The following is a 72,089-nucleotide window of genomic DNA, read 5'->3' as shown; positions in this document are numbered from 1 at the left end:
AATGAATTGAGAGTTGCATTGGCCATAGGAAGCTTTGGAAATGTTCCTGTGACTTTTAAGACGTGGTTTGATACTTCAGTAACACTTTCTATGAAGCCAGTGTCTATAATGCATTATAATAAATTACAATCATACTTATAATGTGTTATAATCTGCTTATAGCACTGTATAATTATAGTTATAACCACTCATAAATATTCACAATGCTTTATAACAATAATCGTAACACATTATAAAGAATTTCATAATGACTTACTTATAAGCAGGGGCGGATCTACCAGGGTGGCATGGGGTGGCAGCATCTGTAACCGTATGTGACACATTGATAACAGCAGTGAAAGACGGAGAAGATAAGAAGAAGATAGCCAGCAGACCATACGGTGAAAGAATGAGGTAATACTGCTTAGCTACACTAAGTTATACTACTGTACTATACTAGCGAGCCTTCACCCACGTTTGCCAGCTAAGTTAAGCTAAATAAGTTCAGATAAGCTAGTTAAGATACACCATAGCTTAACTCCCAGTCCCGGTTGCACACGACTGCTGATGGCTTTTTGTAATGCTAAATTACTGTTGTAATTGTGTGAGGGATGGATTAAACCTGACTAAAACCAAATATTCACCGGTGCTTACGAGTGTCTCTGGATTGTCTGCAGCTACCAACTTCTCTGAAACTGTTCGTTCTGCAGACAGACGTGTCCAAATTTCAGCTCAGTCATGCAATTGCAACACACAAAAGCACACAGTTTAAAAAGCATTAAAGTCTCCTCATTTCAAGCCCCAAACAAAAAGCCACATTAGTCAGCAATGCAGTGACAGTTCATTCAAAGCTTACTTGAGAGCTTGCACTTTCACCACATTTTCAAATTGAAACTCAGAGAAAAGGACTTTACTGCCGTTTAATCAGCATTACTGTATAAACACTGGAAAACTTGGATCGTTGGCAACACTAAATATATGGCCTCACAGAAGTATATAAGTGATACAATCCGTGAATATTGTCTTTGTATGGAAGTCTTCTAGGAGCCGATTTAAAGAAAGCTTGCATTGACATAATTACTGATCACTTTGAATTATTTTTCTTATTTCAGAAATCTGTCAGGAAACACAGTGATATGCAGGACCTTGAAATTGAAAATAAGTGATAAACAACACACATCCACTCAAACTTTCCACAACATTCAGTGTTAAGCTGTGCACCATATTAATAATGATGACTATAAAAGGAAATGGGAAAAAAAGGAAAAATGTAGTAAAGTCACTCTGAATCTTGTAGGAAAGACTTGTAAAATGAGGAGGAAGGCTGGTGACATCACCAGTTTTTTTCAACCAAAGAGGACTAATGAACAGAGATCAGGAGAACTGGAGAGAGAGCTACAGGGAAATGAAAAGGTGGAAGGCCAGGGACATGAGATGGAAGAGGGAGAACATCACAGAGATGAGATTGAGGAGTGAGAGCATCACAGAGATGAGGTGGAAGAGGGAGAGTTAAGAGAGAGCGAGAGAAATCAAGTCAGACAGTGAAAGGGAAATGACATTCCAAGTTATCTCCAGTCCAGCTGGTCCACACGGTATAAACATTGTTACTACATAGTATTTTACATCTGAATAAGAAGCACAAATCACACAAATGAACATTTCCTAAAACGGTGCATTTATGAGACATGTATTAGCCTCAGTCTAATAAAAATATTATTAAAGTGAATAAATATGTTTGATTTAACATATTGTATAATCATGTAGCTTCTCTCCCTTCTAGATATATCCAAGTCCAGAAGTGATGGGCCAGCTCAGCTGAAAGTGGAGAGTTTCCCCAAGACCCTACAGGGAGGAGCCAGAAGGAGCTTTCGAACAGAGTGGTACCAAACCCATTCATGGCTGGAGTACTCACAGTCCAAAGATGGAGCTTATTGTTTCCCTTGTAGAAATTTCTCTCTGCCTCATGCCCCCAAGAGTGTTTTTACCTCCATTGAAGGGTATCTTAACTGGGAAAAAAGCCACATTTAAAGACAGTGGTTTCTGCTCTCATGCCAGATCTGGAAGCCATGTAAATGCAATGTTTGCATGGGCAGAGAACAAAAAAATGCATGACAAAAACACCTCACTGTTGGGAATAATGGATGAGCACAATAGGAAACAAGTGACTGAAAATCAAAACTACATTAAAGCACTAGCTGAGATTCTTATTGTAACTCCCACAGGAAACACAGCCCAGCGGGGTCAAAGGGAGTCTTCTGACTCAGAAGGATATTTTTCTATCTATGTTAAATTTGCTGGGCAACCATAACCCTATGATTAAAAAGACTTAAAACAGCAAGCTAAAAATGCAACAAACACAAGTAAAAGTATTCAAAACAAAATACTGGCATGTTTGGCTGGAATGGTTAAAGAAGAAATCATTCAAGAGGTTAAAAAGACTGGACAGTTTTCAGTGATTTATAGATGAAACTAAAGACATTCAGAAAAAAGAGCAAATCTCATTTGTTCTAAGATACTATTATAACGGTGTGTTTCATGAGAGCTTTCTGGAGTTTGCAGAGGCAGAACACTTGGATGCTGCTGCATTAATGGATAAGATGAAACGCTTTCTAGAGACACACAGGCTGGAGTATAAGAAAAATCTCATAGGCCAGGGCTACGATGGCGCTGCTGTGATGAGCAGGGCTGATTCAAGAGTCCAAGCGAAAATAAAAGAAGTAGCCAAGTAAGCTTTCTACTTTCACTGCAGTGCACACTGCTTAAACTTCATCATAGTGGACTGTGTCAAGGGTGAAGCTGATGCTGGAAAGTTCTTCTCATTGTTAGAACGACTATACATTCATATCTGGCTCCTATGTAAAGAACAAATGGTTGGAAGTACAGGAGATGTTTGATGATGCACCCAGGAAACTCCAACGGTTTAGTGGTACATGCTGGGCTTGCGGCATATTGTGTGTCGCACTGTTATGGAATGATTGCCTGCGGTTGTACAGGTGCTTGAAAAAACTGCATCTGAGAACCATCCACAAAGCGCTATCAAAGCCAGAGGGATATTGGTTCAGATTGATTGTTGAGCTACTTGAAGTACTTAAAGAGACATTGGTGCATTATCGTAGTAATTCCGCTTTTGATGAACTGTGGACTGAAACACTTGACACACATAAGAGAAGTGACAACCCAGCACACCCTCAAAGAGGTCAATACAGTCAACAAGGTCACTACAAAATTGTCTCATTGATTCCAACCTTGAGCATCATGTAGTACCAGGTGGCAAACACATTTTTCACGTCAAGGTGTACTACCTGGTTATTGATAGCATGATTGGAGAAGAAAAAAAGACGAGTTTCAAATACCAACTGCAACATCATGAAAGGCGTCCAGGCACTTAATACTTCAAGCAGTAGTTTTTTGAGAGAGGAAGCTGTTCTCCTATTGGCCAATACTTACGAGTCAAATGTTGAAGATCTTAAACATGAACTTCATCAGACAAGGAGAGTATTGTATAGACTACAAGAGAATGAAAAAGAGAGTCCTCCACTCTCATGGAATTTGCACAATTTTTGGACCCGTACCAGGATGTGTTCTATGAGCTGTTCAGGTTGTGCAAGATAGCCATTCTATACCAGTGAGCAGTGCAGCATGTGAAAGGAGTTTTTCAATACTCAAGTTTGGCTGTACGAAGCATTGAATCAAAACACACTAAGGGCCCTATCTTACGCCCGGCGCAAAGCAGCGCCAAGCGCGACACAAGTGTCTTTGTTATTTTAAGACCGATGCAGTTGTCATTTTCCCGTCCAGCACCCACGTTGTTTAAATAGCAAATGCATCTGCGCCCATCAGAGTGCCCATGGGTGTGTTGCTCTTAAAATGAGGTGTGGTCAGGCGCATTGTTGGCGCATTGCTATCTTGAGGCAGCAGAGAGCGATTGCACTATTGACCAACAAAAACCTGGTCAATGGCGCAGTGTTTCACTGTTTTTTTAAGGGCGCATTATCAAGACAGTAATATGCGCCTACATAGGCAAGTGCATAACATAAACCCTGCTTGTTGCACACACAGGATGCGCAGCAGCGCAGAGACATGCAAAGGATTAGCGATTATTATTGTGTACATCAACAGATTTTAAAAAAATACATGTCAAATTGCTTAGTCATAATATTTATAAGAATTAACTAATCGCAGTAATGACGGATAAAACTGTCTTATTTGACCAAATCGTGGCAATACACAGAGGTATTTAAACAGACGGACAACAACGGATCAGACACAGATCGACTTTCCTGCTGCATCAATGCATGATGCCATGAGGAACATATGAGGAAATAAATGAAGTGAAAACAATTATTAAACTAAAGAAGGAAATAAATCTGCACAGCTTCTAGCTGCTGCCAGCAGCAGGATCAGCACCTTGGAGAGCTCATCAAGTCCTGATAACAGTGTTGATGATTCTTTACATGATTAAAATTAATGATTTAATTTTTGAACAATATTTAACAAATATTCTTTAACATTTTTGAAAGTACAGTGATCAGGTTTCCATACTTTCAGCAGTCCATACTTTCAGTCCCTGCTGATTTGACCTATTACTCCATGACTGAACAAAATGATTTTAAAGAAACCAAAGCTGTAATTAAAAAAAATAAACCTTTTCAAAAAACAAACAAATACATTCACAACAAATTAATGAGCAGGATTTTAAACTGGTGGTCTGGGGCTGACCACAGGAGGATCCAGGAGCAGCAGCGGCCAGTGTGCTTGTTGTGGATCGTGCACTTTCACTTTGCGCACCAGCAGATCCGTTTCCTTTGCAATCCGCAAAGGTGCAAGCACACCTGGCTTTTAAAGGGAATGGGAAATGACACTCTGATTGGTTTATTGCATGTTACGCCGAAAACACACCCATGATTAATTAGGAGACTATGGACAACCCCTTTGAACCATGCACCTGGCGCATCGACCATTTTTTCCGTTAAAATAGCAAAAGTGAAAGCTGCCCTCCATCCTAACCATAACCATAACCATAGCCTTGGAGACAGTGCTGCCCTACAGTGGAAAGCAGGGGCAAAACTGCTAAAAGCAGGCTCAGGCTGTCCTTAAATTATAGCCTGAAGCAGTTGGCTACATAGCTAGCATTAGCCAAGTTAGCAGACCCTACTTCACATAAACAACATGCAAAATAGTGTCTATGCATTATTATTGTGTGGAACTTGCCTACAAACATGACTGAGGGAAAAGCCACCCTGGCGCTGAGCTATTATTACCACAGTCTGCAATAACCGGCTGAAGACTTCTTCTAATCGATTTCCAGATTCTGCTAACTATTAGGTGCTGTACAGTGCTGCCCCTTGCAGTCCATACAGAGCACTGTGGGTCATTTAATTATACATGACTAATAAGTGTGCTATTTATATCTTGTAAGTTGCATGCAAATTAAGAACATCACAAAATGCCTGTCACGCAGTAGCTAACATGTGACTTAAGTAATTACTGTGTTCTTTTACAATATGGTTGAGCTACCCTGATCAGTAAATGTAATTATGCTTTTTTTTTTTTTTTTTTTAGTACTGACAGACGACTGGAGCACACTGATCCACTTGTACAGTGGCCTTTAATTATGAAAATCAATTAAGCAAATACATCAACCACACCAATACATTCCAGAGGGTTGCTGGCTGATGTATTTGTTTGGTGTAATGGAACGTATTTTATATTTACTGGTATTTATTTCAATATGCATTATTGCTCCCTTTGTTTCCTCCCTCAAGTATTTGTCTGTGAGGCACTTGATCCAGCCATGCTTTGGTAGACTACACACTCTGAACCATTTATCCATACTGAGTTTTGCTTTGTGTTGCCTCTATCAGTTCCAGTATGCTCATGTTTTTTTCTATTTTTCTACTTTCAGACCAGTGTGTTGGCACTTTCCTGTAGAAGCCAGGCAAGTGCAAAAATGATTTATAACGTTAGGGGATAGAATCTCATTAATCTAATATGCTCATAAAGTGTGTCAGTGTTGAGAGTTGTTCTGAACAGTTTTGTTGAGAGGATTTGCGTGCCCTTTGTCTAGCTACAGTATTAATAGAGTTGATGGTGCTCTGACTGGTCTGAATCTTAACTTTTGTGCCTGTTTGTTTTACTGTTTGTCTCTGTGAGTGAATATGACCAACACTAGCAACATGCCATCCTATTGGATGCTGCGGCATAAACTTAAGGAGAGAGTTGACAGAAATTTAGTCAGTTTAGATGAGAGGAGAGACAATTCTCATTCACTGGTCGAGGCAGTCTCTTCTTCAAGAGTTGTTGACAACAGTGAGGATATACACATGGAATGCCAAACATTACCTGAAGTTGAAGAGCTGAGGTGCAAAGACTTTGATCTGAGCAGTGATGTCTTCTTTGATGCCCATGAGTCATTTGCTTCAGATGATGGTTGTGGAACCTCTGACAATGAAGACTGTGACCAGCTGCAAAGCAGTTTGGCAAACAGGGCAGGAGAACACAGAATTTCCCATGCAGCTTTAAATGATCTGCTGAAATTGCTCTCGGCACATCACAGTTCACTACTGAGAAATTCCAGGACATTAGAGAATAGAGAAAGCTGGTGGACAGTATCAGTACTTTGGAGTGCTACTTTAACACTCCGAAATACTTCATGCAAACAAAGTCCAACTGGAACAAAGTATGTGTGTCAATTTGCAGGTAAATATTTATGGATAACCACTTTTTAGGACTTCAACAACCCAATTATGGCCCATTCTTGGACATGTACAAAACTCCCAGAGTGATCCTGGTCTAGGGCTGTTCTGTGGTACAAAAAAACAAACTCCATCAGTGATTTTTTTGGAGGACTTTGTCAGTGAAATTGTGCAGTTAGAGAATGGTTTTGAGGTCAAAGGCCTGACACTAAGACTGAAGTTGTCTTCAGTGGTGTGTGTTGCACCAGTTTATGCATTCTTGAAAAACATTAAAGGAAACACCAGTTATTTCAGTTGTGGAAAGTGCACACAGGTGAGGACTTATACTAATGATAGGGTTTCTTATTCTGATACCAGTGCCCCTCTGTGGACTGATGAGGACTTCCATCTGATGACTAATGATGAGCACCATCTTGGCCCTTTGCAACTCCAAAGGACATCCCTGGGAATGGTGTCAGGATTCCCATTAGACTATATGCATCTCATCTGCCTTTGGGTAATGTGGAGACTGGTAATGTTGAGGCTGAAAGGTCCTCTCACCTGCAGACTGTCTTCTGTTAATGTTGCCAGGCTTTCCCAAAGACTCATAGATGTGACAAGCTTTGTCCCTCTTGAGTTTTCTCTTTGAGACCCAGGGAACAAAGAGAACTGGACTGCTGGAAGGCTACAGAATTCAGACAGTTTCTGTTATACACAGGACCTGTTATTCTGTAAACACTGCAATTTATCATAGCTCTTGCTGCTTTTTGTGGGGATCCTCATTCTTTCAAACCCAAGACTGAGAGAAGAGTACATAGAATACTTAATGCACTTCTGGTTTCATTTATCCAGCATTTTGGGGAACTGTAGGGGGAAAAGTACATTTCTGACAATGTACATAATGTAATACACCTGGCAGAGGATGTTAGAAACCAAGGAGTGCTAGATAATTTCAGTAGTTTCACAAATATGAAATTGTTCTGCACAACCTCAAGAAGCTTGTGAGAAAACCACAGTCTCCACTAAGCCAAATTGTGAGGCAAATATCAGAGACCCCTCTGAGGCCAACCAGTAAAAAAAAACATCTGGTCTGGTACATGAATCATTTGGAGGTTTAGAGATAGGCCAGTTTAGTGAGGTCAAAACCAACTGCTTCACAATAAAATTGGACCAGGTAATCAGATTTGTGTCCAGTGGGGGTTCTGTTGTTAAGGTTAACAACATTATTTCATGCAGAGGTGAAACATACATTGTGTTTAGCAAATTAGCCATATTTTATATTGCCATCAGAAACATTCGGCATTACAGTTGTAGATGTAATTTGTGAACCCACTGAGATGTGCAAGATTGAATGCATAGATGAGAATGTTTTCTCAGAGCCCTTTGAGGGAAATTTTGTTTCCATTCCCCTCTTACATTGAACCCCTCTCATTTATTTTCTTTTTCTGGTTGGGTGAGGTGCATTGTGGCATTTGTGTGTGGCATTCATACATGAGTTTTAACATGGTGTCCATCAGATTGACTATGTATGGTGTGGTTGAGTTTTTAAAGGAAAAATCCACCGGACCGGTGGCCAAGGAGTCGATAGATTGTTGCCCAGCATGGTGGCCCCCATATGATGACCAGACAGCTCTCTCTCAGCAATTTTGCTCTGCTCTGTATTCACATTGTTGATATACTTGTAGAAAAAGAAAAAGGCCATATATGTGGAAAGCTGACGAGGATGAGAAGGATAAAGAAAGAAAAAGGCCTTACTTACCATCACCTCCTCCACATCCACCCCCTCCAAAACTGAAGTGGTATCAATTAATAAATAACCTCAAGTAGTTGCCTTGATAGGGTTCAAATTGTACTACATACAAGGTTATTTTAAATGTATAGGAAGGTTATTTTAAATCTATAAGAAATGTGTGATCAAGAAGTACACTTTATAGTACACATTTTTGTGCTGTTGACAAAGCTCCTCTGAATAACTGACTGGTAGTGATATCAGTGCATGTTTTCTTCTGGCTCAAAAGAAGGCCTTGGTGTTGTGACTGTGATTTTCTGTGTTCTCCATTTTAATTTTTTATTATTTTGTTAGGAGCGCCAGCCAGTCTCTCTCCTGGCATTTAAGACTGGTCAGTTTTTTTTTTTAAATGTTTAAATCAAACCTCACAAAAGGATACACACCAGTCAAAATGTACACCCTACACATTGAATGACCATACTCAACCCAACAAGAACAACACAAAAACACAAAATCTTAGTGCAAAACCAAAATATTCATATATTTAAAGACTTTCACAAAGACACCCAAATCCCACAGTCCCAAAGTACACAGAACAAAAAATAATTCAACTCAAAATTCCACTACGTGTTTTCTTTCACACTTGTTTTAGTCCATGTAAATTCCATTGGAAATTCAGTTCAGTTCAGTTTGTGAATATAAACAGTTAAATTCAGTTCAGTTTATAAATAGCAACCAAAAAAACTAAAAAAAAAAAGTTGAATTGTGGTTCGAACCAGGAACAGTGAGTAGGGCAAGTGAGTAGATTGTGAAAATGGGTGTTTAGGGGGGCATCTATGTCAGTGCTACATCACTGTGCTGTCTGGGTACAGTATAGTCATAATCATATTGTTGATGAGTGAGATGCACTCTTTTTAGTCATGCTAGGTGGATGGCAATAGGTCCAGACTGTTGGATGGATTGCATTGAAATTTGGTTTATGTTCCCCTCAGGATGAATTAACAACTTCAACAAGTCCTCTTGATTAAACGACCATGTATCTTCCATCAAAAAGCAGCTGAATCAAGTGCTTCTCAGTTCAAGGACAGCAGACTTCAAAAAACAGAAGGGACTGGAGCACACTGATTAATTTGCAGCCTTTAATTGTGCAAATAAACTAACGTTTCGACATGACTGTGTCTTCATCAGAGTCAGAATGGACAAAGACATGAGGCAAAGAACATATGTAATCAACCTAGACCAGGTGTGCAGTTGTCATTAGATAATTGGTTTAACAGGGTTTCAAATCTATTGGATGATAAGTCCAAGGGTGGGAGTTGCCATGGTCACTGTCCAAGTGCCACACCCCTAACATCATGTCAAGAACAAAAGAGCACAAACCTCTCTTAATAAATAAAATACAGTAAATCCAAGTACAAATATCCATCAAATGTGACAAATGTGCCAAAGGGCTAACACAATATCAGAAACAAACAAAACAAAGTCCCTTCTAAAAAGTTACAGAAATAAAAGTGCCTAAAGTACAGATACAAACATCCATAAAGTATGACAAGTCAGAGGAAACATGACAAATTCAGTTCTTCATTCATACCAAAGGGCTCCACTATGTTCAGAATGTGAATCCAAAATGCCTCCCTGCGAAACAGTGAGTTGATGATGTCAGCACCTCTAGGAAAGAGTGAAATTTTTTCTATTCCCCAGAACTTTAATGATGCAGCAGAGCCGTGGTTAGCCTGAGCATAATGTCGAGCCATAGCATAGTCCATGTTTTGTGTACGTATTGCAGTCTTATGTTCAGATATGCAAGTCTTTAAAGCTCTTTTTGTTTTTCGGACATAAACCAGACCACAGGTACGCTTCAGCATATAGACAACATGTGTGCTACTGCAGTTGATGAAGTTGATTTAATGAAGTATTTTTAACCAGTACGTAGATGTGTGAAGTCCTTGGTGTCCGATGAGTTAGAACATTGCGCACAGTGCCCATAGCAAGTGATTCCAGAATTAATCTGGAGCCCCTATCAGCAGTAATCTGCAAGACACAAATAATAATGTTTTATGTTGTGATAACACTGTGGTTAAGTTCTGGTTATGTTCAGGCACAAAAATAACTTGGTTAGGTTTAGGGAAAGATCATAGTTTGGGTTAAAATGAGAAATGTGGTGTGGGTTAAAGTTACTACTTACTTAAAGTTAGGCCACCTTTGTCATCATGGCTACAATAAAAAGTACAGGGTTATGGTTAGGGGACGATTGTAGTTACAGTTTTTGAAAAACTGACCAGACTCGCGGTTGGAAACAGTAAACAAACAATGGTCTCCTGTGGCAAAGTCCACTGTTGGGTTATAACCTCCATCCACCAAATAAGGAAATTTGTCACTTTATACGTCATCTGAATTGCGCCACTACTACGGGTCATAATTACTACGGCTGCTAGATAGCATCTGTCATTCAAATGTAACCATAGGTCTATAAGTCGTAATTGGCAAATGTTAGCTGGCTAACACGATTTTTCAGATGGTTTAATTTCATTCTGTTCAAGACAGAAAGTTAATGTGTTATTTTGACAAAGCTTTTCCATCAGTTTTATATCTCTCACCTCCAACATTGTGAATAGGATAGGATTACTGGCAGAGCCATGTGTTTTATTGTACAAAAAATATGTTTATGTATCCTTGTTATTACTGGAGACATTATAAAGAAAGTACAATGCTACAGTGCTGTAATGAGAGAGCAAAATAAATGGTGTAAAACAGTCCCTTGAGTCTTTCTAATCCATGCCCAACTGACAGCGGTTGCGCTCTTGCTCTTGTTAACTATTTTCTACATTTCTACAAGAGTCATCAGTGAATTGAAAAAATAATTAACAGACTGAAGGTGAAAATACTTAAAGATTCATGTTGTCTTGTGTGATGTCACATTATCTTCTCAATTGCTGGAATACGATGTCCTTCAGTGCACTGTCTGCCCCGTGTCCTTAACCCACTGCAGCGTAAAACGTTAATCATGCTTTTACTGCCTTCACATTAAAACCCGAGCTGGAGAGTAGAATACACAGCTGAGGAGACGCCTTTCCTGGTGCAAAGACAAAGGGCAGAATGCCTGCTGTCTTTCTCCCAGCACAACCATAAAGTCTTGCATTATGGAAATAAACATATTCCAATCATGTTGTGTTGAGAGAAGGGCAGGAAATAGAGTGAATATGACTTGCTGAGTTAATGCAGAGCCTTATTGTGAATTTTAGTTTTATTTAAGAAATGTAGCCCCCTCCACCCCTCCCCGTGTCTTTCTAACACTTGCTTCTAGTGAAATGAGCTCCACATGCCTCCAGGTGATATTATGCTGCAGTCAGGGCAGATGTCACAGATAAAGATTGTGTCAGATAGCGATGATGCTTCCCATGATTACCACCTTACCATGAGCCCATTAGTGCTCTGGCATGCCTGTTGTTATTTGGCTGTAGCTAGTTGTTTACAGCAGTAAGCACTGATTGCCAGAACAGGTGCTGCACCGGTTTCTGCTGGCTCGTGGCCATCAGAAGCCCAAAATGTGCTCGCTTTAATTCAACCAAGCAGTGGAGTGTGAGCTGGGGTGAGCAGATGTCCCTCATTTTTGAGGACAGTCACTCGATTTGGTGCTTTGTCCCCAGCTGGCACCTCCCCAGATAATAACCCTTTGTTTCTTCTGTTAATAAATCAGATTATTTTCAGTTTTTTTTCTCTTTATTTCAACATAGCCATATAGCTAAGTTACTAAGTCTCTATGAGTCATTCAGTTTCAGTGAGAAGAGGAGAAACAGCAACCATGTGAAGGTCAAATCCTAGCCAACAATGCTAGTTACATTATTATGACTATAAATGGCTTTAATGAATGTCAGCCATACACAACAAGTAACTAAGAGCAACCATGGACCAATCAGCACTTTGAAGAAGTGATGCACTTGGAAAAATAGTACTAAATACAGACTTCTTAAAAAATCAGTTGGAATGGTTAGTGTAATCTACCATTACTGAAGCAACAGTCACAATGCTGGGTGCGTGTACACCAAGTCTTGTTGGCTTAAATTTTGTGCATTATCAAATCAAGACGTATTGATGCACTTCACATCTAAAACTGTGTTAATTGTCAGAGTGGGTGCACAGAGTGCTGGAAGAAAACACCTAAAATGAGTAAAATTCTTTTTCAATAACTGTTTTCATTTTATATGCTTTTTTTTTAGGACACAGGGGTTATTTGAGGGCTTTACTCACCTGTTGAGGGTTTAAAAAATAAAAATTGATTAAAAAAAAAACATCGATAATTAACACATGGGGCTTACCAACAATTTTGGGCTCAATGGATTCGATGCCCTTTATTAGCCACTAAACGTAAAATGAATGAATATTTACCAAAGGGACTGAAGTTTTGCACCATTCTGCTCACATGCAATATGAATTTCAAAGAATTCCTGTTCAGAGGCGTAAAATATGGGAGTAGGGAGGGGAAATTCCTACAAATAGCCACTTCAGCTGATTTATCACCACAGACTGACCACTGTGAGGCAGGAAATTGCGTCTGAAATTTAATGTCTCAGAAAAGCAGGTGTAAGGTGGCAGCAGACCTTTGTTGCATGTCGCCCCCACATCTCTCTCTCCTTCGTTTCCTGTCCAATCTCTCTACTGTCACTATAATAAAGGCTTAAAATGCCCCTAAAAGTGTTTTGAAAAAAAAAAGACCTTGAGTTGAGAGAAATGAAAGCTGAAAAGAAAAAAGAACCTAGAAATAATTTAACATTACCCAATAATATCCCATGTTCCATTATTTATTATAGGTAGGTATCATATCATATATAGCAATCTTCCTTAATTTTTAAAATTTGATGAGCACATCCCCTTCCCTAAAAATATTATCACACTAATGACAGTCTTTTATTTCTGATTTATGTACAATTGCACTGGTTCTGTAACTTAAAAGTGAGATTTTTGTTGCTTCTCCTTGCTTCTATTGTAGTGGTACACAACTTTTCAAAACAGTAGCTTAGTCTGAGTGATAGAAATGTGCAGAGATCCCAGTATTTGTATTTGTATCTGTATTTGTTGAGGCAGCAAAATTATTTGTATCTGTATTTGTATTTGAATAAAAGTCGAAAGAAGCTTAAAAATCCTGTTTTTGTTTTTATGACACCTTTAATTTTAGAAGTGTTACAATAAGTGTTCATGAATAAACTACCTTCAAAGGTGGTCCCCACATCGGGTCTTGAACTAGAGTCTCCCAGATCATAGACGACTGTGCTGATTACTGAGCTAAAACTTTACTCATAGCCTCATGCAGACAGACTCTACCTTTTTATACACCCATAACACAGAGACAGCATATCTTGCTTGTGTCAGTAGCTCAGCTTTATCTTTGGGGAATACCCCCAACAAATAATTTTTTAAATATTTGCATTTTTATTTGGGCACACCCCTTCTGAGTGACTCAGAGCCATCAGCAACAGGTTGACGTCATTAGCTGTTCTGAAAAGAAAACACAGAAAAACTGTGTATGAATATTTGTACAGAGCATTTCTGTCTGCACATGAAGTATATTGGATCATGTAATGGATGATGATGATGCATGACGATGATGATGATGATGATAATGATGGTGATGATCCATGATGCAGGACTTGAATGTTTTAACCAAAGTCATGGATCCATCATTTCCTCCTCCTCTTGCATCAGGGCCACATCTCCAGCTTGGTCTCTTGAGCTTGCATAAAAGTGGCAACAGAGACATTATTTATAGGACTGAATATTAAGTGTGAGGTCTCTCTTTTCCTGTGAGCCAGTGGCTCAGCATTTTACTGGCAGATTTACACTGCAACCAACATAAAGATCGCCATGTGTGAGGCGAGAGCTGTATTTCAAGCCTGCAGAGGTGGGAGCAGACACAAACTACAGAGCAGCGCTAATGTGGGTGAGCTCCTGCTGCCCATGTGTGCCATCTTATCTGTAGGTGAGCAGGAACTGTCACAGCAGTCCGCAGAGGACAGAAAGGAGACAACTGACTCGAAAAGTCCTATCAGTGCCCTCCAATATAACCCTGATGATGTCATAGTGATGTCACCAGGGTTAGCACAACATGGCTTTGACTACACATTTATTACAGAAAGCCTGTTATAAACTGGAGGTGGCAAATTTGAAAGATGTGGGTGTTTTCCAGTTATGGAGGATTTAAAAAAGATGGTATTCGTTGAATTATGGGAAATGTAGTGCCAGTGTTTTTGGAGCTTGACACATAGGACTAGTGGTGTATCTTTGCCTCTGATGCTTCAATTTTGACCACTTTTTTTTAATATAAAGCTTTTGTGAGTACCTTAAATTTATGTAAGTGCAATACTAAAGTGTTGAAGTACCCCATTAATATTTGGTTAAAGGGGAAATATTGTGCGTTTTCTGAAATTTATATACTGTTATGTACGTTGCTTTGGAGTGTCTGCTAAATGAAATTGTAAATTGTTATGATGTTGGATATCTATTTTAAACATGGTCAAAGTTCCAAAACTTTTGAGGTTGAATGTATGTAGAAATGCTCCCTGCAAGTCAAAAGTCAGGGCTTCAACCTGTTGTGAACACTTCATTTACAACAGTTTTTTCTACCTTGCCTGCAAACTGACGTTGGCTCATCAGTCATGCCCATAAACGGCTGTCCGTTCCATAGCCTTGGTTGCTAAGGTTATTGCTAAGGTTTTTCCATGTGTTGTTTAAATTGTTCACTCTCATATTTCGGATCGGATTCTGGCTCAAATATGTACGGATGGATTTGAGTTGATATTTCGAGGAAAGAACAAGAAAAAGTAGTGAAACCCCGCTACTATAGTTTGTTTCATGGTTTGTTTATGTAGCCACCAGAAGTATGCCACGGGGCAGCCTCCAAGAGCTGACCAATCAGAACAGAGTGGGCTCACTGAGAGGGGAGTCTTAAAGAGACAGGAGCTAAATCGGCCTGTTTCAGACAGAGGCTGAACTGAGGGGCTGCGTAAAGGGTCAGTATAAGATAAATAACGAACTGCAGGTTTTTTGAACTGCAAATCATGCAAAGATATTCCAGTAGAGCCCTAGATTAAAAATATAGACCTGGAAATGTGCAGAATATGTCCCTTTAAGTTTAGGCAAAGAGTTTGGAAATGAGCCTTTTTATGAAACTGTATATTTCCAAGTTATTTTTAAAGATTAAAAAGCCAAACAATACCATAACTGTTACATCAAGGGTTAGATCAAGGATTTTTAATGCCTGACACTGTTGCCACAAATTGTGGCGATTGGGCGCTAAGGGTTTTAAACTTCCTTAATTGCCTCCATGAGCTGTGTGTGACAGCCACTGCTGCAGCTCCAACTGCTGACAGTGATGATAAGTGGCTGAACTACAATAACTAACCTCCTGTTGTTTTTAGAACACTGGCATGTGTCTTTTTCACCTCAGGCAGTATCAACGTCTCACATCTCACCCTCCACTTACCCTTTTGATTATATCATGAAGTTTTCCCAGTTGTCATGGAATTGTAGATGTTTAAATTGTTCACATTTTCCTGAGGACTTTATCTCTTCCGTGTAAACACATGTTGTTTAAAGGGTTTGAACAAACAACCGATGCTGCTGTTTTTCTATTGAGAACAGCCTTGACTCACCTGCCAACTGAATCCCTCCTCCCCCGTCAGACCATTATTTATTCAGTGTCAGATTGGTACATCAATCTGTTCACACGTCTTTCATAAATGAGCTAATATTTGTTCAGCTATTAAAATGACATACAGTCTTAATATGTATGGGTGTATGGAGCACCTATGATAGCATGCTGAGTGTACTGTATGTATATAACTTCAGCGTGAATCTCAAAACTGATGCATATTCATGATTAATATATTAATCTGATTATTCATGACGGTGAGTGGGGTTGTCAGCACATCATTTTACCCCTCACAGAGAAACATGTCCCCAGTTAACATCATGCTACTACAAGGTCACATGCAAGTGCAGCGCTCCCCATTAATTACAAAGCCTGTGCATTAATATACACAAAATTGATTGTAACTATGAGCAGCCCTGTGTTTACAGAAACAGCTCCACACTCTGCTCCCTGTGTAGGTCATATTTTAAAGATGCTATTTATCTTTTTTTTAATTATGGATATAATGCCACTGTATAAAGCCGGATTAGATGCACAGATTGATTATCTTTTTTTTTTCGTCCTGCATATATCTGCTGACAGTGTGTGGGCTTGTATAATTATGTGGAAGCAAAGAAGAAGAAGGAGGCGGCAGTGAATTTGTAGGCGAGTGTGATTTCTAAAGCTGCTTCATACGAGCCTGATGTCTTCATCTGAGTGGATGAACGGGGCTGTGTGGTTGGTCTGTGCTGAGCAGAAAGTCTCTACCACAGACAGATGTGTTACTAATTTCATTTAATCATTCTAACACATCTTTTATAAGCAGCAATCGTTTTCTAACAGAATATGTTATTAAATAGTGTAGGTGGGTTGAAGCAATGTCTTTGAAATTAACTCAAAGTATTCCTTGTGTCTGATTGTGTCAGCAAATGACGACTATGCTCATCCTAGTATTACACGTACACACACAGCCTGGAAATAACTACACTGTGGGACAGTCTTAAGGGGCCACTATCGAGTTGTGAAATGAAAGGAGCTATTTCAGGCACCCCTGGTTCCAGAACTAAAAATCCCATTCATTTTTCCCATTGACAATTTTACGTGACTCACAGTTGGAGCACTTCAATCAACATGACACTCACCCAGTTAAATCATCAGTACAAAAGATGACAACTGCAATAGAAAATATCTGGGGCCATATACATAAAGCTTCCTACTACAAAGAGTTACTATTAGTGATGAAATTCTAAGAAAATTCTTAGAATTTTGACGTTTTCTAAGAATTTCCCCTGACAGTTAAGACTAGATCTTAGTAAAGAGTAAAAAAGTTTTCCACAAAGCATCTTAGCCCTTAAGAGAGTTCCTGTGGTGCAAAACTGTTAAAAGTAGGGAGGAGGACTTTTAAGAGGCTTAAGAGTTTCTTAAGCAGAGAAGAAATGGTGGAAAGACAAAGAGGTAGGAGAAATATTCTCCGAAGGCTGAATGACAGTGAGTTAATGAAACAGATTAGATCGTACAGGGATAATGTTTGTGGTCGATCTCATTAGAGATACACTCACATCTCCCACCCAACACAATAATGCTATAACACCAGAAATGAAAGTGATAACAACACTAAGATATTTGGCAACTGGAAAAATTTGGGATTTGCTGGCAGCTGAAATAAAAAGATTTACATGACAACCAATGCTGCTACTTATAAAGACTGGCCAGCAATCACAGAAATTGATGAAAGCTGAGCCATTTTTCCCCTGTTAATATCAAATAGATTAAGTACTAAAATTACATAAAATTAGCAGCATGGTAATAAGAAAATAAATATAACAACTATCAGCATGTTAATAGGCTGCTGCACAAGTAGGCCTGTGTTTTCAAACACAAGCTACTTTTAAAGTATGGCTAATAGAGACTAAATTCTATGATTAGGCCTATCAGTTTCACTGTCCATTCTATGCCTATTATCTCTAAGTGTTCACACGGACACATGACTGTTGTCTTAACAAAATTTAAAGGGTATACCCTTTAAATCAATTCACTTTTAATTTCCAGGTCCCTTATGAGTGAATTCAGCTTTTAGTTTAGTCATGGGTATCGTAGCATTTTCAGTTGTCCACCATGACAAAATGTTGGACAGTAACACTCTGTTGCTTGGACAGTTTGGGGGACAAAGTGCTTGCTGTCTTACCAGTAGTTTGATCAGTTTGGTCTCTGTGTGTTCAGTGGACAGACTGGTCCGGTACATGCTAACTTGGTGTTGGAGCTGAAGGTGTGGAGGCATGGTTAGCTACCACCGAAAGAGGAGAAATGTGACTACAGGTAACCCCACAGCTGTCTTATTTACATGTTGTGTGCTCTCATCTGGCATGCTAACATTAGCCACTGGTAAGGCTGATCTCTGTTAGCTTGGTGCTAGCATTACATTTCCTGACTGGAATTCCACTTTTACACTATCATGGGTTTCAGATTTGTTGTTTGAAATAGTGCATTTCTTCTGATTCCTTTGACAGAAATCATGGGGTTTGATGACTGAAAGTAATTCCTGCTGTATTTATTGAGCGACTCCACACATTACTGTGGAGGTTGGAAAGAAGCTACATTCTCGTTATTTTTTTTTCACAAAGCCTGCGTCACAACCAATTTCACACTATGCTGAAGAACTTCCAATGACTAACCCAAACATCTCTGCTTCCACTGTCAGTGGAAATGTGTTCAGTTCCAGTGTTTGAGAGCGAAACACATAAATTAGCTGGACTCATCTATAATTGCTAAGTGAAGAATTGAAGAGAAAGTAGCTCTACAAGATGTTCTGTAATGGGTGTTTACATCAGACGGTTTGGATAATAACTTGTGCTCTAGATAACTGTCTCATACCCAGATCTCAGCAATGACATCAGTGGGTAAAATGTTAACAAAACTGACACAAATGATGGTCAAAACGACAAAAAAACAACCCATTTATTTCAAGAGGCTCAACACTTACTGAATAAGCATGGAAAAATGCATTAATTTAAACTAAAATCAGCATGATCTCATCAAGTATTGTATCTTAATTATATCTAATAGCTGAGATGATGAAGAATACAGTGGGAGCGTTAGAGAGAGTTAACAGCTTTGCAGAACTGATATCATAGAGATATTTAGCAGGAAACAGACAGTATGTGTCTGGCTCTCTGTATTTAAACACAGACTCTGAGTCCAGGACCAGCTCCTGCAGCTCTCCCAGCTTCATGTAGACTCCTGACTCACCACTCTTTTCCCTCCTAATAAAGCAACAAAAGAGTGGAAGTGATGATAATTAGCGACCTCCAGCTCTCGCCCCAGAGATGAATGCATACATTAATTGTTTTAAATGTGCTGATAATGGTCTTTGTAAACTGCAATGCAGCAGAATGGGATTGTGTGACCAGGGAAGAGTGGAAGAGAGGGGCTTTCTGCGCAAACTGTTCCAGGGTCAGATTCAACATTAGAGATGCACATGCTTCCTGTCTTTGATGTGCTTTTTAAAAAAGATTAGATAAGTCCAACACTGAGCTTAAAGGGGACCTATTATGCTCATTTCCAGCTCTACGTTTTTATTCTGGGACTCCACTAAAGTAGCTTTGCATGATTCACAGTTTAAAAAATTCCTTATTTATCTTATACAGGCCCACCATGCAGCCCCTCAGTTCAGCCTCTGTCTCTAACAGGCAGTTTAAACTCCTGTAAGGCCCCACTCCCGTTGAGCCCACTCTGTTGTGATTGGCCAGCTTTCCGGAAGCCTGCCAAGGGGCAGTCATATGAGTCTGGCAGTATCAGTATTGCCAATGCATACCCAACATTTCCTGCTTTACTGCTTCATATTAAAAGCCTTTAAATGACTAAATAATGGGAGACATTTACTGTGAAGAATTTACAGGAAATGAAACGTGTTCCTTGCCGAATTAGCAGAGCTTTGTTAGCGGCGCTATTCTTCGATAAAAACAGTTCTACACAACAATATGTCAGATGTTTGGAGCTCTTTGTTGAGCAGATCAGTTAGAAATGATGCAGCGAGGAATAGTACAAGCAAAAACAGCCACAGTGAGCACACTCACAGTGTGCCAGCTCAACTCGAGTCATACCTTGCGCTGCTAGGTAGCTAGCAGCAGACCGGCGGCAAGTAACAGTCTAGCAGAGAGCTGCAATGTCAAGTAGCTGATGTCCTGTACAGTAAACAGTGCCGCAAAACTAGGAGCGCTTGAAGTCTGTGGCTGGTGCTCCTTTGCCTCAGACCGTCTTCAGTGTAAAAAACACATATGGTATGCGTGTCCACACTGGACAGGGACAAACATGAGTAATTTCCTCCGAGCCATCATTCCAGACATTTTATCACATAACTATTTTGGTGCAAACATTTACCTGCCAGTGTGGCGGATAGCTGTCCAAGATTTACTCGCCAAATGGAAAATCTACCCACACGTTAATTTCGGACCCTGGATGGGAGGGATGGTTGTTGATTAATAAATACACTCTAAGCCAGTCACATCACAAGTCTCATAGCTGTGAAACAGCTGTGCCAATCACAGTTGAGGATTGACAAGGAAATGTCTGGAAGGTTCAGAGCGCCACGACATGAACACACATCACCACAAATCTGCAGCAAACACAGATGGAGTAGTTTTTATTCATCAGTTAGTTACTATAATAACCTATACATTACCCACCTCGTAAATGGTCACATAGTTTAGTAATTAATGTTATATTAGCATTTGCGCCGCAATGTGTTTCAAGAATAAAACATGAAATGTTAAGTTGGAAGAGAGCTATAATGAGCCCTGGTGACCCGATGTCAAGTTACAGTATAACCGACCAGTCTGATGTGTGTGTGGTTATTCTGTAGCAGCCAGGTGTCATCGGGTGGTTTAGTGAAAGTAAACACGGTGAACAACTGTGCGTAATGGCACTGCCATTAGAGGCTGCAGATATATCAACATTATATATCCTGCAGTCTTCAGATACTGCAGGGATTTAATGAACTGAAAGAGAAGTTTCTCATACAATATAAACAGCTGTGGACAACAGATACTGTAAGAATTACCCATATTCATTTGTAGATCGATGCCGCCTCCTTCCTGCTTTAACCACATTAAACGTTATTTTTTTATGCTGTTTTTTGGTAGGGGAGTGTTTAACTGAAATAACTTATTTATATTTTAAACATGAATCTGTTATTGCAGCATGCTTATTGTAAGTATTGAGTCTGCTCTTGTTGATAAAAGTACCAAAGTAATCATTCCTCCTGTTCATACTGGCTATTAAAAGATCCCCTTCAAATGTGCTTTCAATGTAAGTGATGGAGGCCAAAATCCACATTTTCATTCTGTGCAAAAAATGTACTTAAAAGTGTACTTGAAGCTTATATGAGGCTTCAGCAGTCTGAGTTAGTCATATCAAGTGGATATGGACATTTACAGTCCTTTTAGCATCAAATTCCCTCTTTGTGTTTCCCTGTTGAGCTGCAGTGGAAGTATAGTAACAAAAAGAGGGACTTTGACACTAAAAAGACAATAACATTGAAAGATATCTACTTGATTTGACTCATTTGGATGCTGAAGCTTCATATTAGCTTCAGATAAACTTTTAAATACAGTTTTGCACAGAAGGAGGACTGTGGGTTTTGTCTCCCATCACTTCCATTGTAAGGGATCTTCTAATGGTCAGTAGGAACAGGAGGAATGATTACAGCAAGATAAAACTTGTGTCAATGTTCATTTGGACTCCTGACTGTTGTTTTAAGACAGACTTGAAAAATTGTGAACCCGTCCTTTACACCCCACTTAAAATAATTTACTGACCTTCACTGTCGACATTCTAGTTTCTAATGAAAGCTCTGTGGGCTCTGTGAATCATCCTGAGTCACTGTGACATTGTTAACCTGGAGAGGCGGATCTTTGAATTGGCTGCAATTTATGCAGTCTGACCCTCATAAATTTATTTAATTGATGGGGTCAACACCAAAGAACTTTTAAATATTAGAACAAACATCTACATTTTGCTGACTGGAGTGCTTTCCCTCTTTGAACTTCGAGGACTCCAGAGGACAACAGAGATTTGAAGAAAAGCTACAATTTATCTTCGTTAAATTAGGATGAAAGATTTGCTGCAGCAGAACCTGATGTCCCAGTTGATTTGAAGGCTACTCCTGCATTCACTCTGCATCAAAACTCAGTGTCGCATAACAAAGTTAAACCAGACACTTATGTAAGATCCAAAACAGTGAGTAGTCATCTCCAGCTTGACACATGACAGCGAGGAAGGTCTCGCTTCAAAATATTGAGGCAGGGGACTTCATCTGCATCACTCTTTATTGAGAGACAAACAACAAGGCGTCCCAAGATGTCATACTCATCTCCATCTTGACACATCAGTCGTCAGCCAGCGGCGCTAAATACTCCTAGTACAAGTCAGCCATCGTCTCCAGTCCTTGACAAGGCCCCAGGTAAGCGTCTCCCAGCATGCATCAAGGGGCCAATGAATAGCAATCTGGCCTTGCCCCCCTCCTATGCTTTGTGAGTCTGTTGTGCATAATGCATTGCAGCAGCAGGGCAGGGGTAATTACCACAATCAGAGGAGAGGAGCATCAATCTCAGGTGAACCACAGGGAGTAAATGAAGCAGAGAGGTGGAGAAGGAGAGAAAGATGAGTCTCTGCGTGAGAAAGAGAGACAGAGGGAGGGGGGGGGAGAGGGAGAGGAATGAGCTCCATGGTTTGGCTCCCCAAAACTCCAAGGTTTCATGTCAGAAAATTGCCGCCCGCATAATTAATCACAGTGAGAAAATCTATTTATCCACCCTCTTTATTTCTTTCTTTCCTCCTCCTCCTTTGTCTCTCCGTTCCTTTTGTTCTCACACAACTACCTTCAAATGTGTTTTTCGATCGTCTTCGGGCGCAATTCTTCATTCATTTTTAAGCTGATTCTTTCATTGTGTTTGTTTCTCTATTCCTGCACCAACAAGTTGTGTGTCGACCACATCACCCCTACACTTAACACCAGGGCTGTTTCTGGACATTGTAATACTCCTGAGAGGATTGATCTTTTCATTATCTTCAACCTTTATCACACCCGAATATTATTTTACATCAGTGTAAGTTGCAGATTAATGATGCAGCACACAACTTCAAGTCCTTTCTTAGTCTGCGATATGTTTTACATCTATGCATTAAAAACAGTTAATCTCCCTCAGAGCTTAACTCATGTTTTCTTATGGTATAACATTTTATATAATGTCCCAAAGTATTGGAGAGGATGTCAGTGAGGAAGGTTGGGTTGGGATTTAGACAAATTACTGAAAGATCCCCTCCAGTCATGTTTTCAAACACATAAAAATACTCTGCTTTGAAAAATAATGTGTATCTGATACGGTTTTCCCACAAAAATGTTCAATTACCTCATTAAAGTCCTGAAAATGACATCTCCATCTCCCTCATTGAAAATCCAGAATCTATGAATACATAAAAATGTTTCATTTCAGAAGTTTAAAGTTCCCCTCTACTCAAAAATGTGTTTTTCTTCTGTTACTTCAGTTGGATGTTTGAGCTTTAAGGACAGTTTGACACTTAAAAGCTGTTTTCACATATTCTGAAAGTGGAAAGTTTCTCTGTGCTCACTGAGAATCTGATTTTAAGAGGTGTATCTACAAGAATGATTTGTGACATCACAACTAGTTTGGAAGCCAATCGTGGTCCGATATTCAACTTAACACAAGTGTGATGTGGTTGGACTTGAAACCTCCAGTGCACAAACACTGACAATGGACTTTACAGTATCTTGGACATCTTGCATACTGGATCATGATTGGCTCCAAACTAGTTGCGATGTCACAAATCATACTCAACAAACTACACATACATCATTCTGCACAGTCATGCTCAGACATCACAGTCAAGGAACAATCAGCAAAACACATTTTGAGTGGATAGGGACTTTACATTTTTGAACACTTTAAAGATGTCGGGGTTCCTGCAAAACGACCAAAGCAGCTCTGCTCACATTGCTCATTGCTGCTAGCTGTCATGTCATTAATTAAAACTGCCGGCTGCTGATTCCATATTTTGTGTCTCTGCAGGCAGTGGGTCACTCGCTCCTGACACTCTACAGTCAGTGTTTAAACTGAGTGCAACTGGATGTTCTTGACAATTAGCTTTACTATTGATACCCATCCGTTATTACATGTCAATCATAGTTTTATGCTTTGTTTAACTGACTGACTGCCATGTGAGTCAAGTTAAGGACACCTTTCTGCACATGGGGCACATGCACTGTATCCTGGTCATAAATCTCATCATGGAACAAGTAAACTGGTCACTCGTGTTCATGTATGTATGACTCCAATGTAGCGTCAAAGGAGAATAAACCATAGGGTCACAAAAGAAGCAGCAGCCAGCACTTTGTATTAAGGGCTGACACTCACTGTCATATTATTAATTCAGAATCCCCCAGCACACAGGTTTCCCATTTAACAACAATTGAGGATACAGCAGGGTGTTAGGAAACTTACTGTCATGATCACTGCTAAGTATTTCAGATGAAGCAACGTGCTGTAAACCAGCGTGCCTGCAGCACAAGATTAAAAGCACAGACGCACTCTCATTCCGGGTATTAGCAACAAGTATGAACGTGAGTGTGTCCTGCACAGGCGGGCCTGGAAGATGCACAGCACCTAAAGGTTTGATATATTTAGAGGTCCAGACCCTAGTATACCCAGTTAACACCACTCAAACTTGCCGGCACTACATTCTGGTTTGTTATAAACTGTAAGATATCATTACAAAGTCAGCCTACTATCACCTTAAGAATATCTCAAGAATTAAATGACTTATAACTCAGCAGGATTTGGAAAACCTTGTCCATGCGTTTATCTTCAGTCACAGTAAGACTACTGTAACGGCGTCTTCACAGGTCTCCCTAAGAAACTGATCAGACAGCTGCAGCTGATTCAGAACGCTACTGCTGGAGTCCTCACTAAGACCAGGAGAGTGAATCACATCACTCCAGTTCTCAGATCTTTACACTGGCTTCTAGTCTGTCAAAGAATTGACTTTAAAATACTGCTGTTGGTTTATAAAGCACTGAATGGTTTAGGACAGAAATACATTTCTGATCTGCTACTGTGTTATGAACATCCAGACCTCTCAGGTGGTCTGGGACAAGTCTGCTCTCTGTCCCCACAGTCCAAACTAAACATGGAGAAACAGCTTTCATTTTTTATGCTCAGCATATCTGAACAAACTCCCAGAGTACTGCAGGTTTGCTGCAACTGTCAGTTCTTTTAAATCAAGCTTGAAGACTTTTCGGTTTGTTGCTTCATTTTATTAAACTGAACTTGGGGTTTTGATTCACTTGATCTTGCACTGCACTATAACTTTTACTCTTCTGTTTTATCTGTCTTATTCCATTTTTATCGTATTTTTATTTTCTATTAAACTCTTTATGATTGCATTTAAATGTGTCTTTTTTTTATAATGTCTTGTGTTTCTTTTACATTGTGTCTTAATGTCTTTTATGTTTTATGCTAGGCTGGATCATCCAATGGGCATTCGGGCACGGTCCAGGAGTCCACATGCACTTGGGGACCAAAGCAGCACAACCCTTAAAACAATCCCCCCCCATGAATTTCATGACACCATATATAACCAATAAAAAACACACTTTTTTTACCTAAACAATGATATAATTGGTAAAATACAGTAGTAGTAGTCAGTGTTACATTTGACACTGCCACGCTCTCCCCTACGCTGCCTAGGCTAGGCGTCTCTTCCAAACCGACCGTCAGCTATGTAACCAGGCTGCAGTTGTTCGAAAATGAATGAAACAAGCTGAAGTGGGTGCAGCAATCAAAAGAGAAAACGAGAAAAAGAAGAGAGCGTGGCATCACTTTTAAGGAGTATGCCATCAATTAGCACATTTTTCATTAAATCAAGATGAAAACGTTGTTATTAACGTTGTTGAGAAAAACGTTCAGCAAGATGACATACAAGCTAAGCCAGAGGCCACCGTCACCGTCACCGATGGCCATCGAATCTGAGCTTGTCAGGGACTTGGACTTTGATGAAGTTGTGACTGAGTTTCCTAATAGGAAAGCCCGGAGGAAGACTTTCTAAGGGCAAGTGGAGAGAAGAGAGAGGTGGAGAGGAGGAGATCATCAGTCAGACAGACAGACAGACAGACAAGACACAGAGACAGCCCCTGGAGAGTAGAGAGGGAGAACAGGAGAGATCCAGTCAGACAGGGAAGAGACAGCAGCAGGTGTGTGTGTGTGTGTGTGTGTGTGTGTGTGTGTGTGTGTGTGTGTGTGTGTGTAAGAGAGAGAGAGAGAGAGGACAACCTACATGACGCATAGTATTATCATTATGAAAAAGCAACAAAGGCTCTGGCTGCTTTACTTTCCATTTAATATCCGATACTTTAAGGCTTTTAATCAAGTTGTATTGTAATGGTAACTTTCAGTGGTTACTTTTCATTTTCCAGTGAGATACAGTAGTGCTCTCTATAATTAGAATAAGACCTATTCTGTATATGCCCTGTATGCTATGACTAATTTATTAAAGACAGAAAAAAGCCTGAACACCAAACCAACTTGGCTAGAGCCCATCAAACATTTGTGCCCAAGGGGTCTGTAACTTTATGATATGGGTCTGGTTTTATGTAAAGCTATGAATTGGCTTATTGCAAGCATTGGACATGAGTGTGACGTTTTTAGGTCTGAAATTAATCACTAAAAAATCTTAAAAAAAAAAAAAACCATCTAGCTGGCCTATGCCTAAAAACAGCTCAGTCTGACACAGTGGGACATCCAGCATGTTCACAGGCAGTAACGGGGCCAGCGTAGATGATGTGTGTGTGCAGTCCTCTTCGCCCTGCGGACACATAACTCTCACGCCCTCCGCTTGAACAAATTTGCTGACGAAGCAGCTGAGAAGTTACTGAGCTGATGATGCCCCCCCCCCACCACCCCACCTCCACCTCCCAACACACACTACCTCCCTTTCCAACAACTCCAAAACTCCCCTCAAAGATTCCGCTGTCACAGAGAGATTTCGATCTGATCACCCTGAAAAGATGAAAAATAAGAATTAATAAAAACATTTTTTTTTTTTTTGTCCCTTCAAGGCAGGACAAGGAGATATTGGACTGTCTCTGAGAGGCTAAAAGGTCTGTTTTTCTGGACTCTGCCTCCCAAATAGTTTAACGTGAGCATCCGTGGGGAGAAGAGAGAGTTGTCCGCTGGAATAGAGATTAAAAGCCAGGCTGAAAAAAGGCAGAAAAGACAGAAACCATCACCCAAAGCCTAATGCACCAGCAGCACCCCAGGGAGCTGCAGGCAGGTTTATATGGGCCACTTACTCTATTATGGTGAGGGGTGAGGTAATGGAGGGGGAGAGGAGGGGAGGGCAGAGGAGAGAGTGGAACAAAGGAACAGAGGAAGAGAGAGCAGAGAGAGGGACGAACTAACAGAGGAGAGGAGAGATGCAGAGATAAGACGGGAGGAAAGAAGAGGAAAATGAGGAAAGAAGAGAGAAACATTAGGAGAAAATATAGGGAAAGGAAGGATGAGTAGAAAGCAACAGAGGGGAGAGAAGAGGGAAGGGAAGGAGAAAAAGAAGAGGAAGTGAAGAAAGGGGAAAGGAGGCAAAAAGAATGGACAGGAGAAAAGAGGAGAGAGGAGCTGAGGAGAGGACAGAAAAGAAAAGGAGATGGGAGAAAAGAAGAGAACATGAGGAAAAGTGGAAAAAAGGAGGAGTGGAGAGGAACAGAACAGAAAAGAGGGAAGGAGGAGGGATGACAAGACAGGAGGAAAATTAGATGAGAAAGGGGAGAGAGAAAGGAAAAGGAAGGAAAGGAGACAATAAGAGAGTAAAGAGGAAAAGAGAGGAGAGGAAGAAAAAATGAGAGGAAAAAGGTGGAAAGAGAAGAGAAAGAGAGGAATAGAGGATGATAAAAACAAGGTGGAGGAGAGAAAAAGAGAAGAAAGGGGGCAGTAGACACACACTAAACGTCGAAGGTAAACATATACAAACAATGCTGAAGACATAAACAGCATTACGTCTTGTTTTTACTGAACAGAATCCGGCACAGTTTTGTCACTTTCACACATACACACACACACACACACACACATACACACACACACGCACACACACACACACACACATACACCTCTATCAGCTGCATTTTTGTTTCATAAAGCCATTGGGGAGCTATTTTTCCCTGGTAATGTATAATTGTGTGCCGGTGCTCCTATTTCAAGTGTACTTCTATTTCTCATAATGAGGAATTCATAATGGCTGCACACCTGCTCGAGCTGAATTATGAGACAGAGGCTGCTGTCATTTTTCATAAAGTCCTTCACCCGCAGTCTGAAGCCAGCGTTTTCATTATCCAGCCTCAATCGATATTCAGAAAGATCAAAGCCCCTCTGTGGTGCACAGAAACTAGACATTATGGCAATTATTTAATGGATGTTTAATAGGAGTGGTAGTAAGAGTTATGCTACTCTTTCTGTTTAACAAAATCAACTACATTTTCCTACATTTTTATGCTGGAGTGGAAACGGCCTTTTTCTTTACTGTTCGTATGAGTTGAGAAAACATGTAGAGTTAATATTAGCAGTTAGACTGAAATGTATTAAGCTAGGCTATATTAATTGTGTTTACATCATCCTCACCTGTCAACTCCCTGATTTTGCACATGTTAAAGCCTGAACACACCAGGATTTAATAGGGATGTGCAGAAAGCCCTGTATTTGTATCTGTATTTGTTGATGCAGCAAAATGATTTGTATTTGTATTTGTATTCAAATAAAAGTGGAACAAGGCTTAAAAATCCTGTTTTTGGTTTTTATTACGCTTTTAGTTTTAGAAAATTAAAGTGTTACAATAAGTGTTCATAAATATTTGTAAAAAACCCCATTATTTGTGCTTTGCCGAATAATGTATTTGTATACGGGCACACCCCTAGGATTTAATGTTCAATTTTGGTGAACTTTGACCTGTAAATTTGTGCTGTTGACCAATAGCAAGCCATCTTGACAGTGCTGACCTTTGAGGCAAATCCAAAAAAGCTATTGTAACTTTTTAGCTGTGTTGCATCATTCACTTTTTTTTATCCTCCTTTATCAGAGTAAAAGCTGTTCCAGAGATAAGAGTCTATGGTACAAATACGTCTTGGTTTATTGCCAGTGAATTCTTGTGAACAGGAATACTCCCCTCCAGTCAAACGATTTTATAGAATACTGGATACTTGACTAGGATACAGATGAATTATGGAATCATTATTTCTTGACATACATAAAAATAGATACGAATTGTGTAGCAGCACTACCAAAGAAGTACTACCACATGTACATGGATCTATAATCTCTCTGTGTGTAATGTCTGAAAGCATAAATTCTTGCATTTTAGCACTTTGTATAGATATGTCAAAATAATACAGGGAACGCAGCATGCACTCATTAGAAAACACACTTTGTATGAGGAGTATGGCATATGCAGTACATATTTAGGTACTTGTTGCACAAATAGCCTACACTGGGCAGCTGAAACATTATATGCTCATTTTAAATCACATTCATTGTGTGAATTTAGTACTCAGGTTGGAACACATTACAGCTTGCAGGATGGCAGTACTAAAATCATTCACCAGGTCAAGGAAAAAATAAGTATTTGAAAGCACCATACCAGTGGGTTTGCATCTTTAAAGAGGACATATTCTGCACATTTCCAGGTCTATATTTTTAATCTGGTGCTTTACTGGAATATCGTTGCATGATTTACAGTTCAAAAAATTCCTTATTTATCTTATACTCGTCCCGCAGTTCAGCCTCTGTCTGAAACAGGCCATTTGAGTGCGCTCTGTTCTGATTGGTCAACTGCAGGACGTTGCCTCTCGGGAGACTTCAGCTGCTGAGGCTACAAAACAAACTATAGTAGCAAGATTTCACTACTTTTTCTTTTTCTTTACTCGAAATGCCAACTTCTCAAATACATCCTTACATGTTTGAGCCAAAATCCAATCAAGTATCTCATGTAAAAACCTTAGCAACAACCTTAGCAACCAAGGCCAGGGAATGGACGGCCATTTATGGGCATGCATGACGAGCAGTTTCATCTGTAATCATCTTCTCATCAGAGATCCTCATCATCATGTTCACTGCCTGACTAACTGTCATAAATTATGACAAGTCTTGATAATTATTTGTGTCAGATCTTCACTTGAGCATGTGAATGCACCACCAGGAAGATTTCAAAGATCATGATCTGCATTTTTAGCACTATTAGCACTAAAATTAAGTCACTTAAGGAAAACCAGTGTGGAGTGTTTCATGTTTCAAGTTTCAAGTCTCTGCAAGTTGATTTTAGTAGGGTAATAAAACAAACTGAAACCAGTGGGCCCCCTGAAGGTAGGAAAAACTACAGCGCCATTTGCATTAATTGAGTAGCTAATGTAAGTTGTAAACACAGATTGTAAATTGTGAGATTTACTGGACTGATTGTGCAAAACCAGTGAAATGTTCCTTTGAAGGCAACAGAATTCAATGTCGATTTCTTATATACATTTTGTATTTTCCTTCAGTTGCTTTGGATGACACGCTCATAACTAATGAACAAGGGTGAAGACTCTTGAAAGGCATCTGTGTGTGTGTTTACTTCAAATGAAATGCTCCAATCGTTCTATGAACACAGCCATGCAGGGGAACTGTGACTTTTTTTTAAGCAAAATGATGAGCAGATTTATTCCTGCTGAGTTGTTTCTGCCACCCACCAAATCATTTTTCACTGCGGCTGCTCCTGTGCTGGTCTCAGATGATGCTCAATAACAATTTCATCTGCTTTGCTTGTGCGTTTGCTTGATAAGATGCTCTGTTCAGTTACACCAAATGCATTTTGATTGTGCTGCCAATATCTCGCAAAAATATTGAATAGCAGACAACAGTGCAGGGTCAGATATGGTGGAGAAATGAGATGCTGTAAATGTGCTTCTGTATTATGCAGCCAACAAGCTGGCTAAAGGTGGCAGCTGTCACCTTTATTTATTGGCTTTATTCTAAACACCGCATTATTCGCCTCAGACACTGGAAGCTAGCTGGGGCCATAAAGTAAAAGCTCTGTTATTAATCAATACATCAGACGTTAAAAACTCTGCCTAAATGTTGACTTTAGTGTATTGATTTGTACATAAAAGTCCTTCAGCAGCGAAGAAAGAAAATACAGCTAAATGAGACAGTGTGTGTGACCTTTGACTTCCCTTGAAATCTGTCACTGCTGTATTTGTCCTCTGTGTAATTCAAGATGGTGTTTTATCTCTCCATTCTGCCTTATGAAGGACCTACACACAACATATCTAATATATATATATATCACACCAATTTCCATCATGTCATACACACTAATTCAATGATCTGCGTTTTGCTTTGCAATTGACAGTGACAGTAACTTATTACCAAATAAAAAAGTGGCAAAGTAGAGGAGGCAATGTGAATACCCTCCTGCTTCAGAGAGAGAGTTTTTTATATTTCACTCTTCAAACTCTTACAACTAGCGGTCAGAGTCAAGAATATGAAAGTAAAGATTTTCTCTAAGATATGAAAAAGATTTCTGTGGCTTATTGATGGCTACTTATCGATGGTTACTTAACCTAGTTAATATTGTATAGAATGGTGTTAAGACCTCCTTTTTATACAAAAATTATATAGGTACATTTTTGAACATGCAGTACCAGTCAAAAGTACCTTCTAATTCAATGGCTTTTCTTTATTTCTATTATTTTCTACATTTAAGATTAATACTGAAGACATCAAAACTATGAATTAACGTATATGGAATCATGTAGTAAACAAAAAAAGGTAATCAAAGCAAAAGACATGTAAGTTTTCAATTTTAGATTCCTCAAAGTAGCCACTGTTTGCCTTGATGACAGCTTTGCACACTATTGGCAATATCTCATCCAGCTTCATGAGGTCGTCACCTGGAAGTCTTTTCCAACAGTCTTGAAGGAGTTCCAACATATGCTGAGCACTTGCTGGCTGCTTTTCCTTCACTCTGTGGTCCAAGTCATCCCAAACCATCTCAGTTGGGTTTAGGTCAGGTGAATGTGGAGGTCAGGTCATGTGATGCAGCACATCATCACTCTGCTTCTTGCTCAAATAGCCCTTACAAAGCCTCAAGGTGTTTTGGGTCATTTTGCAACTGCATATAACTTTCAAAGTTCTTGAAATTATCCAGATTAACTGAGTGCTGTTTGTCTTTACTTAGTTGAGTGGTTCTTGTCATAATATGGATTACTACAGTAGTGGAATAGGGCTATTTGCTGTATACCAACACTACTTCAACTGATGGCCTCAAATGCATTAAGAACACAAGAAATTCCATCAATTAACTCTTGACAAGGCACACCTGTTAATTGAAAAGACTTCCAGGTGACGACCTCATGAATCTGGATGAGATATTGCCAATAGTGTGCAAAGCTGTCATCAAAGCAAACAGTGGCTACTTTAACAAATCTAAAATATGAAACATATTTTGGTTTGTTTAAACTTTTTTGTTTACTACATCATTCCATATATGTTTTTTCATTTTTTTGTCTTTGTGTTTGTCTTTAGTATTATACTTCAATGTAGAACATAGTGAAAAATAGAGAAAAACCCTTGAGTGAGTCAGTGTGACTGGTATGTGATGTTGATTTTGACATACTGTGATGTTGAATCTGATGTAATGTTTAATATATGAGATATATGTTTTGATATTTGAGATATTTTTGATGTATTGTTTTTGAGGTATGCCCTTTGTATTCCTGCTCTTTTTGATGTACTCTATTGAATTGTTAATTGCTTTGAAATGTTTATCACCCTGGGCAGGTTGGATGGTAAACTACATCTGTCATCATAGGGCTTGTCAGACTATTGGTGTACATGGATGTATGAATACGGGTATTCTATCCATTTTTACCAGCAATTTGAACTGATGAACGTCCGAGTAGGATAAAAACATTGTCCTAACTGATAACATTTTGTGGCTTGGAGTAAATATGCAGGCGTTCCTATTTTTTTCATTGATTCTGCTTCCTAATATCCTTGCACCTACGTGATGTGCGTATAATTACTCTCCTTCAACTTCAAAGTACAAGAGAGTGCAATTGATTAATGAGTTAGGACAGTATTTCCCGCTCAGTGTCTCCAGCATTACATCCATATTGGTCAATTCCAAATCTAATGTTTTACATCTAGTGCCAGCGTTCAGTGGCAGGAAGTAGTGTGTTCTTTAGTGAGGGTGAGGAGGTTGGAGTGCCAGATGAACGTTTGGCACATCTGACTTTTGTGTATTATACAAAATCACCTTTTTGTTAATAGTAACCGCAATCTTTCACTAAACTTAACTAATTGGAACAGATATTGTCAGAGCTGCCACAGTAATCATTTTTTCCTTACTACAAAAATTAGTGAAGCCATTGAAGCCATTGCGGTAACCATAAAAAAATAACTTGAACTTCAGATGTTACAAAATAACTGGTTCCTAACTACCGTATTGGCTTAAATATAAGGTGACCCTGATTATAAGACGACCCACCCTTTTGCAACACCTGTTTTTGGAAAAATACTTGACTGACTCTAACACACTCACTATAAACAGACTTTAAAACACTTGCTAGCCTTGCATTTATCCATTCAAAAAGAGTATCTGATGTTGTGAAGACGTAATTATCTAGACCCAAATATAAGATGACCCCACCTTTTCAGATGTATTTCCAGGGAAAAAAAAATCGAACCAATACAGTAAACTTCAAATGCATTTATTCCTGTAGTAGTCTATTCGTTATAGCCTCTATAGTCTAAATGTCGATCTTTATTCCAGTGTTGTCATTAAGAGGCCAACTTAGCAGCTGGAATATTGGTCACCATTCGGCGGGCAGGTCATTCTTTACGTCAAGCCTGAAAGAATAACTAATGTCCCGTCATTTGAGCTGATCACTCAGTGGTGAGGCAGTGAGCAGCTTGACTCTGTGGTGGGCATGAAGTGATTGCGTTACCACGGTAATGCGGTAACTGCGGCAGCTCTAGATATTGTAGGAAAAAAATGTGTTAAAAACATTAGCATTGAAGATAATCTGGGGTTTGGTAGGGTTAACAGGGTTGGTAGTTCTGTTAAGAGAAACTTAAAGCAACAGGAATTAGTGCAACTGCAAAGTACTTTACATTAACTTGTCACTTGTCAGCACTCCTTGCACTCCTCACACCTTTGCACTATTTGTATCCTGTTTACAGTTCACAGAAACAGTTTCACCTGTATATAGACATTACATGTGTATCTTTCTGAAGATTGTTGTGTTGTGTGTAAGCACACTGAGAGCATCTAAACCACAGTCAAATTCCTTGCATGCATAAACATACTTGGCCGATAAAGATGATAGTGAATTTGCATTAACAACATCAACAGAAAATTCAAATGGGAGCAGAGCAGTAAACAGGTAGGCTTCTTACTAAAATATAAGAAAATATACATATAATATTATAATTATTAGGCAGTGGGTACAAATAGCTAGGTCCTAAATCCATACTACATACAAACGCTAAGCATCTTTTGAAAATGTAGTGTGGTCACATTGGAAAAGTGACTAATTAAATTAAGTATAGTCAAAACAGTTAGTATGGATACTAAACAGCCCTTCACTTTTAGGAGTGCTGTTAATGTACACTAGTCTCCAATAATGCAATGCACTTAATTAACAAGCTACTAAGAGAGGGGGAAAAAAAAAAGTCATAGTGGATGGTGGAGATGGTGGCTGTCTTTTTATTAGCTTTAACCGGCGGTGGCATTCTGAAGTTGCAGCTTGATTGCATCATTTCCTGCTCAAATAAAACAATGAAGTATGTTGATTTTTGTACACTAACTGCAAAAATCAGTCTACCAAGAAGATAAGCATATAGTGTTTACAGTTAGTCACATTTTTATCATCATTTCATCATTTTCATATGTGAAGACATATAAGACAATGTGGAGATGTTTAAATGATGGAATGTTTGAATTGTGTGGCACAATTAAAAAGTTTTTAAAAAAGGAGTCCACAGCCACACAGTGGTTAGCTTTGAGCTAAATGCTAACATCAGTATGTTGACATGCTCACAAGGACAATGCTAACTAACTGATGTTTAGGAGATGTAATGTTTACCGTGTTAACCATCATAATTTAGTGTATAAGCATGCTAACATTTGCTAATTAGCACTAAACACAAAGTATAGCAGAGGCTGATGGGAGTGTCATTAGTTTTGCAGGTATTTGGTCATAAAACAAGATATTGGACGAGGTGAAACTTGATGGTGGCGCTAGATGAAGAGTCAGAGCTTCATTAGGATTCATGTCAGATTTCCAACCTTAGAGCCACTTCACTACTGTGGCTAAAAACAAAAGAAAGAAGAACAAGAAAAAGGCCTGTCTCTAAAGTATTTTATATAAAGGATTTAGTTCTTTCTGCATTTGAGCTTCATAAACTACTTGAGAATTCACTGTATGACCAAATTAGGTGATCTAAGGTGTCAATATATTTACAATTTTACAGACACCACAACTTTGTAAATTGAAGAAACATCACCTCTGTATAAGATTCTTTCTCAACTCTCTACTGTTAATCATCCCATCCTGTCTCTACTGATCTGGTTTGTTTTTGCAGGGAAAAAAGAAATCTCCCATGATTTAAAAAAAAAGGAGTGAGTGAGTGTTGTTTCTTTCATATCTTATCTGGCTTTGTAGAGGGAAAGAATGAGCCAAAACAGTGCAGAGTGAGAAGAGGCGAAGCAATGAATAATAATCAAAAGAAACATGAGACAGCATAGATGTCTGAGTGACCCCAGCTTCACTTTCAGACATATTTTAGATATAAGTGGACGCAAACTAATTAAACTGTGTGTCTAAGAAGAGTTTGAGGATTGCAATCACTGCAAGGCAACACAGCAGAACACCAATTATGATAAAGGTGCCTTGCATCCAAAATAGTGGCAGTTATTGGCCTCTCACTGTGGCTCAAACAGCAGCACTGATGACCCAGCACTTTGAAAAGTTGTGTCCGGAATAGATGATGAAAGGTATCAGGACACCTATATGTGTAGGAGGTTAACCCTCTGAAGGCACAAGACAGTCAGAGAAAGTGCAGAGTATAAAGTACAGTAGAATGAATGCGGCTCTCGAGGTTCACTAACATCTATATCTTCCCTTGTAGGAGGCTTTGATATTCAAAACTCAATAGGGATTTTGGGCCACTGAGCATCACTGAGATAAGGCCTTCTTAAACCTTTTCAGCCTCGGGCGTAAATGAGATACTTATTAGACATTAAGCTTTTCATTTTGGCTTTGGGCTTAAAGATTCAAAGAATAAATTATATCCCCTTTGCCTTGGGACTTATGAAAACATACTTTCTTATGGTTTTCCAAAAATAGACCACTGACCCACTTTTGGTCCAGACCGGCAGTTTAAGACTGGCTGATTGAAAGTGACTGGTGTACATGGTGCCTTGTCTGTTCCATTCCCACCCGTCCACAGCACCCACTGTACCCACCTTGTCGCCCACAGGGACCCTCTCTTCTCTCAAGCTCCTGACGTCCTCGTCTTCCCCACATGCTACTAAAGGAGAAGCGTCCCTATTTCAGTCTGAGCATATGCACGAGCAAGCAAGCAAGGTTACGACCACTGAATATGAGCATTGTGACAAGGGCAGCTCAGCAGACAACAGAGCTGACCGGTGCAGCTGAAAGAGACATGCCTTGAAGGGAAGCACATGCCGCAGCTTGAGGGAAAGTGATGAGTGCTTATGCATTTGAAAAGTATGCACAGCAGCAACAACAGCGAGGGCAGCCATAGTCTGAGTTGAGAAATGTTTTAATATCTGAGAGTGACTGAGCCCGGCCAGATGGACGAGCAAACAGAATTAAACATTAGAAATGCTCCAAAGACCAGGAGGTACATGAGAAAAAGTGTTAAAACAAAGATGTTCGAGATACTCTGGACAAAGAGTTGATGACTGAGATCACACAATAAAAGAGGAGAAACATCACCAACAATATCACCACGCACTATCACCACAATTATAAAGTAGAATTATAACCTTTATGACAGTGTCAAGAAAAACTGAACATTTATAGGCCTATAGATTCAAGGCAGGGCTGTTGTATTGGATTGTATTAGAGTATACAGGTGTACCTAATATAATGACTATAGAGTGTATTTTGGGCATTTACAATTAAAAGAGGAATTATAGAGTCTGATTTGGACTTTGGTTTGTCCTGCTGATTGAGAGTCTACTATGTACCCCCCCAGTTAAAAAAGACTATCTGTTTTATATCTTATTAGTATACTTAGTAGTATTGTCGATCTTCTTCTGACACCAATAATTCATCTGTGATTTCATTTAGTGAGTATAAAAATTGAATACCAACTGACAGAACAACTGTTTTTAAAACTTCTGTGTGTCAGTCAAGACTTACTACACACTTAAATATTTTTCACAAAGGCTTATGTTGGCATGATGTTAATACGGGTGCTTTTTCCAACAATACACACAATGTGTGTAAAAACTGCTTTTTCTGCTCAGAATTGGCTTATTTGTGTCTGCTTGGATCTGAAAATTCAATTCAGCCAAATTCTCTGGTCGCATGTCCTAAGATTCCGGTGTGTGTTCTGACACCTCCATTTAACTGAGACACTGCGCTGGCACAACAGTGGTGCTGCCACTGTTGTTAACATATAGTGCGGAATGGTACTGCCAGATTTAAGACTGGAACCCTGCCTGAGAAGCTACAGTATGTTTTTGCTTTATTTCATCCTTTGCTGACTGGCAACTCAACAGGCTTAGTTAGTTATTTAGTGAGTTAGTGAGTTAGTGAGTCGGTTGGTTGGTTGGTTGGGTACTTTATTGTCCACTTTGTGGAAAATTATAGTTGGCGTCATCACATAGAAAACTTGTAATAGTGCATGAAAAAACACAGCCCTCTAATTCATTTGAATGGGGACAGTCCATCTTGAGCAAAAAAGTCGAACCAGGCTCAACTTTTGCCACAACATGACGTTATCCGGCAAGGTGCTGTGTTGGCCAATTACATGCGTGCAAGCGTATGTTCTTAGTGGATTACTTATGTAATGTTTTTCTACCATTTACCTGATGAAAAATAAAATAGCTGTTGGCATGATAACTTGTCAGGGTTGAAAATCCAGTATTACAAACTGCTGTACAGAGTTTTGGCATCTGATAAGCTTTCAGATTTAAAGATCTGTTACTCAAACTGGACTTCCTGGATTGTCTTTCATGTCTTGCCTGTAGCTGAAGCAACCCACTCCCACTAATGCAGCCCCCTGCACTGGTCTTATTGACTGATTTCGATGAATCCCTGCTTGAAGGATTTTACACATCAAGTGTTTCCAAGCATTGGGGAGTACTATTGCATGTATGAAAAGTCGTATAAAGCCTTTTGTGTCTCCAGAGGGAGCTGTGTGAAATCTGGTAAATTGCCTCAAGTGATGTCACTTAAATCAGCGTTGGTAAGAACTGAAGATAACAAGAAAATAGAAAAAATCTTAAAGTGTGGAGTTAGAAAGAAGTGAAATTACCAGACCTCTGTAGCCCGCTCCTCATCTCTGTTTGAGACTATAATAGCTGCTACTAGCATAACAGACACAAATCTGTACAGTCGTATGAATTGAGTCGAATTGCATTGTGGGTAATGTAGGTGCCAGGTTATGAAAAGGAAGAAGAATGTGTAGAATGAAAAGGTGATGTCTGGTTCTACTGCATCGATTTTGACCTTTTTTTACAAACTGTCCATCATGAGTCTGACAGTGTAATAGTGGTGCATTGTTAAATCTGTGGAATACTTAATATATTTACTTGCAACACATGACATGTCAACAGTCATGAGACAAAAAGAGAAAAATACAAGTAAATCACATTTAAAAGAAGCCAAACCTGAACCCAACCCATTCCTGAAGTTTTATGCAACAACATGCTTGGAACCCAAACTGAAATCTGATATTTGATGGTTGGGTTTCATGGCCTGTTTTGTATTGTAAAGAAATTGTCCCTCTATTCTATCCAATATCATTCTGTAAATTGTGAGAAGAAAAATCCAGTACAGGCTGCCAGTCTTTGCTATGATGGTCTCATTTGTCTGCAGTAATTATACTAATGTCTCAAAATTAATATGGCAATGATTTATTGATGATGAATGCTAAAAGTAGCAGCTCAAAATGACCTTGACATATCGAATTGCAGGAGTCTTGGCATGGGTTCACAGATTTGAGCTCAGTCCAGGAGGTTGAGACTGACATCAGTGACAGGAGAGCTCCCTCCAATCTCTGCCTCCTCAGGGCTAAAAGGCTCGGGAAATTATCCATCTCTTTTTACTGCATGTGAAGGAAAGCAATATGCAAATCTCTTAGTGCTAATGTGCGCTGTGGCCAGGCATTACTGAGGCTTGAGTTTCACATTCTCCAAACTCCCTCATCTCTGTGGCGCTCGGTGCCCCGACCATCCAACTGCTGGGCAAGTGGCATTTCTTAATGTATTTGTGGGTCCCCCGAACCACCCAGCAGACCATGAAATGAGTTCATTTCACCACAGTGAGATGCAAATGACTGGTGCTACAATAATATCATACTCTGTCATAATCAGTTATGCATTTAGAAAAGGGAAGAAATGTGTCGTTTCTGTCATTTTCTCAGTATTGTCTCTCGCTTGAAAGGACGATGACTTCCAACACAAATGCATGAAAAGGTTTGGCAGCATAAACACATATTGTACTCAGTTCTTCCTCACTGACTTTACAAGGATTTTCATTTCGCTATCAAAGGCTCTTGTGTAATTGCTACACTACGCTTGTTACACTCATTTCCTCTTTTCTAAGCCGTTCCATATGATGAGCTCCTCTTTTCTCTGTCGTTTCATCTGCATAAAAACCTCAATGACCTTCCTATCAGACAGCCCATCATTTTAAAATGATCACTGGACCAATTAATCTAGAGATAATGCTTACATGTTTCCATATGCCAATGAATGATGAATTCACTAGCAAGATAGTGAACGACCAGAGGATCTAGTGGGTGGTGGTGTGTATTCCTCCTGCTCATCTCACATGTGGATTGGAAATGTATATTATAAACTTAGCACAAAAAGTAAGGAAATTTGTGTTTGGTAGATTATTTCTTTGTTGTAACAATGCTTCTTGGTAATAAATCTTATACCGTTGGAAAGCCTGTTTATTTCCCTTTTAAATTGTGCCACATTTGTAAGGAACATGCATTTGTGGGATGAGCAGCAGAGCTGAGTATGTGGGTTGCGCCCATGAAAAATTTGCCAAATCTTCTCTGCCAATGCCAAACAGCTTATTTTGCTGTTGCTATTGACTCTTGTATTGAGCTTCTGGTACCCCCACCTGTGAGCATGGGCCCTGCTACAGTGGTCAGTAGGTGTCTACTCCAAGAATCGGCATGCCACGTTTGACTGATCTGGATAGGGCCCGTGCGATAGGGCAACTTCAAGCTGGTGTTCTGCAAAACCAAGTTGCGGCATTATTTGGAATGAGCCCTGGTACCATCTCCAAAGTGAAGGCAAAGTTCCATATAATAGGGGATGTCAAAGGCAGGCTGCGAAGTGGGCATCCCAAGAAAATGACACCCCAAGAAGACCATTTCCTCACACTGTCAGCACTTAGGTACCGTAGGCTGTCTTCTATAGATTTGCAGTCAAGGTTTGCAGGATGATATGGCCAACGGCTCTCTGCATGAGGAGGAGGTGCCAGGCTGTTGTGGCTGTGTATGGTTCTTCCACACGCTACTGAGGCTCCTGTTTCCTTACAAATGTGGCACCATTTAAAAGGGAAATAAACAGGCTTTCCAACGGTATAAGATTTATTGCCAAGAAGCATTGTTACAACAAAGAAATAATCTACCAAACACAAATTTCTTTACTTTTTGTGCTAAGTTCATAATGCAGTAGCTAGACACACTGCTGCGGAATTTAAAAAATGCAATAAAAACTTGTAATGTAATACCTTGCTTATAAAGTAATAAAATGCAGGATATGTGACAGTAACATTTTACATAGTGTGAGTTGTATATTAACTTGTCAGCACTAAAAAGCACTTTTACTGTTTAGAATATTCAATCAGTCTCAGACACAGTTTATGACAGAACCAATATATTCAGTGATACAACAATTTTACAGAAATCTTTTTTTTTTAAATGGTAGTATATGAGAAAAAATATTTTTTGTGTTGCAATAGGTTTTTGTGTTGCAGTACTACAGTTGGCTCAGTTATCTCAGTTGAATGGCAAAGTCATCTCTCTTGCTAGCTAAACTTGCAACATTGATGGAAAAAAGCTACAAAAAATGAATGGTGTGGATGAGATGCCTGTTGTAAACTGATTTACAGAAATAACTGTTCAAAGGTACCCTGTGGAGTTTCTGACTGCTAGTAGTCAAGAAATAGTCATTAAGTCAACCAATAGCCTAGTTTTCCTTGATGACCTTTTTCACGCAGAAAATGAGACTGAAACTAAAAAAAAAAAAAGTAACCTTTGAAAATGAGAATTATGATGAAATGTTTCATTTTTTTGTGAATGAAAAACGGAACGATACGATAATGTGGAAGATGGACAAATGGACAAATTAACGAATTACTGTTTTAATGCAAAGTTTTATTCAACAAGCTCCTCCAGAAGCTTGTTCAGAAGTTCAGACGTTTCTTGGAAGAAGAATCTATGGACTATGCCGACAGCATGGCCACATTTATAAAAAGGTAAGCTAATGTAACGTTATCAAGTGCTGTGAATGTGATGTAATGTTAATGTTACTTTCAGTCGGCCATCTTTCTTGTTGCTATCAGAAGGCATGAGTCAGTTCCATGATTAATGTCGGCAGTCAACATGTAAAGGTGCTTCTGTTTCTTAATGGACCTGGCTTTGTGTGCAGGGACACTGTCATATTGAAACAAATGTAGGAGAGACATTGCTATGTGTATGATTAACTAGTAAATCTAAAAAATGCTACTAAATGTTGTGTAAATAATTAGTGATTGAAGGTAAAAGGTAACGTTATGAATGTTCCTGGCTATTGGTCATAATGAGGATTAAAATAGAAGCAGATCTATTCCATCTCTAGCACAATATCTCAATCAAAGCAAATCTGACACAGTGTTTGAAGTTGACATCCCACAAACTTGCTGTTTATTTATGATGTACGCATAGCAAAAGTGGAAAGCTTTAGTTTGTTTCTTTTTTCCTGCATTTTCAAATGCAGTGTGAAAACCTAAACTCCTTTCATTTCACTTACAGGAACCAACCTTGATGATACTCAGTGGGTTTACAATTATTGTCACTTGCTTGCCAGGAGGGTCATATATAACAGCTTTGGCATCCTTGCAGCACGGTGGCGAATTCTCAGACGTCTAATTGAATTCCTCTCAGATAAAACAGTGAAGGTTGTGAAGGCCTGTGTTTTCTTGTATAACTACCTAACCCACACAGATTCTGCCAACACCCCAGCCACGCACTATATCCCACCAAATTTCACTGACTCTTCAACACCAACAGGTGATATAGTGTCTGGAGAATGCAGGAGAGTGGTGGGAGGTGACGGAGACTTGTTGGACCCTGGGCAGCTCAACAGGGCACGGCCATCTCAGGCTGCCATCACATATTTAGTATTTAGGAGAGTATTTAGGAGAGGCCTGCTGAATTAAAGGGTGAAAGATAAAGCTGCAACAATTAGTCGATCAATCAACAGATTAATCGAAAATGAAATAATGGTAATTACAGCAGAAGTGAAGGACAGATACTACAGGCCTTCAATAATGATACAAAAACAATTACAAATGGTAAATGCTCCTGCATATGGAATTCAAACATGTAATTTTATTTTCAGAATTCACGTTTTAAACAGCAGTGATGTGCAACGTACTGTATGAGTATTTTCTTTTGTTATTGTTTTTCTATAAAAAATGCAACATGGAAAAATAAAATACAAACATTTACACGCTGTACCTGACTTTTTAAGTATGTTAACTGTAAACCTTTTATTTAAAAAATCTATGCAAATCATGAACAATGATTAACATCAACATGTCAACAATGGTGTAAGAACACATAATTAAACAAAAATGCCCTCCAGTTAGTGATGTTTTTGCCTCTTATGACTCATCCTCTGACTAAACAGCCTCATAAAGCAGTTGGAAGATCTTGAATTTCATAGCTGAATGCATCTGAGGTGTTATCTTTAGAAGCATGTCAGCCACAGCATGCCCAAACCTCACATCTTCATTGTCTTGCCGAGAAGCTCTTTCTTTATCTGTCCTCTCAAGGCCCTCCTTATGGCATCTTCAGTTTTTCTCCTCTTCTTTGGATCTGGAATCCCAGAGGTACTGCTTTGTTCTTAGCAAAGTGACAGAGGCAGTGGTGGTAAAACTATTTGAAATATTATACTTGAGTTACAGATTCAACTGTAAAATAATTAGTCAAATAAAAGTTTAGTCACCCATTAAAAAAAGACGAGTCAAAGTCGATTCTTGTTTTAATGTATTCAGGTTTTCAAAAGAAAAAGTACAAAAGTACAATTTGAAACATTTTGCAAAGGGACTGTAGAGGGTCTGACGACATAGCCAGAATAATGCCAATGGCAGTCCCGCACCTTTTCTATTAGCTACCAAAACATATTAAAAAATAATGGAAAACTGTACTTACCATCACTGGACGGAGGTGAGGGGGTAGGAGAGAAGTATTCCAGTGACGTGTGCTCTACAGGAGCTGAAAAGCTAAAGGTGTTTTGAAGGGTAGAGGTGGAAATAGTGCTGAGCTCTGATGTGCTGGATGAAGAAGGTGACGTTTGAACAAATCATCAAGTTGCAACTGTGTGTCCTCCACAGCAACCTTGAAAAATAAAAAATATGATGAATTAAATCACTTTTTCAGAATAGTTACCCATGCTGCAGTAGTTTGTTCTCTGTAAATGGTTATTGTCACTACAAGAAGCTGATTTTTTTATCCACAGTTGCTGGAGCCTACACTAAAGTTATTACGGCTATGTACAACAGCAGCTATGAAGTAACATACTTTTTATATTCTAGTTAGGTAGATAGCTACCCAGCTGTTCTAGCTGGCATCCAGAATGTTGCTTCACAGTTGGCAATATAAGCGTAGTGCTGTACTGTACCAACATAAATAAAGCCAATGTTTATTTATAGACTTACCTCAACTGTAGGGAAATTTGATTGGGTTTCTCTGTGTTTGATGAAGGGTGACAGCCAACTGAAATTAAATAAATTAACAAAATTTTCCCATGCCTTCCTGCACAATGCTTTTTCTTTCCCTAAATTTTGTGAAATTATGTGCCAGGAATTATTGGCTGTCACGATGATCTTTCAGTGAGGAGTCGTACAGATGTCTGTATTTTCTCACTTCTGCCACCAGCAGCTCCTCAGAGTTCTCCATTTTTTACCCACACATCTGCATCCGTGTAGTTAGAAAATGTTGGATGTGTGCGGATAGGCGAAAACCTGCTGCATGGGTCTCTCCCGAAGGGGCGTATCTGCTGGTGTGACGTCACTTTGGCTGCATGGACCCTCACACATGCGTCAAGCATAATTCGAGCTTTACTCTTCAATACCACTACTAACAACACAATACCTGCCCATGACTTGTAGATAGAGCACTTTGTCTCTTGTTCTCTATGGCATAACACCGACACTCTGGCAGCCTGCAAGCTGCTGCAACGAAAAGGAATAGTTTTGTTATTTCCCTAAAGGCCTTTGTTTTTGAAAATGTAATAATACAGAACTGTTAACATACATTTAAAACACATGTTGGCAGTATTTGACTGCCAGGGATGACTTAATGTAAAAACCTATGCTATAACAGCCTCTACTCTTCTGGGAGGACTTTTCCACCTGATTTTGAAACCCGGCTGCAGGGATTTGCTCCCATTCAGCCGCAAGAGCATTAGTGAGTGAACACTGATGTTGGGTGATAAGGCCTGGCTGGCTCATAGTCTGCATTCCAGTTCATCCTAAAGGTGTATGATTATACCTTAATGGATATGGCTTTGTGTGTGGGGGCACTGTCATGTTGAAACAAATGTAGGAGAGACGTTACCATGTTCCCAGTGTTTTATCCGCAGTTTAATATGCCCAGCACACTGAACTTGGTTTGAGGTATCACCATATACAACCTGCCAGTCAATCACAAAACAAGTATGTCCCATGGCTGTTGTATAATTTGCAACACACATTATGTGTAGTAGGGTGATCTGGTCCACCTTAAAAATCAGCCCACCTTAAGTGAGCCTGATAAGGTTCCAATAGGCATCAGGTGTAGCTCATTTAGGCTCCTCTCTCTCTCTCTCTCTCTCTCTCTCTCTCTCTCTCTCTCTCTCTCTCTCTATCTATATATATATATATATATATATATATATATATATATACCAGGCTGCAAAGACACTGCCCCTCATCCCTGTGGTGAGTTAATTTGAGGTATTTATTTAAGCTGTTTTTGTTTCTTTTATGTGTATGCATTGGGGTCCTGTATGTGGCTTTGGGGATTTATTGATTGTTTTAATGTTATAGGCCAGCTTTTCCCTTACTGCCAGCACACTCCCTGTGTTGTTGGTGACTGATGATAAAGAGGTGAATGCCTGTTCCTGCCCCAAGTGAGAGCTGATTTAACCTATTCTGACTGCTAAGTGCTGACTGCTGTTTTGCTTAGGTTTTTATCCTTATGTATTATATTTCTGTGCTAGTTTTTAAGAGTTTTTTTTCTTTTTTTGCTGGCATGGTGTTCCTCAGCCTTGGCATTGATTCTACAAGTCTCTGGAACTCTTCTGGAGGGATGAACACCATTCTTCCAATTCCATTATCCACACACATTATTCCCTCGGTGTTTTGATGATGATGGTGGAGAGCACTATCTAACACGCCAGTCCAGAATCTCCCATAGGTGTTCAACTGGGTTGAAATTTGGTGACTGTGAAGGCCATAGCATATGATCGTTTTCATACTCATCAAACCATTCAGTGACCCCTAGTGTCCTGTGAATTGGGGCATCATCAACCTGGAAGAGACCACTCCCATCAAGATAGAAATGTTTCATAAAGGTGATTACTCAGAACAACTTTGTATGGATTTGCAGTGACCCTTCCCTCTAATGGGACAAGTGGACTCAAACCATGCCAGCAAAATGCTCCCCAGAGCATAACAGAGCCACCAGACCTCCTCACTGTAGGGGTCAAACATTCAGACCTGGACCAGTTTTTCCTTTAATTTGTCACTGGTCTGTTTCGGCCCAGGTAGTGTCTTGGCCTGATGGCCTCGTCCCTCAGCTTCATGTAGATAGTGAAGCTTACAAGAAACAAGCTTTCTCAATGATCCCCAGTAGAGCCCTGTGCTCTGTCTGAGCAGTAAAATGACAATCATGCTTCTCTGAAAAATGTCAGACACAAATTATTAGGCTGGCAGCCTATAAATAGAAGATGGCACATTTTCACGGTCCGCATTATCATTTGCCAACAGATGCACTGGGGAGAGAGGGAACGTGCTGAAACAGTCCATTTAGTGGTGAGGAATAAAACTCTATTTGTTTTAATCATTAAACAAGGGGGAAGTTATTGAACTGAAATATATGTGGCGATATTACGTGGTGCTAAATAGCTCAGCTGCACAGTGATGAATTTCAAACAGCCGGAGGTCACAGAGAGTCCAATAACAACGGATGTATAGATATGCATGGAAAATCTGTGGGGGTGGAATTTGATGCACACTCATTACAGCTTCCTTGTTTTCTGCAGTTTCATCTCTGAAATCAAGAGAAGACCAAGCACAAATAAAAGTGGGGCAGATGAAGTAGCTCTCTGATAGGCTGCTCTGTGCCTGTCTGGAAAGCAGTTTTATCTTAAGAGCAGAAACAGCTTGTCAGAGGCAAAGAAACTTTATTATGGTGAGTGTGGGAGGGAATCACACTCTCAGCCTATACTCTCCTACACTCAGCCTACACTCTCAGTATTATCACAGGTCTGTCATCTGCATTTGCATTACAGTGGCTGAAAGTAAAATACACCTGCATTTTTGTTTGTTCATTCAAAATAATAAAAAGTCCATATATCTAACATTCAAGATAAAAGCTCAAAAGATGAGCTACACACAATTTGTTTTCTGACATGCCCGCCTAGCTAATTTACATATTGAGATCTGATCGTAATGTGGGTTTAATCGAGATAACAAGAGCACTTGTTAATATCAGGTGTATAAAACACTCTATTAAATGTTAAACCCAATACCCAGCAGCAAAAAGTATTTAAACTTGCAGACCAAAGTTTATCTTACAAAAGAAATATCTTCGCTTTAAAACTCTATGAAGACATCTGAGGTACAACATAGGTAAATTACCAAAGGGCTGCTGAGATCATACTGACCATGGGCCCAGTATCTATGATCAATGGATACCAGTCCTGACCTGTTAGGCTGTCCTCACATCTCCAGAAACACCAGAGCTAATTTTCAAATAGGCTACATTTTTATAAATTGACCTCATACTCAAGAACTGTTCTCTTACCCTTTACTTATCTTTTATTGTTGTCTTATTCAATTAAATATTTTAGAGTAGGTTTAATTCAATCATTTTCCTTCTAGTCTATTATTATCTTTTAAATTATTAATTTAATTTATATTTTAAAAGTCACTTTTTTCATTTTTGGTATTGGTAACTCAGTGTGCTTTATTCTCCCATATTTACCATCCTGTGCATTTGACTTGTATGAAAGGTTCTATATAAATAAAGTTTGATTTATTGATTGATTGATTAATACAACACTTGCATGTCCATGTTAAGACAAACAGTTATTGGTCACTGCAATCATTTATCCTGCCCAAACTGCCTTTTAATCTTGTTAGCACATATTACTATCATCTAGAACATTTCCCTGTTTGGCAGATGAATGTGAAAACAGCCTTCTAGTGTCAAACTCTGCACATACATCATTCTGCACAGTGAAGCTCAAACATTCAAGTCAAGGACCCATCCATCCATTTTCCACCACTTAAAAGAAAAAAGCCTGGGCTAAGCCCTGCTTCCCCTTCCTGAGTCATCTGACAGTTTGCCAGATTTTCTTTGAGGTCAACAGAAAGTCCTTCTCTCTATGACCTCCCTGAATTCCTCCCACACCAAATTTTTGCTTCAGCAACCCCTGAAGCTGCCACCCCTCTGGTCCTCCAGTATCCATCTGCTGATTCAGGAGACCCCTGGGCCAGCCAAGCCGGAAAGGCCTCCTTCAGCTTGATGGCCTCCTTCTCCACCAGTACCCACCTGTCGGTTCTCAGGTTGGCCCCAGGACAGGCACGAACAAACTTCTGGCCACAACTCCAGAGGAGCCATCTCCACAGTTGAGGTCCTGAACATGGCCCACACTGATTCCATGTCCTCATCCTCCCCCAGGATGGAAGAGAAATTCTTTCAGAGGTGGGAGTTGAAAACCCAGACAGAGGCCTCTGCCAGATGTTCCCAGTTCAGCCTCACTACCCAGTTGGGATTACCAGGATTTGTCCAGCAGATTCCCCAACCACCTGATCCAACAGTCTTTATATGATACATTGCATTATATTACATTTTATTGAAAAATAAACCTTTCTGCTACCTTCATTCCAAGAACATGAGGTACAAAAGCCACCATGAATCGCAGCATGTACAGAAATTATTCAACAGTAACTGTCGACAGCGCTGTCACCGACACACCCGTTTTCATTCTATAGCACTGTTTTCTAAAATACTGCAGCTTCACACTCCTGAAGATACATCTGCACCTTTTTTCACTGGTATGTGGTGTCAGACAACAGCACCTGCTTCACAGCTAGGAGGATGGAGGCAAATTGTCACAGTGTGTTAGGTGCCTTTAATAACTTTTTAATCAAAGGTGTTCCAGAGATAAAGAGGTGCTGATTTCCTGCCAAGAGTTTGAGATTTCTCTCAATCTTGAAAATAATTTATCTTAGTTTGATGCATTCATTTGAAGGGATTTACTAGAGGGGAAAAGTGTGCTGACCAGGCATGGATTCCTGGTGTGTTTTTTGTTTGGGGTGAAAACATTTTGGAGTGCTGCCATGGACTCTGAGTTGACTGTGTTATCTTGAGCTGCACTACACTTCATGTCAAATAGCCCTTGAGACGGGTTCTATCTACAAGGAGCTCTCCAACCAGATGATAAAGCTCTTGCTGCTCTGTTTTCCCAGGTAGGACACATCCTTTGTTTTTGAGATGGACTCTTCAACTTCTCCAGCAGAGAGAGCAGAAAAAAAATTAACTTTCTCCTGACTAACTTTGTACTGCAGAGCAGCCAGAATTATCACCTTGTACCTGTGACTGTGTTTGAGCAGAGATAATACTGAAAAACTTAAAGCTTATATATATATATATATATATATATATATATATATATATATATATATATATATATATATATATATATATATTTTCCTGTCAGCCAAATCAAGCTCTGCTAAAACTACTAGTAGTAGGGGTAGCTAGAAGTCTTCCCTTGCAAAAAGTGATTAGAAATGAATGACATCCATTCATGGCAGCAGTTTGCTTGACCTTGGACGCACCATGTTTGTTGACAAGTTTTCCATTTCTGACCAGCTAATCTGCAGATTTAGATTCAATCACGATGCGGGCATAATCAAGAAAACTACTCTTTTAGCTCATTGTTTTGGTTTTCTACTACATTTTTACTACATAATGTCAATATTTGATTTGCTTTTCTTTGAAAAGTAGAGTACACATTAGTGCTAAGCGCAGAAAACAGATATTCTACTTGACTCACCTACAGTGAATGGTATTTGGCCAGGTCCATACTCTGCCTGTTTGTTAGTTAAAAGACTTTAAGCTGTATCATTGGTATCAAAAATCTGTTTTAAATGCTGACTGATACAGTTGTTAGCATATAAAGCCAATAAAAACAGTGACAGCATCATATCTGACAATTGTTCACCTACCTTTAATTCTTCTGCATATTAGAAAATCATATGATCCAGGGAACATTGAGAGCAACATAATGTATGAGCCTCTCCGCTAGAATTGATACATTAATCATTAAAAAAGCTGATGAAAAGCCAACTAACGATATCTTTTAATGGAACTTGGGTCTTTTTAATACAGTTAGAATTTAATTCTTAATATCTGACTGACTGAAATGGGTCTAATAGGTGTGATGGATTCAGAATAAGTGACTTTTGATAAGTAAATGCTGATCACTCAGATCAGTATTTTGTCTAATAGCACTACTAATGTTAATGTAACGGCCTAAATAAACCAAGCACGGACGCGGTGTAGCACGTCTGCTGTAGCAGAGCGTGTCCATTATAATCAACTGAAGCTGCTACACTGACCACGGACGCCGCGCAGGAATCATGCTGCTCATCTCTATATTTACATGGCTGGTCTATCTCTTTTTTTTTGCAGGTTTTAAAATAAATCAGTCAAATCAGTGTATCCATGATCCTGTAATTACAACTATATAGGTAACTAATTCAGTACCAGTTAATGTAGCCTACGCTTCCAAACCAACTGCATTATCACTTGGCAAAACTCAATATGCACACAGTGAAGCTGGTCATTGATGTGGAAAAATACTGGCAATGTAGCCAGTAGGGATGTGCAGAGAGCCAAGTATTTGTATTTGTATCTGTATTTGTTGAGGCAGCAAAATTATTTGTATTTGCATTTGTATTTAAATAAAAGAGGACAGAGGCTTCAAAATTCTGTTTTTGTTTTTATTACACTTTTAATTTTAGAAAATTAAAGTGTTACAATAAGTGTTCATGAAGGTTGTTCATGAAGCTTGTTCATGAAGCTTGTTCATGAAGCGTGTGCCAGTAGCTCAGCTTTATCTCTGGGGAACACTACCAACTCTGGAAGTGATGTCCTAATTAGGAAATGTGCATCATGTAGCAGGTGGATGTGACTCCCCTCACTGAGACCTACTGATAGACGTAACAGCGGAGCAGAGGAGAGACACTGAGATAGCGATGTAACGGACCTGCACGCTGGTATTTGACATAGTTTATTTTTCTTCCTGAAAACAAATAATTTTTGAAATATTTATATTTGTATTTGTATTAGGGCACACCCCTAGTAACCAGCAGGAGGGATGCTCTGATTGTCAGGTGGGGGTGGGGTCACATAGGGGCATCAACATGGATGAGTTGAAGTTGAAAAACCCAGAGTTGTATGACTCAGCTAACCGGTTTTACAAGGACAACCTCAAAACGGTTGCAATATGGAAGGAAATAGCTTCAGCCATCGGAACATCAGGTGAGTGATCATTTTCTTCACAATTTGTTTTCTTTTGGCCTACCAATCACCACTTTTACTGAAAACCCAACTGAGAAATCTTACTGACATTTCAGTTTTCTCAGACATTAAAAGATGAATATTAGAGGAAATTATATGATCAACTAATAACTTTTAAATGTACCATGTTTAGGATATTACTGGATTTCATTTAAATAGCCTAATTAATAACACGAACAAAAGAGACATGATGGGAAAAAAAAATTTATTCTTTAAATACAAAAACAAACAACAAAAAAGCAATACTAGCAAGACATAATACATAATTACTAATTTAAAGTCTGTGTTAACTGCTTTCTGAAAGTACTAATGATCATCCTATCCAGCAACATTATTGAACAATATCTCTGTAACAATACCACCACTCTAACTATTCCCTTTGCATTCCATCTCTGCCTATATCTTCTTGTCCTGCCAAGAGACACTTCCTTCTGCAGAGCTGAAGTACTTGGTGAACTGTTCACGCACACAAAAAGCTTCACAAAACCTCTGTTTCCTCTCATGTATCTGACACATTGCAGCCACATCCTTGGTTCTTGTGTTTTCAGCTGCATAGCTCTGGTTGTCTGTTGAATTTGACAGGTAGTTATGCAGTATGCATGATGTCATCACAACTGCATCAACATGGGATGGTGACATATTGATCCTGATATACAGCACCCTCCACCGTGCAGCAAGAATGCAAAAAGCACACTCCACAACTATCCTTGCCCTTGACAAACAATAGTTGAAGATGTGTTTTTCAAGGTTCTGTCCTGGTTGTGGCCTCATAAGATATGCTTTTAGAAGGAAGGCAGCACCCCCCACCATCACATAATAGGAATATCACCTTGTTGACCCAACTCAGGTAAAGCTTCATTTGGTGGCACATTCAATGTTTTGGCCTCCATCCCTCTCCCCAGACTCGATGCTGCCTATACTCCACCATCACTGGTTCTTCCAAAATCCCCTACCTAAAGCAGTAGTCTGCATCTAGAAGTGCCAGCAGCACAATGGAAAGTGTTTTCTTGTAGTTGAAGTACATGCTGCCTGAGCGCGTTGCTGCTTATATAGTGACATGTTTGCCGTCCAGAGCCCCTATGCAGTGCAGCAAGTTCCTTTCCTTTCCCCAAAATGGCTCGCTATAGTCCTCCACCCCTCCTCTGTTGACTTGGGGATGTAGTGCCATGCATTACTTTTTTTTCTTTCTGCGGTTGATGATGATTGCAAACATTGCTGGAAGAATTTGAGATGTTTAAAGCTATATATATTCCACTTTAACCAATACAACAGATGTGTTTTTTCTCAAAATTCAAATATGTATATGCAAAGTTAGTGTTTTGACTCGTAAGCTCTGTTCCAATGATAGACAGAAGATGATCCATTTGTTGTGGAGTTATCCTGAAGTAGCTGCAGAGTTGGTCACTGTCTCAAGCAAGCTCCGCAACTAGGTTATGGAAGGCCCCCTGCTGTCTTCTTTGTAGATTCAGTGGATGTTCCCAAAATCTTCTCCTTCTTTATATCCTCCGGAGTAATAAAAAGAGGACAACTGCCTTCCTTCTATTTATAGCAGGAGCTGTCCATGAGTAATCAAAAACAGTGAGAATAAGATGAGTAATCTGTACTTTGTCTTTTGCATTTTCAAACTTGGCAATGCTTAGTCAACTTGTTTACATAATGTTAATAGGCAATATAGATAGGATCATGCACAGCTGAGCGCACATAAAATAAATTTATAGTGCACATGTACACACTTGAAATCTCCTCAGAAAACAAGGCTAGTTCACAACCACTTGCAACAAAGATGCAATTGGTGTAGCAGGTTAAAAAAAAAAAACCCGCTCCGAAAAATAAATGTCCAATCATATTCAAGGCTTCAGAACTTGATCAATAATAAAACTTGATCGTAATAAAAACTTAAAGGGGACATATTCTGCACATTTCCAGGTCTATATTTTTAATCTGGGGCTCTACTAGAATATCTTTGCATGATTTACAGTTCAAAAAACTCCTTATTTAACTCATACTGATCCTTCACACAGCCCCTCAATTCAGCCTCTGTCTGAAACAGGCCATTTTAGTTAATGTCTCTTTAAGGCCCCCCTCCGGATGAGCCCACTCTTTTCTGATTCTGTTCTGGTTAGCCTCCAGAAGCTGAGTCATGGCCGACTTCTGGTGGTGCTGGAGGCCTCATCAATAAACCCATGAAACAAACTATAGTGGTAGAATTTCACTACTTTTTCTCCTTCTTTACTAGAAATGTCAACCTCTCAAATCCATCCGTACATGTTTGAACCGGAATCTGATCCGAAATAGAAAAGAGAAATAGAGTGGACGATGCAAACAACAGATGGAAAAACCTTAGCAAAAACCTTAGCAACCAAGGCTACGGAATGGACAGCCATTTATGGGCATGTGGGACGTCAGCTCGCCAGCAAGGTAGAAAAAAAAATTGCAAACATACAGTATTGAATTGCAAACAGTATATAAAGAACAGAAAACCATGAAACATATGGCCCCTTTAACTGGTGCATGACCAGTCATTATATGCTATATGTTGTAAATTAATAACTAATAATCTGGATATATTTGATTATAGAAATCTTGAGCTTGTCAATTCAGAAACTCCAGGAAATATAGATGTCTTATGCAAAAAGATTGACTGCCAAACACAAACTCCATCAACCAAGGAGATAACAGTTACAGTTCAAAATGCTGATGTAAAGTCACAGCAAATCTGATGGAAAAGAGCACTCTCAGTTATTCAGGCAGTGCCTTGGCAACCTTGTCCTGAGTCACAACATCGCTATAAGATTGTTTACTTTAGCGCTGTCTCTATGGCAACAATTATAAAGCGAGGTTGGCTCGACTCAGGAGGAAGACAAGTGTTTGTCCTTCACTGTCTGCTCGTCTAAGGAGCATTTCATACATGGCACATACTGTATATATGTATACTCTATATGAAAATTCCTTCACATATTTAAAAAGAGTTTGTTCAGTTTTAATATGATAAAAGTGCTATTAACTGTTTAAAAAGAATAGTTTTTGTTCATCAGTGTTTTTTTTTTTTTTTTTAGAAATTTGACAATTCTTTGCTTTTTCATTTCACACACACATTTCAAGCATAGTGTGTGAGCATGAAACTCCTGGGCTGAAAATGAGTTCCACTCCTGCTTCTTCATACTGTTTTGTCTTGTATTGTTTTGCTCACACTGTTTTGTTTTCTATCCTGTTGTTTTGAGTGCACAGTGACCTCCAGAATTTTTCACCTGTGCTGTGAGGTGGGATATGTATTAAAATGAACTGAGTTGAATTGTATAGTGATACACTGTTTTGACAATGTCTGGCGGTCTTTTTCCTCTTTGTCTATTTTTAAAGTCAGTTTTGTAGCGCTCCACTGTTGGCATATGGAACAGCAATCAAAGCAGACACTTGAGATTCAGTACAAAATTGAATCCATGAACTTATCAAGAAGGACTTGGGCATCTGTGGGCAGCAGGGTATTGCAGACTCTTGGCTAAATGATGGCTGAAGAGGCTTTGTACACAATGAGGGCAACACTCACAGAAATCTATGGAAATATCAGTCATGTCTGTAGCACTTTGGTGAGAGCTAAATGTCTAAACTTTTGAATGGATTACCATGAAATTTACATTCATGTTCCTCTACTGAATCTACTGTAACGCCATCATCAGATCAACATTTTAATTTGTCCATTGCTTTGGTTTACGACCAACCACTACCATTTTTACGTTTATTTCACACATACAGTGAAGGGTCAAAAACAAACTCCAAATTTAAACATATTTCATCTTTTACTTGGTTTTCTTTACGAAAAGCATTATAGCCTTACAGTATATATTTTATTGTTAGATTTTGATTTTAGGTTAGAGCTGGCCAATCAGAACAGAGTGGGCTCTTCGGGAGGGGGGCCTTAAAGAGTCAGGAGGTAAAACAGCCTGTTTCAGACAGAGGCTGAAGGGTCAATATAAGATAAATAAGGAGTCTTTTTGAACTGTTAATCATGTAAAGTAGAGCCCCAGATTAAAAATATAGACCTGGAAAAAAATATGTCCCCTTTAACTAAAATATAAATGAGGGCATAAATGTGGTAATGACTGGTGAATAACTGGCAAGAATTGAATCGCACGACTCAGAGACAGGAGTCTTGATCAAAAACAGTCTTTACTTGCAAAGGTTAGGTCAGAGTCAGTCAGATTATCAGGCTACCAATTTTGGCAAAGAGAAGACAAAGGCAAGGTCCAGGTAAAACAAAGCAGAGATCAAAAACACCCAGAGAACTAGACACTAGGAAAAAGGCTGGAACACTTGACACTGGGTACAAAGTAGAACTGGCACTGAGAGAGGGGAACACACAGCCTCAATACACTAGGGAGGGAAGGATAATGAGGGTGAAACTAATTGGGGTGGGGTAGATGATCACACAGGCGGGAAACACACAAGGGCAGGAAGTGAAGTATCTGAAACGAGATAAGGAGGTGAGTATTTCAAAATAAAACCGGAAATGCATGACATGAAATAATGAAAAACATAACCTAGAGAGCAGGGCAGGATGTCACAGAATTACTTACTTAAAGCAGAAGCACTTGAGAACAACAGATATGCAACATTATGCCCTTATGTAATAGAAAAACAGGTTGCTGACCTCTCTGTTTATTGTTAAAATTGTCATTTCTAGTTTATAACAACTTGGTGAGTGTAGTGACATTGTACTCATGTACAGTCAAGAAACACATCAGTCAGATTATCTGAAACTCAGTCAGTCAAAGGCAAAAATGTCCCAAAAAACATCATGATCAAAAACAACATTGTGATTATATTCATATAACTGACAAGAAAGATTGTCAAAACTATGAAAATAGGACCCATTTTCTAATAAACTGTAATTATCAATTTCAAGATACACAATAAGAAAAAAAATCTTTTCCAGCTAATGGTGTCATTTTAATGCCATGCCAACTCCTCTTTAATTTAAATGGGTAGTCCAGCATTTAGTGTTGCACTTCTGTAAAGCTAGGGGACACAAGAGACAGAATACAAAACAGGATGGGCAAAATCAAATCAGCAGAGGCTGAGAAGTTTTAGTCCCTACAGGCTGAAATAAACTTCTAAAACATTGGATCCTACATTTCCCATAATGCAACCATTAGCATATTTTCATTAGCGCCTCCCTGCTTTATAAACACCCATGTCTTTCAAACTTTGTATCACATATTTGTTTTAAAACTGTCATGACATCACTGTAACATCATCAGGATTATTTCAATAGTACTAGCCATGTCAAGGAAACAGATCTTCATGTGTATATTAGGGATGTGCCCAAATACAAATACGTTATTCGGCAAAGCACAAATAGTGTTGTTTATTTATTTTTTATTTTTTACGAATATTTGTTTCATACAAATATTTTAAAATTATTTGTTTTTGGGAAGAAAAAAAAACATGTCAAATACCAGTGTGCAGGTCGGTTACATCGCAATCTCAGTCTCTGTTCTCTGCTCCGCACGTCTATCAGCATGTCTCAACAATGGGAGTCACATCCACCTGCTACATTTCCTGGGTGCATAAATAGGTAGAGTTCTATCTGCAATGAGGCGATGAGTAAAGTTTTAGCTCAGTAGTCAGAACAATCGTCTATGATCTGGGAGATTCAGTTCGAGACCAAGTGTTGGGACCTCCTTCGTGAGGGAGTTTATTCATGAACACTTATTGTAACACTTTAATTTTCTAAAATTAAAAGTGTCATAAAAACAAAAAAAGGATTTTGAAGCCTCTTTTCACTTTTATTCAAATACAAATACAAATAATTTTGCTGCCTCAACAAATATAGATACAAATACAAATACTGGGCTCTCTGTACATCCCTAATGTATACAGTATTGCAGTCTGTGTGCTGAGAGTCAAGCCCAACCAGTTGGCACTGAGTGGCACCTGCTGCTGTACACAGAGGAAACACTGCTGTCTTTCTCCTATTAAACCAAATCACACCTAATGAAGAGCAAGACGTGTTCCTTATGAGCTAATACACAATATGATTTGTTCCATATTCCCCCACTGCAGTGATGAAAGTGAAAATAACTCAGTTATGAATAATAATGCAATGAGTTTCATTATAAAACATGACTATACAGCAGATTTGATAGTAGAAACTAGAGCTGGCAGGCAGTTCGCTCTCTGTTTCTGTGTGTGTTTGCTTACTGTGTAATGGTGTGTGTGTGTCCACAGTGGCTGCTGCCACGTTATGGAGTCATGAGCGGGGGAGCAGCAACGGACGTCAGGCTGAAATTTTAGAAATGGCATCCATCCCTTCTCCAGGCCCTGCTGTCAAACGCAGGAGTTTAAAAAGGATTTTAAATAACATGAAGGCGAACAGCCGTGACTGTGTGGGAGACAGCGAATACAAGCAGACCTGCAGAGTGTGCACTATTGTCTGCTGTCTACACAGGAATAGTTCCTGTCATGACTAAAACTCTGGTTGGTTTACAGTGATGTCATTTTTATTATAGTTATACTTTTAGTGGCAAACATCTAACAGGACACATTTCATGTCCTGTAAGTTGAAATCCATTTATCTACCCTTTCATTCTACTGGTTGTTATAACAGTTGTCAATAATGGGCAGTTAAAGAGGACCTATTATGCTTATTTCCAGCTCTATATTTTTTTCATTTTCAGACTCCACTAGAGTAGCTTTGCATGATTCACAGTTCAAAAAACTCCTTATTTATATTACACTGGCCCTTTATGAAGCCCCTCAGTTCAGCCTCTGTCTCTAGCAGGCAGTCTTAGCTTGTGTCTCTTTAAGGCCTCCCTCCCGATGAGCCCACTCTTTTCTGATTGGCCAGCTTTCCAGAAGCTGCCGAGGGGCAACATGTATGAGTCATGTTAAGTTACCACTGATGCAAACCCAATAGTTCCTGCTTTACTGCTTCAAATTAAAAGATTTTAAATGACTAAATAATGGGAGACTTTTATTGTGAAGAATTTACAGGAAACAACCATATGTTGCTGTCAAGACAACAACATATGGAGATATGTTGAGCAGATCAATTAGAAGTAATGCAGGGAGGAACAGTACAAGCAAAAACAGCCACAGTGATGATGATGTTTGATGAAGAGCTATAGGTGACCAGCACACCTCCAATAGGTAAACTTTTTATTTTACTTTGCCCTGCTGTGTAATGGAGTCATGGCTCAGCCTGACTACCCCCAAAACAATGGAAAAATGCCATAATGTTAGCAGAGCACAGCAGTGAACTTGCACACTGTTCATGGAGCAGATGAACATATGAAGAAATCTGTCACCAGCCAATGTCATCTCAGACTGAAAGTAGAAAAAACTGTTGGAAACCGAATGTTCAGAGCAGTCTGAAGCCAGTGCTCTTTGCTCACAGGGATAACTTCTACATATGTTTACCTCATTATTTGACACATCAGCCACTTTTAACATGAACATCCAACATTGCAAAATTCTCTAAACTTAGCACAAAAAGTAAGGAAATTTGTGTTTGGTAGATTATTTCTTTCTTGTAACAATGCTTCTTGGCAATAAATCTTATACTGTTGAAAAGCCTGTTTATTTCCCTTTTAAATGGTGCCACATTTGTAAGGAACATGCATTCGTGGGATGAGCAGCAGAGCTGAGTATGTGGCTTGCACCCATGAAAAATATGCCAAATCTTCTCTGCCAAACAGCTTATTTTGCTGTTGCTATTGACTCTTGTTTTGAGCTTCTGGTACCCAAAGGTCCTGCCAGGAGGCCTGCCATGACTGCCCTTCACCGTCAGGCCCATTTGCGCTGGTGGTGCAACACGTGCACTGGAACCTGAACATGTGGAGGGACATCATGTTCAGCGATGAGTCCAGATTCTGCCTACAGCAGTTGGATCATAGGGTCAAAGTGTGGAGCAGACGCGGAGAACGCTATGCTGATGGCTGCACCAATAGAGTAACATCTTTTGGTGGAGGCAGTGTGATGGTGTGGGGTGGCATCTCCCTCACTGGAAAAACGAGGCTTGTCATGATTGGAGGCAATCTCAATGCAGAGAGATATCGAGATGGTCTCTGATCGAACTCTATCCTCCAAGATGACAACGCTCGCCCCCACAGAGCGGGGTTTATCAGAGACTACCTCCAGAATTTGGGAGTGGAGAGGATGGAATGGTCTGCCAGCAGTCCTGACTTCAACCCCATTGAACACTTGTGGGATCAGCTTGGGCGTGCTGTTCGTGCCAGAGTGACCAACACAACCACATTGGCTGACTTGGGACAAATGCTGGTTGAAGAATGGGATGCCATCCCACAGCAGTGTGTGACCAGGCTGGTGACCAGCATGAGGAGGAGGTACCAGGCTGTTGTGGCTGTGTATGGTTCTTCCACACGCTACTGAGGCTCCTGTTTGTTAAATGAATAAATTGTTAAATTGCCAATATGTCTTGTTTCTTCAAACTTCAATCATCCAATCCACCAAACACCAAACAATGTCAATAGCAGAATAAGCTGTTTGGCATTGGCAGAGAAGATTTGGCATATTTTACATGGGTGCAACCCACATACTCAGCTCTGCTGCTCATCCCACAAATGCATGTTCCTTACAAATGTGGCATTATTTAAAAGGGAAATAAACAGGCTTTCCAACAGTACAAGATTTATTGCCAAGAAGCATTGTTACAACAAAGAAATAATCTACCAAACACAAATTTCCTTACTGGTATGTTTATCTACTAAAGGAATGAATCTCTGTATGTCTGTGTGTATGTCCTTCGCGTATCTGCTGAGCTGCTCATCTGACCAACACCACACACACAGCCATACACCACACGCGGGTGTATGGCTGGGGACCAAAGGGAGTGTAGTGTCGATTAATATTGATAAACTTAAACTCTGCAATGGCAGGGTGGAGTCTCTGGGCTCTGTGACTGCATGGCATGATCAGAGCTTTTCAACCCTGCCATGAGAGATATGAGGGGACGACATCTCTCTTCTTTTGATAATGTTAAAGGTTCAGCTTTGTTGTTGGTTTCCCGACTCATTTTAAAAAAGACAAGAAAAAAGAGAGAGAGAGGGCGAGTAAGCTGAGAGCATGAGACAGCGACAGAGAGACAGTGCTGGAAAGCTTTCTCTCAGAGAGAGTAAGTCTGTGAGTGACAGAAATACAACATAATTTTCTGATTGTTTCACAGTGGTTACGTTTTAAAGCACAGATAAACAACCATCAAAGACTCAACAGGTGATTTACTGTGGAGACAGATGCTCTTTTGGTGCAATTTGGACACGCGACATGTTTAATATTAATAAACTTTGAATAAACAAGCAAACAGCAAGCTGCTTAGCTCTGTGTCTGAGAGCAATCGGGGCTATATTAAACACCGTCACATCATAGCGGGGTGGGGCTTCTGGGCTCTAACTTGCTGAGCAGGGCAACAGCATGCACCATCCTCAGTTAGCCAATAGGAGTGCAGACATGTTTGATTGGTATCAGAATCAACCAATGGAACGCTGTAAACTGCTTATATGGTTCAACCTCAGTTTAGTCTCATGGTGAAATTTCTGTCTGGCTCAAAATCATTTATTAAATCCTTATCGTTTTAATTGATATGTTTGTCAACTGATACATACATATGTGGTTCTCGAGAAATAATATGCAATCAACCCGTCCTTAACAGGCACATTTTCAACAGGCACTGCACTACTATGACTGAAAATAAGGAAAAGCGTAATAGGTCCTCTAAACAAATTCAGACAGTTGCCTATACACCTCCAATGAAAGTGCACCACACATGATGTGCATTACAGAGAACATTCTCAGGGAAAGCCTCTGACGAAACAGTGCTTGCCCCACTGGCTGTGTGAAGCTATCAAACAGGCATAATGTATGTCATAGCAGGGGAAGACCCCCTGCTGGGTATTCGGGCCCACTCTACAAGAGCTTTGTTCTACTTCATAGCTCTTCTCAGAGGAATGGCAGTGGCAGACATATGTACAGCGGCATCATGGTCTTCACCATGTCCTTTTATCTGCCTGATACATCTGAGTTTTGTCTGACTCATTCAGTATTGAACATGCTCAGCAACCAGTGACACACTGTCAGCTCTGGGCGCTAGCAGTCATATACTCAAGCTCTCTTTTAACTTATTTGTACGTGTCTTCGGGACTGCCACAGTGTGTAACGATCATCCCTGCCTACTCTCCCAACATAAATTCACTGTGTGTGTACGTGTGCTCGCCCCACACACCTGCGCGCACCATGTGGTATCATCCTCTACTCGCGTCATTGTGGATCAGTGAGTTATTTTGCCCTCTTGCTCCTGCTCTGCTAACATTGGGGACTTTTACAGTGTATGGTTCTTTATTTATTATTTTTTAAATTGTAATCCTGCTAATAATCCCTATTTTTACCAAATGTATTGGTAATCTGATTACATCATTTTTTTTTCTTAACGGAATACTGTTACAGTTTGTTTGTATCCTAATTAATTACATAACGCTGTTCCATGTATTCTGTTACTCCCCAAGTCTTAAGGTTCTTGAGTACCATTTTGAGGTACTTGTACTTTACTTTAGTATTTCCATTTGATGCTACTCTATACTTTATACTTTCTACTCCACTACATTTATTTGACAGCTTTAGTTACTTTTCAGATGAAGATTTGAGACAATGGATAATATAACAAGCTTTTAAAATACAACACATTGTTAAAGATGAAACTAGTGGTTTCCACTCTTTTTGGCTTTTGACGTCTTACAAAAAGCAGTGTGTAGTCGGGGACACATTTCAGATGTCTATGAGTTGTTAACAGCTCCACCAAATAGTGATTTTTCCCTCTAAACGTCTAATATGGTTTCATTTCAATAAATGTTCAAATGATCCAATATTTCACCAAAAATCAAAGATTAGAGAAAAAAGTCCAGAAACTGAAAACAGATTTGTGTATCAGAACTTTGTTTTTTCTTCTTTCCTCTCCCATTAATCATCTCACCACCCCTCAGATTTATCTGCTGACCCTTTGGAGGGACCCGACCCCTAGGTTGGGAATCACTGGACTAAACTAGCTAACTGTATATAAAGTAGTTGAAACTAGCTCCACCTCCAGCAGCTACAACAGTAACATGCTGCTCTAACACTCATGCTTCACTATTAATAATCTAATGATGTCATATATAATAATATATCAGTCAGAGGGACCAAACCACTACTTTTACTGCAATACTTTAACTACATCAAGCTTATAATACTTATGTACTTTTACTGCAATACTTTAACTACATCTTTTACTTGTAATAAAGTATTTTTACACTGTATTATTGGTACTTTTACTGAAGTAAAGGATCTGAATACTTCTTCCACCACTGCTTTACTGACACCTGGCATCTGCTGATCAGGATCTCATAAAGAGGACTAATTACATCTGCATGAAGTTTTCTAATACATGGAGTCCTGTGACCTCTTACAATGCCGTATTCATGTCATATCAGAGTTATTGGAATTACAAGATTCTGAGTTGTAAATAGTATTTATGCCCAAATTGTACATATGACTGGGAAACACAGATTCATACACTCACAATGAAATTGTTTGGATTTTGGAACGTGCTAAAATTATGCTATAATTAACTCTACTGCATGCCTGTGGTTCATTAAGAACTGATACCATAAGGGCTGACAAAAAAACAAAACAATGAACTTACTATATTAGTACGGAGATTCAGTCCAATCTACACATTTCCTTCCATAGCGTCAGCTGTCTTGTTACTTTTCTTGGTCAACCCAGTCTATGCAATGAGATATATGTATGTATTTATATATGTGTTTTCATTACTGTTGAGATCCATGGTGCTCCTGTATTTTGTCAGTGCCATTCAAGGGATTCTTGGCACGTTTTTCAAAGACACTGATACTATTTTCCTCAGCCTTCCCCTCTGAGCATAGTTAAATCTAAGGCTTTTGTGGTTAAACTAACTTATACATAATAAATAATAAATATTTATCTTTATTCTAGGTGCTCAAACATTACTGACATTTGTATTTTATTTAATTTGCAATTTATTTTATATAATATATTTTCCCGCCACCTTTGCACTTAACCTAGCAACAACACCGCAACCCCCCCTCGTTCCCCTCATTTTCCACATAGCATTAGCCCCACAGAAACCTCACCTCAATACAGTAAAATATGGAGTTATTTTCATTGAAAATAAAGCAGTTAAAGCATTGTCTGTGGTGAGGGAGGGCTGGGGGGCCACAGAAAGTAGTAGTGGTACTGTGAATGTAAAGTTAAAGTGACATCTCTATACAGGGAAGCGTCCAGTCGCTTCCCTGTATAGAGATGTCCCCTAAATCCATTTATACATGGAAAGAGTATACAATTTTAGGTTTGGTTCTGCCATCTGTAATTGAAGAAAGTAATAAATAAGATTAGTATTATGGAAAACACAATTTTAGAGTTAGTTATAGCTACAGTGGTGTGAAAAAGTGTTTGCCCCCTTCCTGATTTCTTTTTTTTTTGCATGTTTGTCACACTTAAATGTTTCAGATCATCAATCAAATTATTAAATATTAGTCAAAGATAACACAAGGAAACACAAAATGCAGTTTTTAAATGAAGGTTTTTATTATTAGGGGAGACAAAAAATCCAAACCTACATGGCCCTGTGTGAAAAAGTGTGTGCCCCGCCCTGTTAAAACATAACTTAACTGTGGTTTATCACACCTGAGTTCAATTTCTCTAGCCACACCCAGGCCTGATTACTGCCACACCTGTTCTCAATCAAAAAATCACTTAAATAGGACCTGCCTGACAAAGTGAAGTAGACCAAAAGATCCTCAAAAGCTAGACATCATGCCGAGATCCAACGAAATTCAGGGACAAATGCGAAATAAAGTAATTGAGATCTATCAGTCTGGAAAAGGTTATAAAGCCATTTCTAAAGCTTTGGGACTCCAGTAAACCACAGTGAGAGCCATTATCCACAAACGGTGAAAACATGGAACTGTGGTGAACCTTCCCAGGAGTGGCTGGCTGACCAAAATTACCCCAAAAGCGCAGCGACGACTCATCCAAGAGGTCACAAAAGACCCCACAACAACATCCAAAGAACTGCAGGCCTCACTTGCCTCAGTTAAGGTCAGTGTTCATGACTCCACCATAAGAAAGAGACTGGGCAAAAATGGCCTGCATGGCAGAGTTCCCAGACGAAAACCACTGCTGAGCAAAAAGAACATTAAGGCTTGTCTCATTTTTGCCAGAAAACATCTTGATGATCCTCAAGACTTTTGGGAAAATACTCTGTGGACTGACAAGACAAAAGTTGAACTTTTTGGAAGGTGTGTGTCCCATTACTTCTGGCGTAAAAGTAACACCATATTTCAGAAAAAAAAAACATACCAACAGTGAAATATGGTGGTGGTAGTGTGATGGTCTGGGGCTGTTTTGCTGCTTCAGGACCTGGAAGACTTGCTGTGATAAATGGAACCATGAATTCTGCTGTCTACCAAAAAATCCTGAAGGAGAATGTCCGGCCATCTGTTCGTGACCTCAAGCTGAAGCGAACTTGGGTTCTGTAGCAGGACAATGATCCAAAACACACCAGCAAGTCCACCTCTGAATGGCTGAAGGAAAACAAAATTAAGACTTTGGTGTGGCCTTGTCAAAACCTGACCTGAATCCTATTGAGATGCTGTGGCATGACCTTTTTAAAAAGGCGGTTCATGTTCGAAAACCCTTCAATGTGGCTGAATTACAACAATTCTGCAAAGATGGGTGGACCAAAATTCCTCCACAGTGCTGTAAAAGACTCATTGCAAGTTATCGCAAATGCTTTATTGCAGTTGTTGATGCTATGGGTGGCCCAACCAGTTATTAGGTTTAAGGGGCAAACACTTTTTCACACAGGGCCATGTAGGTTTGGATTTTGTTTTCCCGTAATAATAAAAACCTGCAATATAAAACAAAGTTTAGCAGGCCACTTTTTTCTTCTGCTCTACATGCATTCTACCTGTCAACATAATATGCTTTGTATAACCATACAGAGCTCTTTAGTCTAAGTTAGTAGGAAATTCTTATGAGCAAACTTAAAATGAGATATAACTGTATGAAACTTTTAAGCCTATTTGGTCACATATCTTAATATTTAGCAATTTGACACCACACACTCCCCAGCCCCTCCTCCCAGCTGTATCTGTCAAGCAGTGAATCCCTTCACCTTACAAGGGATGACAGAGAAAAAGTAGTCATAGTTTTTATACCTTACATTCTGTTTAAAACTAAATGTTTTCATGTCATTATTTTATTGTACTCTTGAAATTCCCTTTTTCTGTCTTGACCATTAAAGTGAACTGTCGGAGTAAAATGGCACAATTTTAGCAAAGATAATTGTGCTCTGATATTTTGTCACCCATTGGGAGCACTGCAATTACAGTCCAGATAATCGCAAATCCATATCTTTATGAATATGCTGTCGAGTAAAATCTTAGGACTCATAAATCAGGTGCATAGCATGAATGCTGATGAGACTTGTAAATAATTAGTTAAAAAAAAAAAAAGAAACAGCTATTTGTTTCTAATATATCTTTTTTTCCCTCTTTTTTTACCTATCAGACTCTTTCTGCATATTATGTGTCGGTACTGTAAGTTTGATTTGCCTAATCCCTGCATTTTATTGAAGCATTACAAACTGAAGCACTGGCATCACTCAGCAAGGAGGACACTACATTGTATATACAGTGACTGTGTATACATCTTCAAGACTTCTCGTGTATTGAAAGCACACCTTGGCAGATTTAATTCTAGACAAACAAAAGGAGTTCAAAGTTGTTCCTGGAACAGCAAGTGAGTCAAATTTGTTGTCATTTCTAAATTAACCATTTTCAGTGTAGTGTTAAACCAGAGAAAAGTGATGATGATGTGAATGTTATTAATCCATGTTGTAAGTGTGTGTTTCGGCAAGAGAACTGAATAAACAAAAAGTGTGTGGAGGGCCAGTGAGAATGTCCTGGCCTTTTTAATGCAGTGATGCATCACCGAGCCACTTGTCCTTCGAGTTCAAAAGGATAACAGGGGTTGAGCTGCACCCAGCCTTCACAAGACCATTGAGGAAAACACTCGAGCTCTGATCAAGCCTTACTATTTAAAAGGAGGCACTGTTGGGAAGAGATGAGATGAAGATTCTCCTTGAGAGACTTGATGAATAGGTAAATTAAAATGTAATCATGTACACTGCTTAAATTAATTAGATCATAATCACCCTTTTAACCTTGGTCATGTGACTAAGTTTACAAGATATCACAAAAATGACAAAAAATGTATAAATGTATGTATGTGCTTTGATTGTATGAAGATTTCAGCTTTAGAAAAAGTCCAGTTCCACTCAGTGTTGATGTATTTAGTGTCCTGTTCCACCTACAGCAGATACAAATAGTGAAGATCGGTCTTGGGTATAAATAGTGTGTAAACTGTTTATGGTCTCTGGAATAGAGAGATGCTCCTCCTTTGAAGATCAAGCCTTTTTGGAGCCACCCTAATAAAATAAGCTGTAGAACTACATGACTTTGCCACAGGTTGCATGAATCTTGCTGCTTCGTCTAAACTTGGGGTCTAATTAAAAGTCTAATTGGATTGTGTGAAAATATCTCTTTGAAGGATGAGTTCACAGTTTTTCAAGTCTGTCCTAAAACATCAGTCAGGTTCCCAAATGAGCACTGACACATGTTTTTTTCTTGCTGTAATCAGTCCTCCTGTTCATACTGACCATTAGAAGATCCTTTCATAATGCACTTACAATGTAAGTGATGGGGACAAAATCCACAGTCCTCTTTCTGTGCAAAAATGTATTAAGAAGTGACTGTGTGGACATACTGTGGATTTTGGCCCCCATCACTTTCATTGAAAGCACATTTGAAGGGGATCTCTTAATTGCCAGTATGAACAGGAGGAATGATTACAGCGAGGAAAACCTCTTTCACTGTTCATATGGACACCTGACTGTTGTTTTAAGATAACACTGTGAACCTATCCTTTAAGTGGTCACAGTTAAAGGCCCAATGAGGATTTCAAAATACCCCAGTACACAAATTAATCTGATGTTTACCAACAAACCAGAACAACTGCAAATTATAATTTAATCACTGGTTTATCAGATCATAATCTAACCCTATGTGCAAGAAAACTGACTGATTTAGGAACACAGCAAATAAGCCAATGATCCGTCAGTGCATACCGAGAGCTAATCAAGAAGAATTTGTAAGTGAAATGAACAGCTTGAACTGGGATGACGTACTGTCCTCTGATGATCTGGACTATGGCTTTGATACTTTTACTCACAGAATCAACTCTGTGAGGGAAAGATTTAATGTGAGGATGCAGATAAAATCTAAAAATAAAAATAATTTACCCTGGTTTAATGAAAATCTGTGGAAGCTAATATAGAGATGCTGCTCTAAGGAAGGCAATTAAAACTAGAAGAGACTCTAACATGTTGATATATAAAGATTTAAGGAACAAAGTTATCCAAGAGCTAACATTAGCTATATCTCATTTTTATCTCAATATACTGAATGAGGCAAAAGGCAACAGTAAATTGATCTGGACAAATATTGATAATCTCACAAGGAGAGACCCAAATTTATATTTAAAACTCAAAGTGCAGGGAAAATTAATTGGAGATCATATTGCTGTTGGTTCTGTCTTTATTATTTTTTTCCTTCAGCCTGTATATGAGCTAGGAAAAACATGTATTTTTAGAGCCTTTTAGATTTGACATAGTCAATCCTCATGTTTTAATATCAAAACTCTCTAAATTTAACTTCTCATCTAGAGCACGAGCATGGATGTCTTGATATTTATCTAATAGGATACAATGTGTTAAAGTGACACACTGTCCAGTAACATGAAGTGCACATTGGGTGTTCCACAAGGGTCAGGTCCTCTATTATTTAACCTATATATTAATGATCTCCCTCAACAGTGTCATGATGTAGAACTACAAATGTATGCAGATCAAGCCACTGCATGATCCTTTCCAACACAATTGTTAGCCTCAGCAACTGCTAATTGTTTTTGCATGTGTGTTTTTGCATGTGTACACACATGCAAAAACAGTTAGAAGCTGCTAAGCTAACAATTGCGTTGGAAAGGATCACACAGTGGCTTGATCAATCATGTCTGAGTCTAAATGTAAACATGACAAAAACCATGGTACAACCTCCTAACGCTGATATTCTCATCAAAGGTGAAAGGATTGACATAGTCACTGATTTTAAGTATCTTGGCGTGATACTGCATCCAAATTTACACTGTGAAAAACATGTTAAAAAAACGGTTAAAACCATATGGTACAACTTAGCGAATTTTAGACATTTTAGAAACTGTCTCTCTTTGGACGCAGCCAAGACATTTATGCATGCTGTGATTCTTTCCCATATGTCTCATTGCATCACATGTTGGGGGCAGGCTGGAGAAACAGCCATAAAACCTCTTGAGTCCTTATTCAAACAAACTCTAAAAACTCTGGACAAAAGCCAATGCATTTCCCTCACTGTTGGGTACTGGAGAAATACAATTTACTGAGTTTTGAGAACTTTAGATTATTTTCAAATTTTTGCCTGGTTTATAAAATTTTAAATGATTTGGCCCCTCCTCCACTACGTGACCTTATGTACACTAGCTCAGTAAGTTCTATTAGATCTTCCAGAATATCCTCTATGTGAGATTGTACCATACCATTTAGCCGCACTGCATTTGGGAAATCATCTTTTTCTGTAACAGCCACAAATCAATAGAACACCCTGCCTGGTGATGTGAAGAGCTGCAGTTCTATCAGCAAAACCAACTTAAAAAGTCTGTTAAAAGCTGCTCAGCTCTGCACTCTTTAGGGCCTGGGTGACTTTGCAACAGCTTTTGGGATGATCTATTACATATATATTTATATATGGGTGATGTTTGGTCTGCTCTATGCTCTCAACATTGAATATCCAAAGGACTGGAGGCAGACATCTGAGGCAGTCCAGAAGAATTGGTCTTGGAGAAACATTCTCAGCTAGAATTCAAATGCTGAGATGTAAACTCTTGAGGTCATAGACTCGTGGTGAGCTGTTAGCAAGAGAGACTGATGACAAAGTTGTGGTACAAAAGACTGAAAAGGCTCCATTAAAACGACAAACATTCCTTTGTGTCTCTGGAGACATGAAAACAAATCCAGTTCAGATGAGTCCTGACAGCTTGCACTGTTTGCTTCAAAGTTTTTGCTCTGTCAGTCTGTTAAATGTTTTAGGCATGCTATTATTATTCTGTGTTTCATGATTCTTACTGTTTGTGTTGGGGTAGGATGACTTTGAAACAGGGTTTCAGTGAATGTACAAAAGCTTTTGGGGTGATGTCTGCTCTGCTCTACAGTCTCAACACTGAAAATCAAAAAGCCTTTCTTAGAGATGTTCAACTTAAATTGACATGCCAAGAACTAAATACTTGACTATAACCTTGTGTTTTTTTAATGGTGAGCATGAAAACTTGGAGCTAAATTGAAATGAAATTGAACATAATATTTTTTTCTTTCTCTCTCTTTTATAGGTCTTCAAGAAGAGGGTGAAAGTGGGGGGAAAGCTTCTTGAACACGACTTGGAATATTTGAAGGGAGCGGATGTCACTCTCATGAGTAATGAGTAGAGTAACGAGGACAAAACTCTGTACAAAGTTTCCTCACCAAAATGGTGGGTACCACAGCTGACGAGGATTGTATTGTCCTGCCAGAAGGTGCTGGATGATAACAGGAGGAAGGGACTGGATCCCTGCTCCACTCATCACCGTATAACATCAGGACGATAACCTAAAAGAATAGCTCCTGTATCCAGGAGGAGGAGGAATACTGTGTTCCAGAGAGTGAGGAGGAAGAGGCTTCAGCTGACGTTGCAACTTGTTGTTGTTGCTATTGCTTCTATTATTCTGCTATTATTCTCAGTGTTTTAATTATTGTTACTTTAATTAGATCTTTGAATTAACTGTTGTTGGACTTTTGAAATTAAAAAATATTTGCATATAGATTATGTATTTTTCAATGAGGGAGAAGGAATAAGTGTAATTCAAAGGATTTTAACAATTGAACATTTTGTAGAAAAACCATAGCAGACATAATTCAAAGAGTATTTTTATATCAAGTCTCCTTTCAACTAGCACAACACGTAAATCTTAAGTAGATGATACTGGTCAAGTCCTGACCATCTATATTCTCTATAAGGTTTACATTTTTGACCATAGCACAGTGATATCTGTATATAAGATATTCTGTACTGTTACTGTCATAGAGTTCAGGAGTAAAAAGGCTCTAGATTCTAGAAGTGGTCTCAGTCCAGACTGATATCAGGGCAGGATTAAAAGCATTTGGTTGGTTATCAAATTGGTTCCAATCCGCAGTGAACTGTGATCAGGATATGAGTCTTAAACGGTGAGCATTCTCAGTGATTTCGATCAGGTTGGAATTATATCTCAGAGAATCTTACATATACCAAAGTTTCCTTCTGTATAACATTTAGGCTGGCCTACATGAAGTATGTATACAGAAGAAATCCTATGTGTATGGCATTCACAATAGGACTACAAGCCAATTCAAATAATATTTTAAATTCATACAAAGTGCTCCCAATCCCAGTGAGGTAAAACCCGGGAGTATTTACAGTAATTTTGATCAGATTTGAATCATACCCTGGAATATCCAGAAGCTATTAGTCCAAGTTTCCATCCATGGATACCACACGTATATCGCTTTCCAAATATCAACATATACAAAGTGAGACATTTTGGTAGTATCATGTAATGTGTTGACGCCATAAATGTGGTGTGTATAGCTTTTAAAATACGGCATCAGTCATATCGGAAAAATATCTTAAACCTGCAGTGCAGAACTTTTACATATAAATGAACGTCTGTTACATTCAAGCCCTTGCCAAACAAGTTCACACAATGCTGATTAAGCCTATCACCTCCAGATAAATCTCTCAGTACACAGAGTTTTTAATCTGGTGTTGGGTGCATACTGCAGATGCTCTATGGGCAGAACATGTGCACTAGAGGCTGAGCTGGCTGACTTCCGGTTATCACTCTGCTAAATTAAATGGGGATAAAATAATTTAATTGTGTGGCTCTTGTGTTGTTCCTATAGAGTGCATCAAATTCTGATTCTGATGAAATGAGTCATTTCACAGGGGTTGTGTGACGCTCAAAACAATTTAGCCACCTTTTTACAGCCGCAACAATAGTGACAGAGTAGGCTACGGCAGAGCCTGTGACGTAAGCATGTGTTGATAATGTTTTTGTAATTACTCTCACTGCCACAAGGTGGAGACAAAAGTCCCGCACTCCAGCTTTATGCATCAAAGTATCAAAATGGTCCCAATCTGGAGATTGATATGATCTGGACATAGGTCATAAACGGTGAGTATCCTGCCACGGATACCACATATATAATGCTTTCTGCATTTTAACAAATATGAGGCGAAGAATTTCGGTAGTGTCATGTGAAATGCTTACACCACAATGATATGTGTGGCATTCAACATACAGCATCAGAAAAATATCTTAACTCCATATTCTGATAGTATCAAAGTGGTCACAATCTGGAGATAAGAGATGCTCCAGACATCTTCCAATGCTGTGATTGGAAAGTATCCAACATGGATTTCATCACATACGGGTCATAGTTTGAAATATCTGGGCAAAGC

General features: G+C 39.2%; 1 long non-coding RNA gene across 1 annotated transcript; it reads right to left on the bottom strand.

The window, feature by feature from the left end:
* Positions 1-43,021: 43,021 nt before the first annotated feature.
* Positions 43,022-44,596, bottom strand: LOC121892350. Its single transcript, XR_006094390.1, has 3 exons — positions 44,244-44,596; positions 43,738-43,923; positions 43,022-43,428 (listed from the first exon to the last, which is right to left on the bottom strand). It is a non-coding gene; the product is annotated as an uncharacterized LOC121892350 (long non-coding RNA).
* Between the last annotated feature and the right edge of the window lie 27,493 nt (positions 44,597-72,089).

This window comes from Thunnus maccoyii, chromosome 24, assembly GCF_910596095.1.
Source record: "Thunnus maccoyii chromosome 24, fThuMac1.1, whole genome shotgun sequence".
In the NCBI taxonomy this organism is placed as follows: domain Eukaryota; kingdom Metazoa; phylum Chordata; class Actinopteri; order Scombriformes; family Scombridae; genus Thunnus; species Thunnus maccoyii.
This window is presented reverse-complemented; position numbering and strand designations above follow the sequence as displayed.